The sequence below is a fragment of the Amblyomma maculatum genome, chromosome 1 (genome assembly GCF_055883805.1).
Source record: "Amblyomma maculatum isolate TAMU_Amacu chromosome 1, ASM5588380v1, whole genome shotgun sequence".
Taxonomy (NCBI): Eukaryota; Metazoa; Arthropoda; class Arachnida; order Ixodida; family Ixodidae; genus Amblyomma; species Amblyomma maculatum.
In genome coordinates this window covers 218,851,142-218,923,230 of record NC_139344.1, presented here as the reverse complement: position 1 = coordinate 218,923,230, position 72,089 = coordinate 218,851,142, and the positions used below count along the sequence as shown (strand labels likewise).

The 72,089-nt window shown below is 46.4% G+C and overlaps 1 protein-coding gene across 1 annotated transcript; it reads left to right on the top strand.

Moving 5' to 3' along the window:
* The first annotated feature begins 23,071 nt into the window (after positions 1-23,071).
* On the top strand, positions 23,072-68,018 carry LOC146205633 (uncharacterized). The gene is made up of 6 exons (XM_084607558.1): positions 23,072-23,145; positions 57,619-57,651; positions 65,573-65,650; positions 66,676-66,720; positions 67,274-67,479; positions 67,885-68,018. Exons 1-6 carry the CDS (start codon positions 23,072-23,074, stop codon positions 67,917-67,919), a joined length of 471 nt encoding a protein of 156 aa, XP_084463684.1. The 3' UTR covers positions 67,920-68,018.
* The last annotated feature ends 4,071 nt before the right edge of the window (positions 68,019-72,089 follow it).

Genomic DNA, 72,089 nt, shown 5'->3' with positions numbered 1-72,089 from the left:
ATTCACAGCTTGCTTAGAGGAAGTATTCAGAGACTTGGAATGGGAGCAGTTAGGGATAAGGGTAGATGGAGAATACCTCAGTAATCTGCGATTTGCTGATGACATTGCCTTGCTAAGCAACTCAGGAGATGAACGGCAAAGAATGATTGGTGACCTAGATGGGAAAGGTAGAAAGGTGGGCTTGAAAATCAATATGCAGAAGACTAAAGTAATGTTAACAGCCTCGGAAAGGAACAGCAGTTTACATTAGGCAGCGAAGTACTGTAAGTAGTAGGCGAATATGTCTACTTAAGACAGGTAGTAACCGCAGATCCGGACCATGAAAAGGAAATAACAAGAAGAATAAGATTGGGATGGAGCGCATTTCGCAAGCACTCACAGATTATGACTAGCAGCTTACCGGTATCGCTGAAGAGGAAAATATATAAAAGTTACATCTTACCTGTACTCACCTATGGGGCTGAAACGTGGAAGCTAACCAAGAGAGTTCTACTTAAGTTGAGGACAACCTAGAGGGCTATGGAACGAAAAATGGTAGAGGTAACATTAAGAGATAGGAAGCGTGCAGAGTGGGCCAGAGAAATAACTCAAGTTACCGACATTCAGTGGAAATGAAGAAGAAGAAATGGGCATGGACAGGACATGTAATGCGAAGAGAGGATAACCAATGGTCGCTTAGGGTAACAAACTGGATTCCAAGGGAAGGAAAGCGTAGCAGGGGGCGGCAGAAAGTTAGGTGGGCGGATGAGGTTAAGAAGTTCGCAGGGGTCAAGTGGATGCAGCTAGCACAGAACCGGGTTAAGTGGAGAAATATGGGAGAGACCTTCGCCCTGCAGTGGGTATAGTCAATCTGATGATGATGATGATGATGATGATGATGATGACAGCAGCAGACACTTCAAAAGGCGCGTTTATTTATGTTCTATTGCTGTCATTTTTAAACAGAGAGGACGAGGAAGCTTCCTCGTAATGTCACTTGTGAACCTCAAGGGAGGCAACGCGGTGAATATTGCCGCGAAGAACGAAGGACGCAAAAACGAATATTACGGTGACAGTGTTCGGGAAGACGAAGATGGCACTGCCTAAGCACTATATGAGAATCACTTGAATGGGCTGCTTTCTCTCAGTCCAGATATCTTTAGCCTTTCGCACGACACCGTGGCAGCAGTGCAACTACAGCAAGTGTGCGCAAAAGCGAACTTCATGATAATCTTGAACGCAGCTAACTTTATGTGCGTTTTTCTTAATTCTCAAACGGAGAGAATAGCGTCTTTACACGCATCTCTTTCATGAACTTATTAACTTATAATGTTTTGTTCAATTTTTATAGTCAATAAGAACTTATAGGTGTGTAAATATATATTCTTTATAGATTTCTTATAGCCGTAGGAGGCTATAAGAAATTTAGAATGTATATGACGTTATTGGTCACTGGAATTCATTTCGCGCGCGATACCTACCGAGCGTCCGTCCCCCAAGGCCTCTCCCCTCAACAAAGACAGAGAGTTGCTACAGCATGAAAACCTCACCTTCCAAGTACATTTTAATTTCTAATTCTGCTCTGTCATTTATCGGCTTTAATTACAAGCTCAAAACGGTGCGCGCCTACTGTGTTCCTCCCCGCGAATGTTTCAACCCTATAGCTTCCGCGCGTCTCGAAATAGCTCGCCCCGTTGTCGCTTCCCTCTCTGGGTTCCTTTCTCCTGTTGCTAAGCTCCCCCTGCGCTCCTCCTCGCGGCAGAGTTGTCATGTGAGTGCAGATGATCGCCGTCTAATTTCTCTGCCCTCTCAACAAAGAACCCTCTTTCTGCCGGCTGAACTTGCGCGCTTCAGACGTGGCATATAGGAAACAAGAAGTCTGGCGGCAGCATACCGTTGTTCTGCCTTGTGGTTGTCTAGTGCCGCGGAAAATCTCGCAGTACTGACAATAGTGGAGAGTCTAGATGCTTCTGATGAGCGCCGACGCCAAAATTAATCTTCTTTTATTCATCCCCACTATGCTTGCTCTAAACCCGGGCTACTCCGTCATCTTCACCTTCCGGATTCCTTCATGGTTGCTGCAGGCAGTTTTTGCAGGAGACAATTTCCTGTTCGGCTGGTCAATGCACCTCTTCCTTGAGTTACGTGCTCCGCTCGTTCCCGCGGTGCATGCCGACAGGGTCAAAAATAACCTTTGTATAGTGCATTCTCCAGCGATTTGAAATGGCGAGGACAAAGTTTTCGACAGCGATTTTCTGACTTTAGGCAAGCACCGACACTATACGACAACGTCTTGAAGCAGATTTTGGTTTCCTCCTTATCAAATTTGCTTAGAAATCTTTGACGATGTTCCCTTAGGGTACAAAATGCGGTGCGCCCTATAGCCCCGTGAAACCTACTGAGAACTGCTGAGAGTCGGCTATGCTAGTTTGCAGTTCTTTTTTTTTTTCGTTCGCTTTAGGTAATTCACGTCAAAGGAAAATTTCTAACTTTTCATGTATTGGATTGAGGAAGAAAGTGTCAATACAAAAGTAGTATATCGGCTCGAAAAACGACTAGTTACGTTGTCTCCGACAAGCTATGATCTGTGTGGATTCTTTTATTGCTCTTCGAAAAAAAGCCCGCGAAATACGAAAAAAAGAAAAAGTGACAGGACAGCAATTTGAGCGCCCCAAGACGACCTATCAAGTAACGAAATACTCTTATCTCTGCAACGCTGTGCCGAAAAGGGTTGAACGTTTTTCGATGGTTTACTTTCGAGAAGTGTTTATGCGCCATAGAAAAGGAGCGGGCGCTGCTAATCACGGCAGACAGCTCTGGTAGAGCGTCACTATCGACGCGACTATCGACGCGCTGTGCTAGTGGCGGAGATGACGACTCGTTGAGTTTTGATGTGACGTGGCGTGATCATTGCATTCCTATTAGATATGTACTCTAATCATCAAATGAAGCTCGAGTGCTCAAGGCTGCCAAAACAAAATACACTCAGCCTTGAGTAAATTTACTGGCAGAACACTTCCATCGCGAAGAAAAAATGGTCGTGGCTGAGGTCAGGATACACGTATACCGAAAGCATGTGTGCCTGGCGTTGGACTGTCTAATTGTCTCCAAACCACTCTAATCCCATCTATTCCACTGTAATCCAATCAAATCCAGTCTAATCTAATTCAATCCAAACTAAACCAATCCAGTCTAATCAAATCCAGTCCAATCAAGTACTGTTGATTCCATCGAAATACAATCCAACCAGTCCTGTCCAATTCAATCCAAACCAGTCAAATCCAAACCCGTCCAATCTAGTCTAATCCAATCCAGTCCAATTTAATCTAGTCCAATCCACTCTTGCCTGGGTACACGCTCGGCCGAAATGCGCCGCTGACTATAGCCTATCATCATCATACTATCATCCTCACGCTAGAGAAGGAGAATTAAGATTCGCTACTCACTCTGTAGCTACCTTGTTGTTGCGTTAAAGACGAGACATCTTCTTCTTCTGGTTGCTTCTTGATTGCCAGATGGGGAGGCAAGCGCGCGGCGTCCGCCAGCTGCGGCGGTTGCTGGGCAACGGCTCTGTGCCTCCCGCCACGCGAAACTCCTTGTTCGTGGCTAATGTAGCTTTCGCTACAAAATTCCATCGTAATGTGCTGCTAGCTCGCTTTTACAACTTGCTTGATGCGACAGATGCTAGCGGATCCCTCTTCACCACCGCAAAACGCAGCATTACAGAGAAAAGATGTCTTTTTTTTTTATCAGTCGTCTGGGAGCTCTGAAATCGCTGCCATCACGTGGTTGTTTTTGTATTTAAAGCCTATAATTAAAGCTACGAACTTCTTAGCTTGGTGGAAAAAACGTCGCTAGCCGTTTTTTCGAGCCGATCTACAACTTTTGTGTTCGATAATTTGTTCTTCAAACCAATAGATAAAACTTAGGAAATTTTTCTTTAATATTAATCAACGTAAGCAAACAAAAAAAAAAGTACTGCAGTCTAGCATAGTCGACACTAAACAGCTCTCAGTAGATTTCACGGCGCTATGGCGCACCGTATTAAGGCGAAAGCCTTCAATGGTTTATATTCGCTGCCATGGCCCTGTCCGTCCGGCCGCGAGAAGTGTCACACTTCGCGAGATTCCGCGGGATACCGCGAGATAGTGCCTTTAATGGCGCATACTCGCGGCCACGACCATGTCACACCTCAAATATAACTAGTAATAGTTATGGCTAATGACTAACTAGTACTTATTAGTCACTAGTCATAACTAGTCATGGGTAATAAGAGGTGACTGCGATTATGACGTTATCACATGGTGACGGCATCGGCCGTGACATCATGGCCGGATGTGACATATAATCATGACGTCACATCCGGCCATGACGTCACGACTGGCCATCACTTATATACGAAGCTGATCACGCCGGGCTTCCCATCCACGCTTCCGTGCGGCGCCTTTCATATGTAACGTGTAACGCCGCACCACACATAATATACCAGGTGTCGAAGCTCACTTTAGCCAAGAGTTAAAAAATACAACATTTGAGATAGGCTAGAGAACCACGTGTATACAGCTGTCAGCCACCTGGCGCACCATGGGCAATTTTTATTTGTAGTTAACTAATTAGCAGTTAAGATAATTTTTCTAATTTAATAAGTGTTGCCTTTAGACAATAAAGGTGATTTGCAAAGTTGGAGACCACCTTCTGAAACTCCCATTCCATTTACTTCCTATAAAGACAGCCTCGCGTGTATCGTTTTTTTTCAAGCCCTAAAGGAAGCCCTCGAAATAAAAAAAAAAATATATATATATATATATATATATATATATATATATATATATATATATATATATATATATATATATATATATATATATATATATATATATATATATATATATATATATATATATATCACGTGACTAACGCATTCGTGTGCCTCGATTGTGGTGATCTCAAACGTGGTTTGAGCGAACGAAATTAGTTGCGTCCGCGACTCGACAGCACAGTCCCAGCACTAGGCTGATATGTTGGCGATGGTTGCAGCCAGCGCGGTGAGCTCGCTGCGACTTGCACCACCGACTGACTGAAGCGGACGAAGAAACCACCGCAGACATATCGGCCTGCCGCTGCAACGGGGTAGTGGAAACAAGGCTGCAACTGATTTCTTTCGCTGAAACCTAAGTTGCGATTCATAAAACCTGTTTTTTCTTTCTGGAGATACTTTCGCCAGCCGTGTGAGAAGACGCAACTGAAACGGTCGCACCGTTAGCTGACGAACTTCGCAAAGCCTTTTTTTTTTTTTTTTTTTTTTGTGTGTGCACCGGCGATAGAGCAGGGTGGTTTGATTATATTTAAATTGCATATCTTTATACGCAGGAAGAATGCGCTGAAAATGTTCCGTCATGCCTTTAAATAAATTTATGCAATAGCAGATGTGTTTTTATTTCATTAATTTCGATTCTTTTTGAAGCCTCAATAAGAGTGATGGCGTTAATTCCTATACTTTCACTTATGCTTGAAAACCTCTAGCATACTTGGGAAAAGTAACTGAGCCAAGCAGGATCCGGCTCAGTTGCGCTTGCAAGTACCCGCGTAACGACCTCCTGATCTGCACTGAGTTCAATGAACATTGGCCCAATAAAGCGTCGTGTGATGCGGGTACAACTCACTTTTTGCATACAGTAAACTTACACACTTAGGGACACATGACTCAGTTTTTAAAACATATGTTATTTCGCGCACATAATTACCGAAATATTGTTGAAACCGCAGACTGGCGCGTTCGGCGTGGCGAACAGCCATTTTGTGTTTCCACATTCTATATAAGCTTTTCATATGGAACCACATCAGCATTCTAAACTGCCAAACCCAAAATATTGTGAGCATCTAAAGGGAAATGCTAACTTCGCGATGTAGAGCGTCCCAATGAAAACGCCATACTCAAAAATCCCTACATACATGTTCAACAGTCTCCTCTTTTCTTCCTATAAGACGATTCTTACCGCATATCTTTTTGCCATCCTATAGGGCACGGTTACAACCGATTAAGTTGTCTAATACGTGATTTTAAGGGTGTATTCTTTTTTTTTCCTTTTTTTTTTTACGGAGTCGCTTTAAAAATAACAATGAGGGATACGCCGATTGAGTCTGTGTATACTGCAGATGTGCTATACAACAAGGTGGACATCGTGCGTGATATAACGTGCCGATTTGGCGGTTGATTAACAAATAATGTCTTAATTTGCTAGTTTTTATTTCAAAAGAAAATTATATATGGCGAAATTGAAGGCCATCTGTGTCACAGGTGAGTTCCTTTTATTAAATTTTTTCGATCGACAGCATGGTTAAACATATCGGACGTCAAAAATACGCATTTGAAAGCTCATTGAGTTGGCAACCTTAATAAAATGACGTCGCTCGCATTTCTCACGCTTCAAATGCAGGTGCCATTTGTTTCAGAATATAACATGGCTCTGCTTAGAATCATGTGCAGCGGCTCCACTTTAGAAGTATGCAATGCGGGAAAGCCCACTAACCGAGCGTTCAAATGTACAATTCGATATCCGGAACTATACATTGCCGATTCAGACAATTTAAAAACTGGGCTCGCCTTATTTTGATTGACTGCCTTCAATTTGGTAATACAATAATGTCTAAGAAAATGAGAGAACTTTAGTAAATTTCAGTTCATTAAACATCGCATCATTATCCTCTGTGACCCATGGCTGTGTCAAAAACACACACACCAAGGGGTTTGCTTCTAAGCACTCTAACGGTGTTTTTTCGAATCTGCAGCGTTCGCAATCTCCTCTTCCCTCTTTATGAGCTTAGGTATTTCAGCAGTGTTTCCAGGGGCGCCGTTACAGGGCTTAGAAGCAAATCCCTTGGGCTTTTTATTTTTGACAAAGCCTGTACATCATGTCCGGCTTGGTGGGCTATCAACCTGCATAATCTGCGCGCACGTACCACCACATAATTAATAAAATGTCCCTATCTTTCCAGTGTCTCTCCCTCTCTCTTTCTACTCCCTTACTCTCGTAGTGTAGAAATACCGACCTGTAAACAATAAAAAAAAAAAAAAAAACATCGCCTGCTATGTGAAGCATTAGAAGGCCGCTCGCTATTTTTCGAAGATTCTCAGCTATTCGTATAATCATCGACTCCTTTACTGTCATACGCCTCCGCAGCAGTTTCATAGCGCTTAAAAGGCAAACGACGCAATCAGCACAACGAAGTTCTTCACGCGAAAAATGCCATTGACTTGTATTTGGTTTGGCTTGGTTGATAGGTTTTACCGTCCCAAAGACGCACCGTGTATGAGGCATGTCGTACTGGAGGGTTGCAGAAATTTCGACCTCCTGGGGTTCTTTCATATACACCGACATCGCACAGTATACAAGAGCGTTGCTTTTCACCTTCATTGAAAAGCGGCCGCCGTAGTCGCGATCGAACCCGCATCTTCCCGGCGTCGCGGGGCGATCGAGCTATGCGCACTGATGGTGATAAAAAATTCCGAGCGCAGTGCAGAATGTGCAGTGGAGAAATTCCTGAGCGTTACTGCTTCACACGGTACATCACGTGCCCCTTGTCGAACACAACCAGCGTTCCGTTGAACGCATGAAAGTTCACTCGCGTTCTATAATTGATTTACAGGAAAGGATAGGCGCTGTATCTGTCACTCGCCGAATCTCGCGATCCTCATGGTAGACAAGGAGAATTATGACTTACGTGTCACGATCCCAGCCAGCGGAAACCAATCAGGTTGAAAGTCATTTTCATCATAAATGTCCTTCAGTTGCAGCATGATTCTGCTAAAATGGAGTCTAGGTGGAACAACAGGTTCAGTGTTGCGATCCAACATGCGTGTCTTCCACAAGCTATGAAGTCCAATAAGGAAAAACATGTCATATGGTTCGTTATCCGATTGTGTAGCAGCAAGATACCGCACACTTTACGAATTTAAAAGAAAGTCTTTCTTTAGAGTTCCTTGCAGCACATCCCAAAAAAAGAATTGCGTCTTTGCAATTAATGAAACAGTGCTCAATTGTTTCAGGCACATCACCCAGACGGCAGTTTACAGAAGATACGAAATATTTTTTCTATGGAGCCTTGTGTTAACAGGTAGAACTTCGGTGTGTAATTTAAAGAAAAATGTTTCCGTGCAAGGAGAAATCTGCATTTTGCGCACCCTCATTAACACATCATGACCATTAAGACCAAAGTATAAATGACGATACAGTGGTGGCGTTTTTCCGCCACCGCTGTTATCCGCCACCATTGCTATCAATTCCTTGTATAGTATCTTGCGCGAAACAGAATATAAGTACTCATTCGAGAATCGTGCTGTCAAGAACCTCACCGAAGCATAAACATCCTGCATAAATCCTAGTAACTGCGGGCGGTCAGTTGCGCCCTGAAGAAACCACTAAGTCGGGAAGCAGATTCATGAAATTAACTTGTAAGAATGCTCTAATAATCGGATGTGAACAATCACGAAAAAAGAAGAAACGGGCAACTAATTGCCTTACAAGCAGATGCACTAAGCCAAGCGCCCCTGCACAAACAGGTCTGAATAGGTTACCACGTCGAATCGGTTCAAAATTGGATGACCAAATAAACGACGCAAATATTCGGTGAAAACGCATCTTTGCCTGCCTTTTAGTTGTGTTTTCTGTTGTGCATCTCAGCAACGGCTGAGTGCATTGTAAATAGTCTTGTACATAACCCTTTCTGTACAAAACCACGTGTAATAAATACCATGTAAACAGACAAACAAAAAAAAAAAACCAGGCGTGGCGCAGTTGGTTAAAGCGCTCGGCTGGGGATCCGAGGGATGGAGATTCGATTCCCGGTGGCGACAAGGTTTTTATTTTTCTGGTGACGTCATCAGAACAATTGACAAGTGGAATCCCGCGGCCTCCCGCGGAATCTCGCGAAGAAGTGGGACATTTCTCGCGGACGCACGGACGGACACGCTGAGAGTGCTTTGTGGCCTGCGGCGAGCGTGATCTAATGTTTGACGGGGAGAGGCTGAAGTGTACGTTCGTGCTAGGATAGTCGACGCTTTCATGACAATACCAAATGCGAGGAAGACTACTGAACTGTAAACTAGGCACGAATCACTAAACAAAAAGGACATATTAAAACATATATATGAACCCAACTAGAAATGAGTAATATGTAAGCTAGCCAGCTAATTGTGTGGCTAGGAGCGGCACTTTAAGGGCGCGTATACGATAGCAAGTCCAGCTTTCTTGAACTTCCCGTTTAATTTTGGGGCAACTGCCGGATACTGATACTGCTGCGTGCATGTTGAAGGGAATTATCTTCCGATGTGTAGCCAAACCTCGCTTTTGACGTTGGCCCTGCGCTCATACCGAATAGAATGGAGTGCGCCTTTGATAATAAATGGAAAAACAATTATACGCCTCCCGAGCTATCACTGCTGGTGTGTGTCATTGTGCAAAATTAGGCTATGCAAAAAAATGGCGTTCTCAAACAACTTCCCGTTGAAAAGATGCGTTTGTCCGAAATTGCAGGGCATGGCCTCACAGTAAACCATGCTGTGTTATATAAGACTTCTTATACGCCTTCAGCACGAAATCCCTGATTAATTTCGCAAAACTCGTTTTTCACGGTTGTAACGCGAGCCAGATGGGAATGGGACGTAAATATGGCTGGACTTCCTGCCATTGATATTTCACGCACTGCGAGTCTACAGCTCGCACCAAGGCGCGAGCCTCTGCATGGAACCAAAAAGTGAGCGAACACGACCGAAGAGGGGCGGCGAGGCTCGCTCAATGCTGCTCGAACGAGCATCTGCGAGATCGACGCGTGCGCAGCGCGCCTCCCAGCGCATTAAAGGGAAAAGGGAGCGCGCCAAACCTCTCGGGTAAGAAACAAAGGACGCCGCCGGGGTGCGCGCGCGAAAGGAGCGCCCGACCACTCTCTGTCGTCATCGCGCCTCCCCTTTTTCGAGAGCGCCCGACGAGCGCGCTCCGTCGGCAGCGCTGCGAGAACGAGACAGGCATCCCAAACATGCTTCCTTTCCCGAGCCGGCCATACATCACGCGGCAAGTTCAACTGCCACCAGACAACCAGCCGCGCAGTCCCCGCCGTTGCTCGCGAGCGCCCGAGAAGAAGAGAGAAAGCCAACTGTAACGAGAGAATTACAAACAGTAGCAGCAAGCGCATGCTCGGCCGCTAGTGCATACAACGGCGCGGTGGAGGGAAAATAAAACACCAAGCTGCCGGCGACCAGATTGTTCTTTCTAAACTGCTCCGACAACCAACTTTGTTTCGAAAATACCTCAGCTCGTTTCACGCGTGAACTCCGGGAGCGAGCGGCGGGCTGCGAAGAGGCGCGCGCAGCAAGCCGCGGCTAAAACAAACAAGGCGGCCGAGGGGCCGTTCAATTATGTAGCGCGCCGCTAAGCGCTGGGTGCAGCAGCGACCGCGGTGACGCCGTTAGGACCCTCATTGCCGACGCGCGCCGGAACCCTCCGGGCCTAATGCGGCGAGCAGCAAGCTAGCGAGTAGCCACCAAGAAAATGGCGCGCGTGTGTCTGCTGCCTCGAGTCTGCTGGGGCGGAAGGACAGCAGGGCCCGCTTAATTGAATATATCACGACCCGCGACGAGTCTCATTTGCTTCTTTAATTACTTCGTTGCTAATTGCGCTTGCGCGGACGAGCGTTCGCAGCCGGCCCGCTCGACCCCCTCGTTTTCTGTTGTCGCCCGCTGCTTGCATGGCCGACTCTGAGCTCGAGCGGCCTCAAATTGCCGCTGTCGCCTATCGGGCCTATTCGCGACATTGCGGAGAAGCTGCTATGTCGATGAATGGGCGAGACACGAACACAGTGTACCCAAATGAATTAACCGGGGTAAAGGATGTCAAGAGACACAAAGCGAATTCGCTGCTCGACTTCACCTATCCTCAGAGGCAGGCCTAAATATATGCCAGCAAAAGCAGCAGTCCATACCGCACCATACATTCACTTGCTGACGCGCCTCTCGCCCAGGGATGGGTGCTACCCTGAAGAATAGACACGCGTGCACGTATTGGAGACCTTAATTGAAAAGCGGACAACAAAGCGAATATCAGAAAAAAAAAAAACTAGAAACAAGAGTATAGACAGCTGTGATAGCTGGTGTGGGGCCATGTTAACAAACAGCGCAAAGGACGGGGCAAGAAAGACAACAGGATGAACGCTGACTATCAGCCAAGGATTAAACAAGAATTATTGATAGTTGATAGTCAGTGCTCGTCATATTGTCTTTCCTGTCCTGTCATTTGAGCTGTTTGCTATGCCGTGGTGGTGCAGGGCTTAGGGCGCTCGACTTCTGTGCCCGAGGATGTGGGATCGAATCTCGTCCATGGCGGCCGCTTTTCTATGCAGGCGAAAGGTAAGGCGCCCGTCTGCTGTGCGATGTCAATGCACGTTGAAATACTCTGCTAATTTGCGTCACACCCAGGTGGTTGAAATATTCGGGGCCTTCCACTGCGGCGTCTCTCATAGCCTGAGTGGATTTTGGACGGTAAACCCCATAAACCAAACCAAACTAACATTTGCGCTATTAAGAAGACGGAAAATGCTGGCAGCAGCTTTCAGTAAAGGACACAAAACCGCATTCAGTCGACAACCGACCAAGAGTCTTGCGCTATACTTTTGAAAACAAGCTCCATACTATGCATTTGGCAGCCTGCGCATATCTGTTATTTGCAAAGCTGATCTTATAACACGTATCAGAAAGGCAAAATAAATAAAAAAAGTCAATAGCAGTTGATGCATCTTGAATGCAGTCGCTTTGCGGGCGTTTTATCTTTTCTGTCGCTCTGCAACCATGGAGTCGTGCAATATGCTGCATGATTTGCATTTCAATGAATCGCAATGACGTGAGGCACCGTTCGCACAATGAAACGTTCGCCCTTTACTCAAATTGAATCCGCGCAGTGACGCGCGCGCGGGACGCACTGTGGCATACAGCATATATGCGACCGCGCCGAGAGCCCCCTCGTGGAGTAGAGTATATATGGCTCGTTGCCGCAAGGACGTGAAGCCATCGCACCACCCGTGCTGGTGCCGGCCGGTGTTACACGATTCGCCGCAGTGGCAAGCAGCGTTCCGCCGCAGGGAGCTGGCCGCCGCCGCATTCCTAAGAGGGCTACCAGGCGCGCGCGCGCCCGGCTGCGCCTTGGTCCGCAATTCATCTTCATTGCTTACGGACAGACAAACCTCACGCGCACGGTAGCTGGCTAGAGGCGGCCCCCGCCCAGAAAGGAGAGAGCGGCATCAGTTCAGGGCCGCGATGATACAGTTGAATGTTCACAGCTCCTTGCGCGGCTGCGGCGATTTTCTGTCCGATTACCCCGGCGGGGCGCGGGCCACCCCGCAGCCAGCGCCGAGTAGTGAGCACCCCAGTTTATACGTACGGGTACGGGCGACGCTGTGATGTCACCGACCTGGATCGTAGCTCCGTTCCTTTTTATCCTTCCCCCGCTACCGAGAGCCGCATTGTTGCTACAGCTGAGCGATGTCTGCACGCCACTGTGGTCACCCAGATCACACTTGACGGGCTACCGACACGCCCGGCCTCAGGAAGCCTGACGTGTTTCGGCCGCGCAGTTAGACACGCTGGGGAATTAAGTGCCTTCATTTTATTCGCGACGCTTCCCGCATGGAGCTGCGCGCGTCGAGGGAGGCGAAAGAGCAAACAAATGGGGAACCCCTCACTGTGGCAAATTCTAAACGGGTTCACTGTTGCAGCCATGATTTGCTCGCGGTGAGGTCGAGAATGTTGTTGATGTCGGATAAGCGGAGAGCTGTACTCGAAGCCCTCGCTGCGTTTTCAAGTGAATGTAAATCTTGTTTCAATTTTGTTAGGTGACTCGATAGCTGCAGCTGTCCCGAATTACCACAAGATCGATGTGGGTGCTATCTTGCTTGTCTTGTGTGGGAAGCCTGTCTGAACAATAACTCCCAACGGGTGAATTCTTTGTGAACAAGACTTTATGCGTGTTAATCTCGAAGAAGCTGCCGACAGCCATGATGACTCAAGTTTCCAGTTTCAACTTCAAACCTACACAAAGGAGTACAAGGTGGCCGTTCGTGGGTTCCTCTATTTCTTGTCTTTTAGTTGCATGCGTAATATGCACCGTTTGGTCGTACGCTGCTTGCACGATTCTCATTCTTGACCATGCCCACCAAATGTATTTTTGTTCCCAAGCTGTATAGCTGGAGGCTAGTGCCACTGCTGTGCTTCTGAAGCCGTGAGACCTTTATGCCAAACGGTAAATTGATGATTTCTCTAAGCTGTCATCGACTCAACGACACACGGAGCTGAAATGTCTCGTTCTTTTTTTTTTTTTTTTTTTTTTTCGGGGGAAAACGGAGGAAAGAAAGATGCCCCATCTCTACCTGCGCGGTTCCTGGCGAAAGAAAATCGTGGTGTCTCCTGCGTCGGGTTGGTCAAACGCCGGAAGCTTCCTCGCAGCCGGCGTGGCTCAGGTGGTCTGGGTGGCGGCGGGAGCGCTTCTTCCCTGCACGGAGATGAGTCTCCTCGGCCGCAGCTCCTTAGAAGGATCGCGAACGAGGCGGGCGCCCCTCGTCGTGAGACGGGGGAAGCAGACGAAAGCGCGGGGTAACTTTGCGGATCTCATTTCTTCCCGGCAGACGCGTCTCCTCTCGCCGCCGGCTGCAGGTTTACATAGATGCGTCCCGTAATGCGCTCGCTAATGCGTCACCGGGAAATCTCAGACGTCAGTTGGCGAGCTTCGTGCTCATTCTGCCTCCCGGGACACAAATTAGGCCTCAATTTGCGTCGCTACAAGAAAGGCGCCTCTTGTGCTCCTCGGCACAAAGCTCGCCCTTGCCGGCCTTTCTTCTTCTTTCCCGGGAAACGGACCTCGGGCTAATGAGCCTTGGGGCGCCGGGCACAGCAGGACCGCCTCGTCGCCTGTGCAGACGACGGCGCGCGCGCCCTCGCGACGCCTAATGACAGACGTCAGATGATCGTGCGCGATAATCTGGCCCCGAGGAGTCGCGCGGCCCCGGCCCGGGCCCCGGGATCCCACAAATCATTAAGAGGGCCCCGCACAGATGCTGCACCGGGGCGTAGCAGTATTTGGAGCGCGGCCCCTCTCCTGCATGGGAGCCGCCTTCCCTCCGGTGGCTCCCGGGAATTCTTATCGCGACTTGCGCGGACACGGGGTGCGATGGCGACGTGAAGAATAGTCGTTGGCTACGCGACGTCCGGATGAGGACGCCGATAGGACGGCTGCTGCTCCAGAAACATTTGGTTTGCATTTGCACCGGATAGCCTATCGCGACGACGAGGTCTCGTAACCGCAGCCTCCGAAACGTGTGTTTCTATGTTCCTTTTTGCGGCGGCCTGCTCCGCCACTGCCTTCTTTTCCACTTGTTTTTTTTTTTTTTTCTTCCTTCCCGCGGCGGTCGGCGGGGTTTTTCTTGCATCAGTTTCGGGTTCCCAGCGGTGACTGAAAGGCGCCCTAAGAAGAAACGTCAGCCTCCGGATGCCGGTTGGTGCTTCACGTCGGCCCTTTGACAAATGAGCGTAGCTATACTGCCGTGCCGTCTGCACTCGGCCCAGCGCGTTACGAAATTGAGCTTCTTCGTTCCGACGCAGGTGTGCTGCGCGGAGGTAGAGAGCTTCCATCGCGAGATACGGTCTTGGCGGTGCCCAAAGGCACGCGATATATATACACGAAGCATCACCGGCGTCTCGGGAACTCCGAGCCTTAACTTCAGCGCGCGGTGTATCCTCGTTGCCCAATCTGCGGGCTAGATCGCCGGCGGCCCGCAAAAGTCATTAATTAATTAAGAGAACTGAAACTGCCGCTCGAGACTCGCCTCTTGGTTCACTCACTCCGTGCCCTTATTCCAGGGCCGAAAATAAGCGTCTCATCTGCCGGTGCTCAAAGGCTGCGGAAAGTAGCCTGGTTGCAATACCAGATGGGCAATAATGCAAACAGGAAATGGTTTAGTCACGAGACACCCCCGCTATTCCCGCGCATTTTCTGAAGCGCCCTCTAAAGTGCCCAAGGTTTCTGTCAGTGCCCTTCACAAAATAACTTTCAGGATTTCTTTCAGGCAGCATTCTGGTGCCAAGACTTGTGCCTTGATTTCCGGTATACGCGCTTCTTCGGACAGAACTTGCATGTTAGGCAGTACAGTTTCTGAACCACACACCTGGCGCGATAGTGCACATAGGCCTAATTAGCTCTAAACATGCTAGCTTGCTATAAAAATAATGCCTCCTCGCTTGAGAACTTAACAATATTGGTGTCGATGGGTGATGTTTGACTTCATAACGATGCCCGTTGCTTCCAGTTCTCGAACCATATTGATTCTGCTTTAACACCGACGAATGCAGCACACCAAGTAGCCGTCAAATTTCGAAGCAATGAAACGATAGCAGCGCCTATGTTGCAGCCTGTAAAGTACTTCAAATTTCAAATTTTCCCTGAAGTAAAAGTTTTGTCTGCCACATAACTTTTCTCGTGTTGTCGCGGAACTTCATAGACAGGATAACAAGTTATTTCGGGTTCACACCTCGCGTGTTTTGTTTTAGATTATTCTGGTGGGTCAAAAAATGACTATGGCAGTGTTGAGTACCGCAGTGCTTGCCCAGTTCTGTCTTTGTCACTGACCAAGGCGTGATGCTCGTAATATGTATTCTGCGATAGCGCGTTAATGGCGAGAAAAATAGGGACAGACCATGAACACACCATTATCCACGGGGTTATAGAGTTAATTTATTTTCTAAAGAAATACCTCGAAGTCTGCCTTGTAGTTTAAACGGCGCTACATAATCGACTGCACCACGCATGTCTGCTCTATCGTTCCTCCGTCGCGGGGGGCCATGTATGAATATGCCGGGCATTAAAAGCCCCGGACGGTTTACCGCTGCGCTATGTTGTGACGTACAGTGAACACTGGTGACAAATACCTTATGTTGAGGGACACGGCCACGTTTGTTTCGAAAGCAAGAGCCCGAGATTCTCTTTGGTCGCTTGGACTCACCCGCAGGATTACGAAAGTCGTTGAAGGCAATGCTTGACGCTGATACAAAAGCCCGCATAGCATATGGTGCCGCCGACAACAGGGGAACTCAGGTGGCAGAAAGTTGGTGCAGACCTGACCCATTATCGAGGGCCAAGACCTTTGTCTCGTACACTACTCTCGCTTCTCCGAAGTGCTGACGCTGCTAGGGGCCAATGCAATTCTCGTTGCTTTGAAAAGGATTTTCACTGGCTCTGAGATTAAGGAGATTCTGGAGTGATGAGGCACAAATGGAAGCATGTGAAGCAGGCACGGCCATCTTGACAGGGGCATAAGCTTGCGGCTGTGCTCAGCGCATGACTCAACACGCTGCATGGTTTCAATTGCGCTTGCACGCGTCTACTTTTGAAAATACCACAATTAAATAATTTCGTTGTCATAAAACATTGGTGGGTGCCCGTATTTTATTCCTCATGCAGTGCATATTAATGATCTAATTGGGTGCAATTGGGTGGTACGTTCTATTAATTTACTAAATGCTTCTTCGGGCAGAAAACGGTTTTCTGCGGCGTGAAAGGGAGCTTTCGTAGCACACATATATAATACAGTTGTAAACCGGCTTTGAAATTACTGAACACAACGATCGATGTGCGCTATTTTGCGGTGCATAATAGGAGCACAATGCGCTCAAAGATTCGCTGACAGCATGGTTTAGCTAGAAACGAGCGATGTTTGTTGTCTGTGTACCCGTGGTATAAGCATATTGTTGCTATTTATTTAAAATTTGCACAGCAGTGGCGTATAGTGAATTCAGTTGATAAAACTTTAGCTTCCGACATTTTTAACACGCTATACTGCCCCTATATTGCTGGTATTCATCAGGTCCACCTCAGAGCGTTACTGAAATCGAAGTGTCGATATCATTACATTGCATAACCTAATAAATTTTCTATACAACTGTCTAGTTATGCTTAACTGATTGCATGATTGGTTCAATTATCTGTTGGCTCCATGGACGGCACATGCTTGAATCGAATGGTTCTGGCGACATTTGGGACTAATTTCTTAGTGGTTCTGTCCGGTTGATTGTCTTTGGATTGCGTTATTTCTTTTTGCTGGTAAATAATCGGGTGACCTTCTTTCGGCAAACTAAATCACCAACTAAGTTAATTTGCTAACTATAAAAAAAAAATACAAGAAACGTCGTTGCATCCTACTGATAACCGATTTCCCCTCTATAAATTCTGAACTCAATTTGAGGCGATGATATTAAGAGTTTCAGGCTTTCTTGCCTTACCACAGGATTTAAATTTGAAATATTAGTTTGTCCATCCGTGCATTTACGATAACATTTGGCCAAAATAATGCGGAAATATTGATGAATGAAGCATGAAACATCCAAATTTTAATAAATAATATAAAAAATAGGGTGATACTTAAGCTCCGCTGTTAAGGGTATTTCGGGATAGCGTTTCAAGCACACGCACAGTGTTTTTTCATCTTTATATTTATTTATTTATTTTTATACGCCTATGCTTAGTATCAGCAAACACTGACTTCCCATTCTAAGCAGTTTGACAGCTTTAAACACATTTTCGTGTTTTCAATTATTTCCATTAATTAATTGATCAATTACACACTCCAAGGTTTCTTAATTAGCATCGTAAATCATTGGATTTCATTACGAGCTTTATGACTCTTTTGAACCCGCCTTTCTCCAATTGTTTCATTTTTCATTTGTTTAATTCTTCAATTACTCTGATTTAATTATTTCCTCATCGCCTATCGCGCTCCAATGAATCATCAATTACTAGACTCACAAACTACCATGACGCGATTTTTTTTTTTACGGCACCCCGATTATATGCGATACGCGTTGCCGACTGCTCCGCCGACGGTTTTCGACCGAACGAGCTGTATAAGCTATCGCTTAATTTATGTGTTTTAGTTTATTCGCCTAAGGAGCTAGAAGGTAATCTTTCGATTTGTCACAGTATCATCAGAAGTTGGGAAAATGTTGTCGTTTCAAAAACTCTGAAAAAACAAGATTTTGATGATTTTGTAACGAATTTTATATAGTGATAGAGAAAAAGGAATTTAACTTTGTAGTTTATTACACCTTGTCTCTTGTTTGCATGCGCAGAACAACCAGGAAAATTGATTTGCGAAACATCTGATTTTTGATCATTTCGTTTCCTAAGGCTTTATTTGACAGCAGCAAAGTTTAAATACGGCTCAATTAAATGACCAAAACGTTACCTTGAAGAAAATTTTGCAGTAAAACTTTTTTTTATGAGTCCAAGAGCGTAAAAATTTTCAGACATCAGCAAAACAGCTTAGCACCACATATTCGACATATGTGAAGTGTCCGACACAAGGATTATAACACGGAGAAAATCGAGCATGCTTTAACAACCGTAGCCTTAAAGCGATGAAGAGGAAATTAGGCATAGGCAAAAATTAGATGTGCGCTAAGGGACAAGGCGGGCAATGCCATCACTATTATGGACATGATAGTCAAAGGTGCCGAGGAGTTCTATAATACTGACCTCTACAGTAGCCGAAGTAGTCAGGACAGTAATGAGACTGGTAGTGAAGAGCGATCAGACGTTCTGCCAGTAATTAAGGATGAGATTAAGAAAGCTTTAGAAGCTATGAAAAACGGGAAAGCAGCTGGGGAGGATCAGGTAACTACAGATTTGTTGAAGGTCGTGGGGAGGGATATCGCGCTAGAAAAACTGTCCATCCTGCATCGCAATGCCTGGTGACATCGACGGTACCGGAATCATGGAAGAGTGCTAACATAACCTTAATTCATAAGAAACGGGATGCTAAGGACTTGAAAAATTACAGTCCAATCTATGTACTATACGTTACGTACAAGGCATTTAATCAGGTAATCGGTAATAGAATCAGGACAACCTTGGCCTTCAGTCAACCAAATGATCAAGCAGGCTTTCGGAAAGGGTACACTATCAAGCATACTATCAACCAGGTGATCGAAAAATGTTTGGAATATAACCAGTCCGTATACATAGCATTCGTTGATTACGAAAAATCATTTGACTCCGTCGAAATCTCGGTAGTCATGCAGGCATTGCGAAATAAGGGTAGATGAGCCGTATGTGAAAGTATACTGAAAAATGTCTATATATAGCTGCACAGAAACCATAGTTTTACATTAAGAAAGTAATAAAATTCCCATAAGCAAAAGTTTTAGGCAAGGAGACACGATCTCCCTAGTACTATTCACAACTTGCTTAGAGGAAGTATTCAGAGACTTGGAATGGGAGTAATAAGGGATACATGTTGAGGGAGAATATACCTCAGCAATCTGCGATTCGCTGACGACATTGCTTTGCTAGTTAACTCAGGGGATGAGCTGCAAAGAATGATTGATGACGTAGACAGGGAAAACATAAGGCAGGCTTGAAAATCAATATGCAGAAGACTGAGGTAATGTTCAACAGCCTCGGGAAGGAACATCAGTTCACAATAGGAAGCGAAGCACTGGAAGGGGTAGGCGAGTATACCTAGGACAGGTACGTAGTAACCAGGTCCGGAGCCTCGAAAGGGAAATAACTAGGAGAATAAGATAGGAATGGAGCTCATTTGGCCAGTACTCGCAGATTATGAGATTTATGACTAGCAGTTTACCGTTATCGCTCAAGAAGAAATACTATATAACGGTCCCATCTTACCTGCACTCACCTGTGGGGGTGAAACGTGAAGGCTAACGAAAAGGGTTGCAGTGAAGTTGAGGACAACGCAGAGAGCTTTGGAAGTAGGTGTAACGCGTTAAGAGATAGGAAGGAGTGGGTCAGAGAAATAACTCGAGTTAATCCCATTCCAGCAGAAATCAAGAAGAAATGGGCATGGTCAGGGCATGTAGTGGAAAGAATAAATAACTGATGGTGACTAAGGGTAAGAAATTGGATTCCAAGGGAAGGAAAGCGTAGCAGGGGGCGGCAGAAAGTCAGGTGGGCGGATGAGGTCGACAAGTTCGCAGGGGTCGAGTAGATGCAGCTAGCACTGCTAGGACCGGGTTATTCGAAGGAATATGGGAGAGGCCTTCGCCCTGCAGTGGGTATACTCCGGTTTATGATGATGATCATATGACGATGACGATGATGATGATGCGACGATTGATATGGAGCAAACATTCGGCACTACGTCGTTTCTGCCCCTCTCAAAATGGCAGACGCTGGTTCACGTTTTGGCGTCACTTCCACTCCAGAAGGTCTATATATAACCGACTCCTTGTTTGGAATTTCGGAAGTGTGCATTGATAATATATCGCAATTTTGATGTTTTCCGTCATATCAGAATATGCGTTTACTCATTGTGCCAGCAGCCCGGCACTTTCTCAGTCAAGTGGAGAAGTGGAACGCATTGCTCGCGTGTATAAAAGAGCTGCGATGTAAGAACTATGACCGGTACATGGCCTTACTGGTTTACTGCGACTCTACGTAAACCAGTAGGTGATGTACCATCCACACCAGGAAGCTGGCATTAGCTCTACTCAACTAATGATGGTGAGGTACCTGCTGATGACGTTGCCAGGAACAGTTGGAACCGCATGGACTGACAAAGCTGTTGCCCTGGAACAAAATACATCGTACGACAGTATACAGACAGCCGACTAAAATCGCAACCGTGGAGCTTCTTGACCTGTGATTGAGTCAGGACGTATGGATGACAGATGTACAACGTGCTGCAAATGTGCTGAGCAGTGGCCTATACGGCATCGCATCTATGTTGTGGAGATGACTGGCGGCGTATTGGTCCGAAACAGGCGTCATCTGGTGCCCTACCGATCGCCTACGCCGTTGTCTCAAGGTGCGGAGGAGACGGCCTTCTATACTCCTAAACAAGAAACGCCTCGTCAACCGGAACCGGCATCGCCCTGCACGAATGTTAAGACTCCGTGCTGTTCTGGTCCTACACGCACGCGCTACATGCACGCCTATATAGAACAGCCCTTTTTCTATTACGCTATGTTATGACAAGTGGTAACAAATACTATATATGCCTAAATTTTGATCCTCTGGCCTGCTACTCTGCACTATGAAGAAAATAAGGTGTCGATGTGGACGAAGAAGATCTCTGAAATAGGTGAAAAACAATGATGACCTGTTGGCCTAATCGCAACCGCGCGGCTGTACATCCACGCTGAGAATACCAGCAAATCCGTCCCGAGTGATAACCCGTTCCTTTATCTGGCGAAAGGCACAACATAAGATCTCCCGTCAATTAGAAGCTCTCATGTTACGCAAGGAAGCATTCAATGACCCTCGTTCGCAGGCATACGAAGAAACCTGTAATTATGCTCCCCACTGCGTCAATCATGACAGAAAAGGCACAGGCTGCCCACGTGTTCAAATACACGAGAGGTAACGCGCTTGAAGTCCGCGCCCAATACTTTAGGTAGAAGGCTCGCATGGTTAAGCTGGAAGCTGTTCTTAATGTTATGCTATAGGATTTCTTCTTCGAAGGAGCTTGTGCAAGATATATATCCTCTTGAGCTAACTGTCTTGCTGCCGTGCTGTACGTGACAGTGGAAAGCAGGCAGTTGACGTCCAGCCTTTCAAAAGGACGGATTATTTATACAAGTTAATTGAGAGCTTCCGTAACAGTCCAATTCTCCTAATAAGCGTGATGACTGCTAAATGGCTTTGATGCTCGGCTGTTGAGAAGGTCGCTGAAGGGAATCGCTGCCGCAGCGGCCGTATTTTTATGTATGGTATAGATGCAAAGATGCCCGTGTAACGCGTGATGTCAACGGCCGTTAAAGAACTGAATGTGGTAAGAATTATTGCGGAACCCTCGATCCACTACGGCATCCATCGTAGTCGCGCTCCACTTCCAGCTCGTCAAACCCAGCATTGTCAGTAGAGGATGTCAACTTGTTATTTTTGCCCGTCTCTGCAAGTACAGAAGGTGCTTCCCTATGAAAGTAAGACATCTAAAAAAAAAGTGAAATTTTTTTATTGTTTGTTTTGGGACTTTTCACCTCCAAATGCGACTCTGGACACTGTATACAAGAAGGCTCCGGCAAATTTCGACCACCCGGAGTTCCTTGACGTGCACCGACATCGCACAGTACACGGATGCCTTGCTCGAACACGGCCGCTTCGCCCTGAATCGAACCATGGGCCGTCGGGTTGAGCAGCCCAGCGCCCTATCCACTGAGCCACCGCGTCTAGAAGAATTTTTGAAGTCGAAGAGCGCGTTCTTTGGCTTAGCATTGTCGAAGGTGGTTCGCACCAGATTACACCTAAGATGTGTTACATAGCAAGCTTGCTAATGAACTTGTTTGGGGTTAATGGAATTTAATGCCCCAAAGTGACTCGTGCTACGAGGGACGGCGTAGTGTAGTTCTCCGGAAATTTCGAGAACAGCACATGGGCGCCTTGCTTTTCGCTTGCATAGAAAGGCGGCCGCCGTGACCGGGATTCGATGCTGTGTCCTTGGGTTCAGCAGCCCAGGGCCCTAACTACTGAGCTACCGCGGCTTAATGCTTATATTAGTTAATTATTAAATGGGCAACTTGTATACTGTTGTACACTAGTCACACTTGCCACGGCACTCGGAGGAGCCACCTGTAACGGTAGGCATGTGGGAAAGTGAGGAGCGAGGAACTCTCTCTGCACGTACAGGGAAGAGGAGAGAAAGGACAGATAATGGCTACCACGAACCCCCCCCCCCCCCTCCCCCCCAAAAAAAGTGACTTTGCACAATTGATAATGCCTAATAATGACTAAATATAAATCATCGAACAGCAGTGTGAAGCTTCTCAGTAGTTTTCTCAAATAAATGGAGCAGAGAATCTTCAATGAGCGAAGAAATGCATTGCAAACCAGTAAGCCAATATAAAGACAAACAATTCAAAGCAAGGACAAAAGACCCACTGTTAACACATCTTCATCGTATAATGATAATTAACCGCCCTGTATTTCTTTTTAACATTCCTGTGCCTGACCATCACCCGAAGAAGTGTTTAGCTATTTATGCCTCATAGCGAAATTATGTATGGATAACGCGATCATTGCAAACTTCAATATGCGTTCACACAGGCATGTCAGGAAAGTCGCCGGGACTGGAACTGCTCGTCCCACTGCTGAAGCCGGGCGGCATGAAGTGTTTACGTAGGTGAGTACAATTCACCACTCGATTATGGAAACCCTTATCTCTCCGAGGGAGATTTAGTTGATTATGTGTTACTGTCGCCCTCGCCCCTTAAAGTCTGCTGTCACGCGCTGTGAGTACAGTCCGTCGTTCACCCTTCGGCCATGGACACACACAACGTCAGGGAGGCAGAAGTCTTGTCTGTTCGTACGAGTATCTTGGCTTAGGAAGTCCCAAAATCTGCAGCGCATGCAGCCATGACATTATCCGCGGGGGCGTGTGCGCGCGTCCGTCTTTGCGGCCACGCGAAGTCGCCAGCCACGCAAGCACATTTTTTCACCGATGCACATGTTGAATAATCGGGCTACCGAAAGTAAGCTTGCTTTATACGTGAAAATGTTTTATTTTTGAGCGTAATTAGATTACGTCAGTAATTACTTTTATAAATTGCAAAAAATGTAATTAAATTACATCACCTATTACGGCACGTAAACAGTAACGACAATACTTTACAGTCACTTTCCGAAAAGCATCGCAAATTTGCTTCAATTACCTTTTTTTATATTTTCACGCGTACGAAATACACACGGACACAGCTCCGTAATGAATTCAGGTGTCTCAATTTACAGCATCACATGAGCAGCTGAGCTTGTATTCAAGAGTAAGCAGCACTATTTAAAATAGTGACCTAGATAGAACGTTTGATATTTTCCGAATAATTAGTGAGACGTACACGTATGCCTTTTAAACATTAACGCTTGCACGGAGCAACTAATGGTTTGGTTTAGTTCATTGGCTTTAACGTCCCAAAGCAGCTAGCACAGGCTATGAGAGACTCTGTAGTGGAGGGCTCCAGAAATTTCGACCACCTGGGGTTCTTTAACGTGCACTGGCATTGCACAGAACATGGGGAGGGACAAATCGGTGCATGGGTGCCTCGCTTTTCGCCTCCATCGAAAAGCGGCCGCCACGACCGGGATTCGATCCCGCATCCTTGGGCGCGTAAGTCGCGCGCCCCAACATAATACACCACCGCGGCAGGGCCAGAGCATCTAATGAAGGAATGAAATATGGCATTGAAGCAAGTCGTGCTATGTGTTATTCAGAGGCCGAGGGGAAAAAAAGAGAGCGAGGATAATGATAGGCCAGTGGTATAAAAACATTCGAAGTGGTGGTCGACTGAGCTATCACCGACTGAGCCATGGTGGTGGACTAAAACGGGCTTCACAGCCGAACATTTGAGCGAGACTTCTTAAAGGAGTATACACACCAAAATTTGTGCCATTTTCCTTCTTGTTAATTGTGTGCATGAATTCCTGTATATGGATCACCACGTTGCCCACGACCGCTGAATAGATTAGATTAGAATTTTCTTTCCTCTATAGTTTCGGTTTCGGTTTCAGCAGCCGAGAGATGTCCGTGAAGTCACCATCAAGTCTATGTCGCGCGCGTCATGAAAGAACAGAGCTATCATCATTGGCATTTCGCTTTTTTTTAATTCTTGTTCTTGAGGCAGTCTGGCTTTAGCATTGTATATTGTGAATTCAAACGACAGAGAAATGATTATGTTGCTGTTTGTTTCAGCCCTCACGGGATCTAGACTTGAATTTGACGTCGCAATCATCGCTCGGCTGTTGAAACCGAAACTGAAAATGGAGAGAAAAGAAACGCGATTATAAACTATTCTGCAGTCGTAGGCGGATGTCACGTGGTGACCCATGTACAGTAATGTTGTACGCACCATTACAAAGGAGAAAACATGAATTAGGTGTATATACCCCTTTAAAGTCTCGAATGTTTTGAAATAACTGTGAGAAGACATTTGGTGTGTTGCTGATGATGATCGCATTACGAAAGCGATTCTTTTTTTTTTTATATATATACGATGAGTGACACCATAGGGCATAAAGTGGAGTAACTATCTGTATGGAGACAGGCTCGCAGTAGAATTGAAATCGAATCAGTAACTATGATATAATTATTAACGTCATTGCAGCACAAGACGAGGTGCAGCTCAAGTAGATTGCACGTATTCATGAATGAAATTTCTTTTTCTGTGGTGTTATCTAAAGGACGGAAAGTTGGACAAGTTTGTTCTAATTAATCATGGTTATAACAACGCAGGAGGCGATAAATTAGAGAAAAACACCGAAGAGGCAGGGCACCATAGAGCCATCGCCTACAGGTGCAAAAGTAGTCTCAAATGTGAACACGCTGCCGCACTTTTCTAACAGTGCGCAATTTGACTAAATTTTTCTCTCGAGCTTTCAAGAGACCACTTAGTATACCCAGCTATCAAACATATGCCAAGTATTTTTATTGAGTGACTTGCTTACGAGCATACTGTACCTCGGTTGGTCAAGTCAATGCTGGGCTATGATTCAAGACTTTCCAGGGTAATCTCGCACGATATCCCACAGCTTCGTTTTCGAAATCTTCCAGTCAGATAATCGAGGCCAGCTTCAGTAAGCATGGTATAGTCGGTCAACGGAGGCAGGCTTCTCGACGAGGCTTTTGCGCAAATATGCAGCAGAACTGTCAAGAGAATAAATAATCCAGCACAATATCGAATTAGGTATCGAAAATGACGTATCGCGCCCAAGGACGACGGCCATTCCTTATGTTCATCGTGTAACGAACCGGTCTAAAGTACCCGCATGATACGACGCGAAAGTCGTATTTAAAGTTGACAATACGTTGGTGAGTATTTTATCTGCAGCAAACAGGCTTATTTGCGACGGATAACAGGTAACCGATTATAGGCTGAAGTCCAGGACGAGATGTAAAACAGAGCCCTTTGAAGCTTATAGCTAGCGTTGGGGTCCAGAATCCCAGCGCGAGCGTACGCAGCCACTCTCCAGCAATGCGGTCTTCTTTGGTGTGGCAGAAAAGAGATGACGTTGTGAATTGAGAGCACTCTCTGCCACACACAATTGCGAAAAGATGTTGGCCGCTTAGCTCACGGGGAACACTTTTTTTTTTTTTTTTCATTGCTCTGGTAGTAACGAATTCATATTAGAATTTTATGTTAGAAGAGCGGATGTGTTTGTCGGAACTCTTGTCTTTAGTACTGTTGTAAGTTTTCACAGTTCCGCGGCAAATTTTCACCACCACTATCGTGTGCACACCCTTTCGGAAGAGCCAATAAACGAACAAAGCAGAAGCAAATCACACGACGCAAAGACCGGACGTCTTGTTTCTAATGAATAAGATTTGGAGGAGTGCAGAACGTGGGGGCATTACAAAGTCTTCTTTTTCTACAGAAACATCTCCCATAGCCGACGTCATGTGCCCCGTACAAAGCTCCTTTATTTTTTTTTTCTTTTCAAAGAAGCACCGAGTTTGGATCAACCTTCCTCAGCTTATGGCTGCTCTTCAGAATAGGAATGCATTCAATATATTTGCAAACAAGTGTCCCGCAGAGCCTCCGACGCACTTTCCTATAAGAAGAATTAAGGCAGCACGTGGTGCTGAACAACCGTGATTTAACCAGCAATAAATTAAGGTTGTGTTTTTACGGACAATACAGCACATCTGTACTGGCTCATTAAAAATTGATGTGAAGCATCAGATCGACGTAATTGCTGTAGATTTTGCCAAAGCTTTTGATAAAGTGTCGCACAATAAATTAGTTTTTAAACCGGAAAGAGCTGGACTTGATACGAATATAGTAAATGGAATAATGTATACTTAACGAACTGTAACCAGGTAGTCAAAATGAATGGTCATGTTTCCGGTTCAGCAGCAGTGCTTTCAAGAGTTCCGCAGAGTTTTGTTCTGGCACCGTTGTTATCTTTGGTGCATATTAATGATACATTAGCTGTCATGGAACTAAATCTATAACTAAAGCTATTCGCAGATGACTGCTTAATTTATTCTACAGTTAGATACACGGACGACCAGCTTAGAATTAACAACTGTTTACAGGTATTAAGCGAATAGTGCAAAAAAACGTGGAACATGGAAATAAATTGTTCGAAATTAACATACATGCACATTACAACAAAGAAGTACGTTCTTTCCTTCCAATGTTTCATTGGTGACAAGTGTTTGGTAAACGTAACTCAGTTTAAGTTTCTAGCAATGAAAATAACATTAAATTTAAATTAGGGCACACATACTAGGAGATGTATATTCCAAAGCTTACCAGAGATTATGTTTCTTGAGAAAAAAATTGGAGCATGCTACTCAGGATGTAAGAATCATTGCATATAAAGGTTTTGTGAGACCAGTCTTTGAGTACGCATCAATAGTATGGAGTCCTGATCAGAATTGTTAAAAGAAACAATTAGAAATGGTTCAGGGGTACGCAGTCCGCTTTATTGCTGCTGATATCGAAGAACAGACTCAGTTGCATATACTCTCTTCCGGTAATCTCGATGTATTAGAAACACGTAGACAAAAAATGGGCTGAAGCTATTATTCCAGATGCTCTAAGGAGGGATAAATATTCAGAAAGAAACATCAAGCCGTACTACGGCCGTAGTGAAACTTTCAGATATTCCTCCATCACCCATATTACTAAAATGTGGAATGACTTGCCAATGTGTGTTGTGGAACAGAGTGACCGGCATGAATTCGAACAATCTCTGGATAACCCCCTGCTTGAAAGGGCCATTTGATGGTTGACTGAAATGTACCGTTTGATGCTGATGTACTCAGTGCTTGTGAATAATGCTGTTTTTCTATGAAGTTTTTATACCCTCTCTCTAAGGCCCCTCGCACGAAGGTACAGTATTGTTAACTAACTAATAACTAACTAACTAACTAACTAACTAACTAACTAACTAACTAACTAACTAACTAACTAACTAACTAACTAACTAACTAACTAACTAACTAACTAACTAACTAACTAACTAACTAACTAACTAACTAACTAACTAACTAACTAACTAACTAACTAACTAACTAACTAACTAACTAACTAACTAACCTAACTAACTAACTAACTAACTAACTAACTAAGCGAATAAATAAATAAATCTCCTCAAGGGAAAAACTTATATTGGTGCCAATGTGTAAGCTGAGTACCAATACCTGAGCCCTTGTACAGGGGCTCAAGTGCGCAGTCAAGCTATAATGTGAGCTTTTTTGTCTGCGTCCATAACATCTGGATGATGCAAATGAAGATTTGAATTTGACTTATGGGTGCGACTGTGTATAGCGAGTGTTTCAGCGGAAGCTTTCAAAAATTCATAAAATTGAGGAATCCAAGATAGAAAGAAATATTTGCGGGAACTAATTCTCAGCCCGGCGGGCACAATCAGGTGCGAAGACCTCCTGATGATCCAGCCAATGAACTAAATATCACTTAGTAACATTTTAATCAAATCAGGTAGGTTTATTGTTAGTGCCAATTAGGGCTTGAAGCCATGGACAGCACTATATACCATATCAGAGTTTGCAAGGACAGAAAACAAATTTCCTATAACACTGCTGCAAGCGCTTTTTCCACACTAAACCGAAACTGAGCGAATTAGGCTCTCTGGAAGCGTGGTGTAGACGCGACGTCCGCAAATGACGCGCCACAATGAATGAGGCGCCCAATTCGAACTCCACGCATTATTGCGTCCCGACATGTACAGTATTTCGTTTCGCCGCTGACTGGAAGGAAAAGCCAAGGCATTTCCTGCTGCGAAGTTACTATTATTTAGAGGAACAGTACAGAATAACTTGCATGACACGGCACAGGAAGTTCGACTTTGGCGCCTAACTCTGCAACAAGTCAGCAGCGGAAATCCCGACTCCACCGAGCTTCTTCCTGCGCGTCCAGCGTTCCGGTTTCGTGCGGAAAAAGCGGCCGATTTCCTCGCGCTGCGGGGCTATAGAAAATTCGAATTCCCCATTGGCGCTAACTATCGAAATGCATTAATTAATTATTTTATTTATTTTTGTTATTCTGCTTGCTCCACTTTAGGTCAGATGAAAGAGCGACACCAAGGTATTTGAAATCATTCACTGATTTTAGCTCTGTGTCATTAATTGTATAAGTGAAATTAGTCGGATTTCTAATTAAGATTCGAGAGCTTTACTTAATTAGTTTTATATTTGAAAGCGCTTCGCAGGGAATTGTGTTTACCGAGGCTAAAATTTTGTTAGTGCAATTTTTTTTAATTTCAATTATGAACTCTGTCGTGACGCTGGGGCTACGTCGACCCGGCCTTCACTTGGTAGCGTGCAGAGACTCGGGGTTGAAGTAGGATTGAATCTTCGAAGTTGGTGAAATATGTACAAGCAGGTTTTATGGCACTTTGAGAAAACTTATTTACAATATTTACACGAAAAAGAAGGGTACATCAGCAAAATGGCAAGCGTTAAGAGTTCATAGCGAGAAGCGACTGGATGAGCCGTTTACCCAGGGCCCAGAGCGACATTTCGTGCTCTGCAGCGTCCTTAAAACCCCCTATGTCCAGCCCCTCTCTGAAGATGCTGACCAACCAAATCCAGGGCACGCCCCTCAGGTATCGGCATCCAATCGAACACATCACTGCACTGATGGTCTGAAGCACTGACTGGTCCGGCATTCATTCGTTGGGCGTGATCACTTGTTGGCGGGAAAAGCTTGGGAACGGCGAGGAGAGGAGGTACATTTCTATTCTTCAGCAAAGAAACCACAGGCTGGTTCTGACAAGTGGTTTTACTTCTCAGAAACCCGAGTGCACGTGGCGCCGCATCCGCTCCCAGCATTGTCCGTTTTCGACAATTGCAAATCTTTCCTGCATTCCTGGGAAATCACTTAATGGCTGTATGCGTCATGCTCCTTTCTTGTCCTGCACGTCAGCGGACATGTCACTCTGTCGTCTCCTTTGGAAAGTAGGCATTCCTCACTGGACGATAGGGCTTATCGACTGGAAGGGTGAACAAAAGAAAGAAAGCACTTCCTGCATTTCCCGCAGGGGGACGTTTCTTTGTGTTTTTCCAGACGTTCTCTTGGCAGGGTCAATTTGGCATTTGCAGAGTGTCCACAAAGCAAAACAGGCTTACAAAACAGGATTCCTGGAAACAGGCTCACTTAGAGCCATTGGACCATCACCACATATTCACAGCACTTATCCATGCCCACAGGCGAACAATAGAGCGCGCAAATGCGGATGCTTGGTCGTAACAGCCTCCTCCCCCGCCAGAAGAGTCTCGGAGGGCAGCAGTCCCAGCTGCTGCATGAAGAGACGACTTAATGGCCTGCACGTGAACGCTTGAAGCTCGCTGTTGCTTGTCGCGTTGTCTTGATTGTTGTAGGCCAAATTGCTCGAGCTGTCTGAAACTCAACCACATGTCGAAGCAAGCACTCGGCTCCCGTCTGAAGAGACCAGGTTAAAAGAAAACTGCCATTGTTGTTCGAGAAAAGCCCACTCTCAAGACGTTCAGGACCCACGTATTCCTAGAAAACCAAACGTGCTGCTTTACATAGCCACACATATACAAGCGCACGAAAAAAAAAAAAAAAAACCTGATTATCAATTTGGATACATGGTGAGGAACATCTCGGACCGCTTAGAAAGAGCGGCTAAGCGCGTCCGCATTCCCATTTAACTTCCCCTTTTTGTATCTTATTTCAAAATTGTACTGCTGTAAAATCAAGCTCCACCTAAGAAGGCGACTGTTCTTTGATGTCGCAGTTTGCAGCCAAGCCAGGGGACAATGGTCCGTCTCTACGGTGAATTTGGCCCCTCCAAGATAGCACTGCAATTTTTGAATGGCCCATACAATGCAAGCGCATTCTTTCTCTGACGCGCAATAAGCCCTCTCTCTAGTACTCAGTTTTCTGCTCAAGTAGAGCACGGGGTGCTCATTACCGTCGTCATCTCTCTGGCAGAGAACAGCACCTAACCCTCGATCACTGGCATCACACTGGACCGTGAATTCTCGGCCATAGTCTGGAGCTCGCAATACCGGACGGCTAATCAGCACAGCCTTCAGGTTTACGAAGGAGGCTTCCTTTTGTTCGTCCCAGACTACATTTGTCGGTTCTGTCTTGCGGAGAGCGTCGGTCAGAGGGCTAGCCAAAGATGAATAGTGAGGGATGTAGTGGTTGTAGTATCCCGTCAGCCCTAAGAATGCCCGAATTTCCGTCTTCGTGCTCGGCCGCGGGTAGTCTGCCACCGCAGAAATCTTAATCTCGCTGGGTTTCCTGAAACCTTGACCTACATTGTGACCCAAGTAGTCCACGGTCGCCCTTGCCAGGCAACATTTCTCGGCCTTTACGGTTAGTCCAGCTTGACGCAAAAGGCTCAGTACAGCTCTTAGATGTACCATATGGTCCGCCCATGAGTCGGAAAAAACCGCAATGTCATCTAAATAAGGCACCGCGAATGTTTCACACCCATTTAAAACCCTATCCATGAGTCGGGAAAAACAAAATGGAGCATTTTTGAGCCCCAAACTCATCATTGTTGGCTGGTAGCTGCCCGTCGGAGTGACGAAAGCCGCGTATCTGCTGGCGCGTTCAGTGAGCGGTACTTGCCAGTATCCTCGAGTAAGGTCCAGCGTAGTCACATATGCCGCTCTACTGACCTGTTCTACTCTCTCCTCAATATTCGGAATAGGATACACTTGATCCCTGGTGAGAGAATTTAGCTTTCGGTAGTCTACCACAGGCCTAGGGTCTTTACCTGGAGCTTCTACTAAGATCATAGGCGAAGCATAATCGCTTTCCGAGGGTTTTATTACTCCCAATTCCAGCATGCGAGTTACTTCCCTATCCAGAATTTCTCTTTGCCTTGGAGAAAATCGGTAGCACCTTGATCGCACTGGCACGTCTGAAGTCAGCTCAATATCGTGCTCAGTCAAATCAGTCCTGCCTGGCCTGTCCACGAAGCAGGCCTCAAACTCTGTTATTATCTCGCCCAGATCGGACAGCTGGGATTTCTTTAGTTCTCCTCTCTGCTCCGTCTTTTTGAGAAGCTCCTGAGCGTTGCTTCCTTTTCCGCTGAGGCAAATCAAGTTGTCCCCCATCTCCTCGGGAAGGTTTAACGTTAGATTTACCACGGCTTCCCTCTGCACATAAGGCTTCATAAGATTGCAATGATAAATGCGCACTGCTTTACGCCTATCGGGGATTTTCACTGCGTAGTTAGTGTCAGAAAGCTCTGCAACGACTTTAGCAGGTCCTTCCCACTGTACTTCGAGCTTATTCTTGGGATCATTGGCTTGCTCCATAGCTAAGTCCTCTCGGGTTCCACTAAAAAGTCTCGTGAGATTACTAGACACTGGCGGCAAGAGGTTACTCTCAAGAACGTCCTCATTCCGCGTCTCATCAAGCTCCCTTTCAAGTTGACATATCTGAGATGCCTCGCTCTCAAAGTTTTCTGACCTGCTATCTTCCGCATTTACCACTGTTTTAACTGCCGTTTCCTCCGCTGTGGATTTTTCTGGAATGAGCAGTGTAGCTAGTTCTCGCGCCTTTGAACGTGTTAAGGCTTGCACAACTCTGTCTCCGAAAAGGATGCCCCTCTTTCGCAGCAGCATGTCCGATTTGTTGGAGAACAAATACGGATAGCACTTAGGAAGCTTTCCTGAAACGGCAGCCTCGGTTGTTAATTCGCCGAAAGGGCCCTCGATGACCACGTTCGCGATCGGCAAGCACACACTCTGTTCCTCAACTACCTGTCGGATCCATGCACACTGTCCTGTATAGTCGGAAGGCGATACATACGCCGGATGGACAACATCCATCGTTGCGGCCGAATCGCGCAGTACCTTGCAAGGCTTCCCGTTGACTACTAGGTCATGCAGGTAGGGTTCTAAAAGCTGCATATTTTCATCGCAGTCCCTGACATACGAGAAAGCAATCTTTTCTTTCCGGCAGTTGACGGCAATGTGACCCTGCTCATTACACCTAAAGCATGTGAGCGGCTTCCTAGCCTCAAGCTTGTTCTTTGTGTTCTGCGCGTTGGTCACTTCCCCACTTTTCTCACTGCCGTCCTTTCTAGGGACTCTGCCTGAAGAAACCTTCATTTCTTCGTTTCCAACTCTAGCAAAGTGCCTTTCCTGACGGTTTTTCATACTGAACTTGGGATTGCGGGGCCTATCCACTGCTGGGTTGCTGAATTGTCGGCGTGAAGCATACTCCTCAATAAGTTCGGCAGCTTCAGTTGCCGACTTAATTTCGCCTCGGTCCTGTAACCAATTTCTTTCTTTTTCTGGGAGGCACTTATAAAACTGCTCCAAAAGAATTCGCTCGACTACAGCGTCCCTATCACTGTAGGAATCAGTGCTCTTTAGCCACTCGCCCAAATTAACTCTTAAATTGTACAGGAATTCAGGGTAACTCTCGTCCCTGGACTTAGTAGCGTTCCGAAAACGTTGTCTGAACGCCTCGGCGCTAAGCCTATACTTTCTCAGAAGGCAAGTTTTGACCTTCTCGTAGTTGTCCGCGTCCTCCTTGCTCAGCCGCGCGACAACCTCCGCTGCCTCGCAGGGCAGAACCGTCAATAATCTCTGAGACCAAGTGTCTCGCTGGAAGGACAGTTTTTCGCAGGTTCGCTCAAAGTTAGCCAGATACAGACCGATATCCCCTGATATCACATATGGCTGCATGTACTTTGACATCTTGAAATCTGCCTCCTTGTTGAGAAGAGGTACCGCTAGCTGGGGACAATTGCCCGACCTCTTGCTCAACTCTAGTTCTAATTTCCGGAGCTCAATTTCTTGGTCCAGCTTTTTTGCTTCTCTTTCACGCTTCTTTTCCTCTTTTTCCCACTCACGTTCGCGCTCCCTTTCCTCTTTTTCCCTCTCAAGTTCACGCTCACGCCTCTTTTCCTCTTTTTCCCGCTCTTTCTGCTGTCTGAGCTGCTCCTTTTTTTGACCGATGAGGTTCCATGCTTCACTGAGCTCCTCATCATCGGTTCCCAGATCAGTGATTGCCTTTATAATCAAGGGTTTTCGTGCCAAACCACTTGTATCAATTCCCAATTCCTCACACAATAGCAACAGGTCCGGTTTCTGCAGCTTTTGTAGGTCCATGATCGCTCCGAGTGTCGGCTACTTCCAAAACAACTGTGCAAACTACCAAACCTAAAGGCGTTTCAACACTTTTTACCAGTTCTAAAATCTAACCCTGTTCTAGAACCTGGTCCACATCAGAAGAAAAGCCAAGCACTCACCCACACATGCGATCGATGTTCCGAGCTGCTCTCTTGTTGGCCGATTGTTGCGCCTGCTTGTTGCTTGAGATGCCACCTCCGATCACCAGATGTTGTGGCTTGTAGCTTCAGATCCACCTCCAATCACCAGATGTTGTGGCTTGTAGATTCAGATCCCAACGCTGGTCACCAGTTGTCGTGACGCTGGGGCTGCGTCGACCCGGCCTTCACTTGGTAGCGTGGAGAGACTCGGGGTTGAAGTAGGATTGAATCTTCGAAGTTGGTGAAATATGTACAAGCAGGTTTAATGGCACTTTGAGAAACTTATTTACAAGATTATTTACACGAAAAAGAAGGGTACATCAGCAAAATGGCAAGCGTTAAGAGTTCATAGCGAGAAGCGACTGGATGAGCCGTTTACCCAGGGCCCAGAGCGACATTTCGTGCTCTGCAGCGTCCTTAAAACCCCCTATGTCCAGCCCCTCTCTGAAGATGCTGACCAACCAAATCCAGGGCACGCCCCTCAGGTATCGGCATCCAATCGAACACATCACTGCACTGATGGTCTGAAGCACTGACTGGTCCGGCATTCATTCGTTGGGCGTGATCACTTGTTGGCGGGAAAAGCTTGGGAACGGCGAGGAGAGGAGGTACATTTCTATTCTTCAGCAAAGAAACCACAGGCTGGTTCTGACAAGTGGTTTTACTTCTCAGAAACCCGAGTGCACGTGGCGCCGCATCCGCTCCCAGCATTGTCCGTTTTCGACAATTGCAAATCTTTCCTGCATTCCTGGGAAATCACTTAATGGCTGTATGCGTCATGCTCCTTTCTTGTCCTGCACGTCAGCGGACATGTCACTCTGTCGTCTCCTTTGGAAAGTAGGCATTCCTCACTGGACGATAGGGCTTATCGACTGGAAGGGTGAACAAAAGAAAGAAAGCACTTCCTGCATTTCCCGCAGGGGGACGTTTCTTTGTGTTTTTCCAGACGTTCTCTTGGCAGGGTCAATTTGGCATTTGCAGAGTGTCCACAAAGCAAAACAGGCTTACAAAACAGGATTCCTGGAAACAGGCTCACTTAGAGCCATTGGACCATCACCACATATTCACAGCACTTATCCATGCCCACAGGCGAACAATAGAGCGCGCAAATGCGGATGCTTGGTCGTAACAACTCCTTATTCTTAGGAAGTTTTCAGAGTTCGCTGAAATGCTACACAATTATACAGCCTACATGTTGTACCGCGTAAACCGAGCCTCAGTTTTAAAAATGAGAGGCGCTTCGCACGAGGTTGGAACCGAATGGATAATGCTGGCACTATAGTCTATGATTACTAGAATACTTTTTTCCCTAACTATCTGATTAGTTAAGTTTAATTACATGAATTTTTAAATATTGGTTAGAGACCTCATGTGTGATTCTTGGAGCTGTAGACTACCTTCACAAACCTCTCAATAATTTTTTTCGACGCAATACATCCCACGTTGGGTTTCATTTCCGCGTTCCAAAGAAAGGCCGCAGAACATGAAAAAAAAAAAAAAAAAAAAGCAGCCACAAAACGGAGCACCGTGCGTACCGCCATTCTGCTGCGTCTAAAGATATGTGAATCAGATTTCCACCGCTCCCTGTCAGATTTTTGTTGCTAGCTAGCCGACCTCATTCTTTGGAGTCGACTAGCCTAGGCTTCACTAGGGAAAGCACTCGCAGATTATAACTAGCAACTTACCGGTATCGCTCAAGAGGAAAGTATACAACAGTTGCATCTTACCTGTACTCACATATGGGGCTGAAGCGTGGAGGCTAACCAAGAGAGTTCTACTTAAGTTGAGGACAACCCAGAGGGCTATGGAACGAAAAATGGTGGGGGTTACATTAAGAGATAGAAAGCGTGCAGAGTGGGTCAGAGAAATAACTCAAGTTACCGACATTCTAGTAGAAATTAAGTAGAAGAAATGGACATGGGCAGGACATGTAGTGCGAAGAGAGGATAACCGATGGTCGCATAGGGTAACAAACTGGATTCCAAGGGAAGGAAAGCGTAGCAGGGGGCGGCAGAAAGTTAGGTGGGCGGATGAGATTAAGAAGTTCGCAGGGGTCAAGTGGATGCAGCTAGCACAGAACCGGGTTAAGTGGATAAATATGGGAGAGGCCTTCGCCCTGCAGTGGGTATAATCAGGCTGCTGCTGCTGATGATAATGATCCTAGGCTTTATACCCCGCAGGTAATACCGGTGTAAAATGTTCTAGAACCTTTAAATGTACTCCTTTCTAACACCATCCACATAAAAATCAGCGGGTCTCCGGATGAAATTGTCTGCGATGATATTTTCCCCAATAACAAAAACATTTATCCCCTCCCATTTTAAATGGATTATTACAAGGTCATTTACAAAGCTTTCTAATTAGCATAATGATGGCATCTGATGCCTCTTAATCTCATGGAAAGGCAGGTCTGGGAATATAATGTCTGTTTCTAGACTGGGCCTTTTCTGTTCAACTTCCGGCTTTCACCGCAATTTTCCAGGTGGAGCTTTTGCCGGTGGTGCTTGCTCTGCGCAAATTAGACCCATCTTACTCAGCAGTGGCTGTCGTTACAGACTCCTATTCGTTGTGTTCGTCGCTTGATTCGAATATGGGTTCTCCCATTCTAAACACCTTTGTATCATTGCTCCCTTCACATTTGAGCCTCGTATACATATGGTGTGGGTACCAGGTTATAGCAATGTGACAGTCGAGTTGCTGATAGCATGGCTAAGGAGCCTCTCAATGGCCCCCGTGTTATACCTACCCTCCCGACTACAGCGTACATAACAGCAGCGCGGTTTCGTAGACGCGCTTTAAATGCAAACTGGATCCCTTTTAACATCTGGTCACTACCTGGATCACGGAGGATTGAGGTTTCTCTAACAAGGCTGCGCTGCCGCATCCCGCGCCTTAATTTCTATATCCACAAGTCTGGTTTGGCACTTACTCCCGTCTGCGCGTTCTGCGTGAACCGGAATCAATAGACCATTTCTTGCTGTTTTGCTGCCGTTTCACCATGATGAGAAGACAGTATTTGGAGAAGGCGGTTGCAACAGCTGGGACTTGATTTGAACCGCCAGATCTTATTGTCGTCTGGAGCCACGATGCTTTGGCACAGCCACAGGTCTGTTTTTACCGCCATTGAAAACTTCTTAACGGAATCTAAACGTGTACCTTGTTGATATATTTTTCTTCTTTTTTTTTTTTATCACTGGTATACAAATCTCACAGTGTTCACCTCCTTCGTGGGTTATGATTTCTCCTTTTTATTTCGGTGTTTCATCTCTTCGTTTCCTTCTCTCTTCCCTAGCAATTATTTTATTTTTGGCGATGCAGTTATACACCTTGAAAAGTCTCTCTGCACCACAATTCTTGACCGATCCCCCTGTGCGGGTAGGTGCTATCAGTTTAGAGGACGACAACAACAACAACAACAACAACAACAACAACAACAACAACAACAACAACAACAACAACAACAACAACAACAACAACAACAACAACAAGCGTGCAATGGATGAACAAGGTCTGCTGCCGTGGTACTGTGGCCAACGGAAAGCGGCTGGGCTTTGCTCCAGTATTAGGTGTCTGGGCCTCCGGCTTTCGCCGCATGAACATGCAAATGAATTCTGCTAGTCGGGCGTTCTTTCTTTGAAGCAGAACCAAGAAGCTGTTTTCTTCGTTTTTTTTTTTTTTTTTTTTTTTTTTTTTTTTTTTTTTTTTTGCTTCCGCGACGCTCGACCAGCAGTATCAGCATTGGCGACGTAAATAAGAGAAAGTTCGATTGTTAGGGCGCCGCAATTTGAGCTACTATGCACTGCTGGTGGTATATACGCAATCGTTCTGTATGCTTGTCCGGTATAGTGTCAGTGAAGCCCGGAAAGCTCTGAATCTCATCGGGCGGCGGAAATGGAAGATACAGACCGACACCTGTCGAAGTCAAGTATGAGCGGAGCAATCATCTTTGTCTGAACTCAAATAAGAGGAAAAGAAGTCATCTTTTCGTACAACGCTGTAACTTGAACCGACAAAGTGATGCGGTGTCTCGGTGCTGAGAAATCGTGATATCAGTGCGAGACGAGGGCACCACATTAAGCGCCGCGCTTGCCACGATTCCTTCGTATTGACAGGCTTCGTGCGAATTAAAAAAAAAATAATAAATAAAAATCACCCAACCCGGCTGGCAAGAAAATAGCTACACCAGAACTGAAGCACAGTCGTTTTGCAACGCACTACCAGGCGTTACTTGTCCAGAAGCGTCCAAAATTGCTACCAAATGGGGATTTCTCGCCATATTTCAAATTGAACTATGAGAATAGGCGCGTTAAAAAAAGAGTTAAAGAAATCGTCATGGACAATGCCGAGGCGAATGTGCGATAGAGGAGACATATGGGGAATTTCATTACTGACGTCGGTCACTTGCCGCATCGCGCACTACCCCGCCGGGGTGGCGCAGTGGTTACGGCGCTCGACTACTGTTCCCAAGGACGCGGGATCGAATCCCGGCCTCGGCGGCAGCTTTTCGATGGAGGCGAAAAGCAAGGCGCCCGTGTGCTGTGCGATGTCAGTGCACGTTAAAGAACCCCAGGTGGTCGAAATTTCCGGAGTCCTCCACTACGGCGTCTCTCATAGCCTGAGTTGCTTTGGGACGTTAAACCCCTCCAACCAACCAACCAACCAGCATCGCGCACTATAAAGGCCTGCAGGGAAAGACGCTTCTTGGACAGACCGACGCGGCGAGGTGGGGACGCAGGGAGAACGAGTAAGTTTGGTCCATACCAGACCTGGCGGTCTCGAGAGTCGCGGGTGGACTAAATTCTGAAGTCTGGAGAGCGTTGAGTAGACTGTGCACCTGAGTGGCTTCGGTGATGGCGTCACGGGTGTAAGCAGCCGGCTGTACACTGCAGAGAGAGGGTTCAAGGGCAAGGTAGCGTGCCTACCAAATGAAATGTGGAAAAGGCAGACTGTGTCACTTTGTAAAAGTGATTTGGTTTGGTTTAAGGGGTTTAATATCCGAAAGCGACGCTGCCTATATGAGGCACACCATAGAGGAGGGCTCCAGAAGTTTCGACCACCCAGCGGTCGTTCACGGTGCACTGACGTCGCAGCACACGGGCGTTTTGCTTTTCGCCTCCATCAAAAAGTGGCCGCCGCGGCCGAGATTGAATTCCGCGTTCTTGGGTTCAACTGACCGGTGCCTCAGCTACTGAGCCACTGTGGCGGGGTAATTGGTGAAGAGTTATACGCCGGGGTGACTTATGAAAATGAGATGATACGTATATGACCCGTTTGTCGAAGTTCGGTCCAGCAGCTCGCTAATCACGTTGGTTAGTGGAAGATACTCTTTATTGAGCTAGTGCTACATGGAAGATGAACAAAAGACGTCGTCAACACTGCTCTACTGAAAACAGCGACGTGCAGTCAGAGAGCAGTTAGGCAAAGCAATCTGGATTTTCGTTCGAAATACTTCAGCTTATAGCAGCACCAGTGAAGCTGTTCGCGCGACTGAAAGGGTGGACAACAAATATAATGGTATGCGGAGAGTTAGCATATTCAATATACATATAATGATTCTACGAGCGATCATTTTACGTAAACGGCTTTTCGTCTCACGACTGAAAAAATAGTTTTTCTTTGCTCCTGTTCGAATGCGTCTTTGTTTGTCCTGAGAGCGCACAACATATTTCCGTCTTGAATAAATATGCGAAAGCAATCGTGGACGTATGTGCTATTGCATTTATGACTTTTGTGCCTTGCGTGACGGGAAGGGAGCTATCAGTTGAACCAAAGAAATTTTACATTTCTCTTTTCACTATCTGTCTTTTCCATGCTTCTACAGCTCCTTGCCAGGTCCTCGAAGCCGGAAATATTTTTGTGCAAATTGTTTGCATTACATCATCAAAAAAATAAAACTAGCGGGAATAAGAAAAGATAATGCCTTCCAATTATACGTAACAGGGATTAAAACCAGCTGAAACAGATGAAAGGGATATGGACCGGACCATGGCGTATAGATGCTACTCCGTCTCACAGAGTGCAGGTTGATTTGTAAAAGCTATATACATGTACACTGCAGCGTCAGTTTGAGGGGCGAAGTATTGTATATCTGTATATACGATACTTGGCAGCACTCGTTGCCAATAAACTCGCTACTATACATAGTTTCAAGCCAGCATCACCGTCACTCCTTCATGTGGCCTGCCATGCTGCTGGCCTGGTGCCACCCAATAAAAATTATTCGGGACAATATACCAGACGTGCACGAACGACATAGTAAAGAGCAGTCATTTGAGTTGTATAGTTGATACGCACGAGGCTCCTGATAAAAAGCATCATTAGAGGAGAAGACTGCCGTCACATGCACCACACTTCAAGGGAGAGATCGAGCTCAGTTATATAAACACTTGCTGCGGCAGTGCGTTGAATGCAAAAGCTTCGCACTGACGAATGTTTGATTTAGACTTGGGGTTGCAGTCCAGAAGTATTTTCGCGAACGCGTGCTTTTAGTTACATCCTGCGAATTTACAGGCAATGCTAGTGGCTTGCGCCTGAATCGACAATTAAGTAAGGCAAAATCCCAACAGATGTTTTCTCTGTTCTTGTTAGTTTTATCTCTTAGTGCTTGAAATTACATTGTTGCGTTTCAAAAAAAAAAAAAAAAAAAAAGATTGTACGCTCTTCCGCGTAACTGCGTGGAAGGCAGACAGTCGTTCTCGTTCCTCTGAGCCGCACATCGCTTCGGTTACGTCGTTCAGACTATGCCGCGCGGTGTGCACACTGTCTGCGTGGTGCCTACAAGTTCAGCTGACGTGCCACTTTCTTTTGCATCCCTGAATTCTGCGCTCCTCTCTTGTTCATTAAGCGCTGCCGACGATCATCACCACGCCGTGTCCTTCCTGCGGCGATCGCGTATGCTCGCTATGGGCCTCGCCGAGCCCCTGGCGCCGGCCAGACACGTCTGACGAGCTCACCCCTCGTGGGGTCGTTTACGCCCCCGCTGCGTGACGCGAGTCGACGAGCCAAAACTAGAACAAGTGACAGCATCAAATCAAAACGACTAAACACGAAGAGGAAGGAGGGGGGGCCACTGCTATGGAAGCTACGACGGCGGCGTCCCGGAGGTGCGTAGTGCAGAGCTCGGGGCGGCAGTAGAGGAGGATTGTTCCAAGAAACTAGGAGAGGAGAGGATGTGAAACCGAAACACAATTTATCAATGAGAGGCGCTCACAGAGACCGCATTGTGGAGCCGAGCTCGTTGTCGCGGAGCCCTGCTGGAGCCAGCCGTCGTCATTAGGCCTCTGGCGACGAAGGACACGGTTCGAGCATCAAAAGGGCGCCGCCCGGCCGCCGCCGCCACCGACCCGGAACAGGCGACGGCGGCCGCCGCCGTTATCTGCTCGGCGGGCGCCGGCCCGATGGCCGAGGCCCCGGACTCGGAGCGCGCACCGTTCCCCGCAGGCGCGCCTTTCCCTCGGTTGAGGTAACGGGTTCGATTCCAGGTCACCATAGCCACTGTTTCCTTCAGCCGTATTGCACGGAGACGTCACGAATGCTGCGTACGAATGCGCTCTATACCTTCCATGTATATGAAGTGCGTGTTAAGCAACGGTCATTTGTGACAGCTATGGGAGTTCGTGTCATGAACTCTATTGATTTGCAATATGGGACACATAGGCTGCTGCTCTTAGCGCCTGTAATGACCACTTGCAGCGTTCTGTGGCATCTGTAGAGCATCACGCACACGCACACGGCCACGCACACACACACACACACACACACACACACACACACACACACACACACACACACACACACACACACACACACACACACACACACACACACACACACACACACACACACACACACACACACACACACACACACACACACACACACACACACACACACACACACACACACACACACACACACACACACACACACACACACACACACACACACACACACACACACACACACACACACACACACACACACACACACACACACACACACACCTCTGCACAATTGTGGATCGCGCGCATCACAGTGTGCCAGCATGATCGGCTTTGTACATAGGTGGCAGTTTCTTGTGTACATTGTGGTGTGCATGAGCTAAAAATAATCTTCGCACACGTCTTGTTGTGAATTTGTACATCATCAGAAAACTTGCTGATTAGAGAAGGATATGCGGTTGATAAAGTGGTTCTGTCAAATGAAGAAACTACTCGCCTATTGTACTCACGTCATCATCGTCATAATCATAATGAACATTATCATCATCATCATGCGGATTATACCTACTGCAGGGTGAAGGCATCTTCCATATTCCTCTAATAATCCGGTCCTGTGCTAACTGCATACACATGACCCCCGTGAACGTCTTAACCTCATCCGCCCGCCTTTCTGCCTCCCCTTGCATACTCGCGCTACCTTGTTTCTTTCACCCTGTACTCGTGGCGACAAACACCAACGAATGATATTGATGCGAATAATTCGGTTCTTTCTAAAATGTGTGAAAGCAGATGGGCCTTTTCGGGTGTAGCTGAGGAGCGGCTGTGCGGCGACACACATGTCAGCACGCTGTATTATAGCGATTTGGCTAAAGTTCATCCTATCACCGCTAAACAGTCCGCACAGATGAAAGCTAGGGAAGGCGACCCGAGCGCTTGCGAACAATTGAAGATTTACTAGAAAATAAAAAAAGAAAACACGTTAATATATATGGTAAAAACGTGCGAAACTGTTTAGAAACGTCAAGTATTGCAGTGAATGTAGTGAAATGTATACTTATGGAGCGCTATCTCTCTTTTCTCCAAAGCAGGAGACATTCAGAGGCAAACTTCCCGTTGTTTGTCGACGCTGGTCTCGTCTTCTCTTTCCTCTGTCTACTTTGATCTGCTCCTCAATATGAACTCTAATCAGCACAATGGTTGCACTGTCGGTACTGTTAGCTAGAAACCGAGTGGAGGACATTCACAGTGTTCTTTGAGAAATGAGAAATTCTGAAAAGAAAAAAAAGACGTCGCACAATTTTATGGCTGGCTATTAAACTTGGAGCTTTTCCTAAAATCTGTGAATGCCAAACATGGTGTGTGCAACGAGTTCGTTTACAACCTCCTTGCTCCGCGTAGTAGCTTCTGGCGACGCAACAATGGATGCACGAAAGCGCGCATGCAGCGACAACGACTGCTTTTTCAGTATATACTGCTCTGTGGCGAATGCATCCATGGGGAATGATGATCCTGCTCATTGAGACTATGGCTCGGACCTTCAAGTGGCTATACTGTTGCTCTTCTATCGGTGCCATCTCAATGCGAGAAATTGCGTTACACGACAGGATGGCGCAGAGCTGAATGCAGGAAGCGCAGTCGATCCTGTCTTCAACTCATGTTCGCCCCGTCTTGTGGCACAGTTTCCCGTCTTGAGATGCTTCTCCAACTGAAAAGGAACTCGCAAGAAGCTCAGTGCTAATCATATAAAATTACAGGTCATTCAGAAATGTACGGAGTGAAATAATTGACGATGGAATTTTTTTTTTCCTGTGGAAAGCATAACGTGCTTAACGAAAACTAATTTGACTTTACAAAAGGTCGTTTAACGAAAATGTCAAATTCAACCTAATGGAATTAATTCCTAAAGCACATGAATCGAACTGATTAAAATTAGACGTTTGCATAAAGCCACTCGGTCGCATTAATCATGAAACACTAGTAAGAAAACACGAAATCCGAGGCGTTATAGAAGTCTGTAAGTCTGGTAAAAAGCTCTTTTGAGGGCCGGTGCTGAATGGTTGTAAGCGAAAATAAGACATTGCGGATGAACCTCATGCAGGGGGGCATTCTTAGGATGCTATTATTCTAAATTTACGTCGACATTGCAAACATTACTCCGATAGGCTACTTGTATTACCTATGACTACGACACCACTTGTTGCTTATACGTCTGCTAGCTGTGGTGAACTTGTGGCTGCGCGTTCATTTAGCACTAAACACACTTAATAAGCAGTGCCAAGTAAATTATAAACCAATGACACGAACTAAATTAAAGTGTTCTCTTCAAACCTAACACTTCTAAACTATTATGTTGACCACACTGTTATTGGGACTCCCCTATGATTGTCACCTTCTGAGTTGAGTTCCTTGGCATCACTTTCGAAGAATATTTAGCTCGTAACAAACACTGCGATGCTTAGAGATAAAATCGCAGGCGTCTGGGTCCGGGGCTGCCCTTCCAAAGGTATATGCCCTTTTCTTTCGTCCCTGTCTGTCTATATACTCATCTTTTTTCGCAGCTAAATTACTGTCATTTATTTTTGGGAAACATTATATAGGTTCTCTCATTACAAAACTTTCTTTAAATCACAAAAAGAAAAAAGAAAAAAAAAAGGGGGAAGGGAAGGCTCTATAGGCAGTTACCGATGCAGCCCATGACGCACACACTGAACCCATGTTTAAGAGACTTCAACATCTCCTTTAAATTATCGTTCAATAAATTATTCTTGCAAAGGTTCGCAGCAAAAAAACTGAGGAAGTTGCTTTTCCAAGCCCCTATCTACTTTACACAAAATCTTAAAAAAAAAAAAAAAACTTACTCATTCCTCATTCAAGAAGAAATTACGGAACACTTATCTTTCCTCTTCATTCCCTGCTAAATTCGCTTAGGTCTAATTGCTTACTTCGCCGCTTTGCTTTTGTAATTATGACAATTGTCTTTGTTGCATTAAAATTGCTTGCGTTGCAGTTGTTCATTAAGTTTTCCTCGATTACACTCTTGCTATTTTATGATGCTACAAATACATTTCGTTGTTGTTGCCAATTCTTTTCATAGTACACAAATTCCGAAGAGGGCACTCGTCAGAGTGAATTGTTTTCGGCTTTTCCTCTGAGCGACTTGCACCATGTATGGATGTGACATACAATTTTGATTTGACTTTATTTAGAGGTCAGCAAAAATGTGAAATTGGTTCGTGCGTTTGAGGTGCTTGGACGCATCCGACTTTTTTTTTTTGTACTTCAGCGTCACGAACAGTCAGTAAACGGTAAGCTCACTGCATGTCATAGAGACCTTTAGGATTGCATGTACCGCTGCCTCCACCGCTTACCGCGCACCCTATATTGCGCATTCTCAAATACTCTCATCGTGACAGGTGTGCCCGCAGCAAGCCGGTAGCTGGCGTTACCTGACACCTTCAGGGTGCTCTGCGCATGCGTTTTGCCGGTGCGTCGTACGCGGTGAGCTTCAGCAGTGGCGATGTACGCTGCTTGCTACAAGTCTCTTATAGACTCTCAAATAAACTCTCTTGTCTCCGCTGTTGCGCTGTTTTTTGCTTAAACTCTCAAATCACATAATCTACAACTGAACGTTTACGAGTATATCATGGCTCTATTGCATTCGGAGAGTCTTTTTGTCCGCCGTAATTTATCATGGTCTATTGTAGTAAATGTCGTAAAGACGGCGGTGATACGCACATGCATGCAGCAGCTGTGTGAGCGCGTCATGGCAGTGGCGGGGTCGCTGGACAGATTTCTTAGGGTTAGCGCACAAAGCTGGCGAGCTTGGTAGCACTGTCTAAAAAGGAAGCTGGTTCGTGTGAGACACGTTGGCGCAACGCACGAGCGCCTGTTAGTTTTGGCTCCGGTTCAGACTCCAAAACTCCCGACCCGTGTTGAAAAGAGAATGCACTTGTCTGGAAACATGCCACTCACCAGCCATTATCACTTCCAAGGGTTGCCCAAAATGCAAGCTGTGCATGCTTTGGGTATAAAGTACCACCTGAGAAATGTTACGCTCATAAAGCATAACAGTGACCGATGCCACTTCGTTAAAACGAAGACGTAACAAGAAACCGTAATGTGCTAGCAGTTACACCATGGCGTTGGGGGAGTTTATTCTAACACCATGGGACATAGTGTATATACACTAACTATACTTGCAGGGCAACTGCCCGAACACCGATACAGTGGCGCGTGTTAAAGAACGTTATGGTGGACCATATCGTCAGCGAGAGTTGAAACAAGAGTCAGTGATTTCATTGGCTAACCAGTGCACTTGCAGTTGCCTCAGAGTGACATTATATTTAGTGAGAACTCGAGGAGAGACGAAAACTACCGGGCATAGCGGTTATTCAATGTACATCACACGAATCATATGAGCCTCAGAACTTTGTTATGAGATTGTATTTATGCAAAGCAGTTTATTTCTAGATTATGATTTAGCCACTACATATCTCTAGGATCATATCGCTGCTTATTATTGAGCACGGCTGTAATTTTTCGGACACTTGTACCTTCAAAAACACAGGTGGGCGTATTTTTCTTGTTCATATTTAAAATTATTAGTCTCAGTGTCAGCGTAAATGCAGCGGTAATGGTACGTACGTGCTCATGTTCGTCCGCAATGTGCATTAAAAAATAGTTGTCTGACGTGTTTTATTTGATAATTAATTTGACAGGATTAATTAAATCTCACTCTCAAAAAACTTTATAAAACTTCAATCATCTGTCATAGGCCCGCCACGGTATGTAGATGCCTGAAATTTACTTTGCGCGCTAAACAAAGAGGAAACCAAAAATCGTCTTTGCAAACATACTTGTAGTCGATATCTCCGTCGAGAATGGGTGCATCAGATGGTTGATAAGAAAGGCGTATTCAATATTCTATTGAGCGACACATAGATGGCGGTATAGTCACACTCCAGCCGACCGCAACGTCTAGGTGGCTGCTTTCGCGGCTTTTGGAGCTGTAGCCATCACCTGCTGTTATTCCAGTGTTAACTCGGCCTTTTCTCGAAGCTCACAACTAGCGTTTCAAACGTGGTAAGGACGGCGATAGGCTAACACTTAGAACCCGTAGGGTGATTGTCTGGGGCAATGAACGTGTGGTCTAAGGTATCGGAGTTTCTGTGCAGGGGTTCGTTCGAATATATGAATTTTTTTTTCTTCTTTATAATTTTTTTTTTTTTTTGCTAGCAAAATTTTGGAATGTTTTCGAAATGTTCGGCCCCAGTTTCGGCGTCATGTCTGGCTTCAGGTTTGCCGTCATCACCTGCCTTAGGTTGGGCTTCATGTTCGGTCGGAGGTTCACGGCTGCTCCTAAAAGTTAATCGCGTGGGTCCACCCATATTGTAGGAGCAAAAAGAATTTCGTGTTTAAAACGTTCACAGAAACTACTCTAGAAAGGGCTTATTCGCTGCCTTTATATTTATGGGTTTGTTACTAACCTTACCATTATTTCAAGTATGTTTAGCGTCATTTTTAATATCAATGCGGGAGTTAACGAATCAATAGGTAAGCAGTGAATTAGCAATATGTGACGGGAGTTTTGTCTGTGCATTTTCCCTGCTGTTCGGTTAGTTGGTATGCCCTTTCTTTAACGCTCATGTATATATAGAAGAACTAAGCAGTTAGGGATGTTTTCGTTAGCTTAACTGGTACGCTGCTGTTTACGCAGGTTTCAGCTTAACTTTATTTGCATTGATGTTTGCCGGTCACGAACATGGTATTAAACGTAAACTTCGAAAACACACCTGCTCCTCTGCATCCTAATATAATCTAAATGACAACGGGACGAACAGATCTTTCAAATTTGTGTGCAGCTTTGTTTGACACATGCTGACTTTAGCTTCCGCAGCTAACTTCACGTTTCTTGCGGTCCTACAGGATTAGCTGTCCGGTATTTATGTCGCCATGAGAGCTCTCATGGCAGTGATGGCTGGTGTAGCTCTGAAGGATATATAGAGGCAAAACAGCAATGAACAACTGAAAAATGACGGTACTATCAATGGTGATAATGCATTCCCCTTTCACATCGAGCAACGCAGGCTGAGGAAGCATAATGGTGCCTGCGACTGAGTGCGAATGGGCGAAGCTAGAAACAGGTACTGAATGCGCTCGTTTAAGCACTGCTCTTTCCACTCAAGGTAAGTCACGGTTTTGACCGGAAGAAGGTAAAACGGAGAGACACATGCCGCAGTGAAGCGGTGTTAGGTTAGCATTCAGTTGAATTCCTGCTACACCCCTCACATTTATCGACCTCAATTAAACATCCAGAGCAGCAGGTCGGCGACAGGAAATCTCGCGGCTTCTGCGGTGCGTAGTGGTCGAGCGCAACTCGCACGAAGCGGCGCAGCGCTTTCCTTTTTTGGACAGGGCTGCATCTTTCCGTTCCTGCTCAGTGTTTGGCCGTCTGGCGGCTGAGCGGGGCAAGGGTTGCGCCGTCAGCTGGCGGCGGGAGGAATTCGCCGGCGCACCGTCCTTGCGCCGCCGATGCGCGCGCGCGCGCGCACGCGGTGGTTCTCCTTCGAGGTGGCTTCTTTACGAGCAACTCGGCCGCTTTCGGAGTCACGCATTCCAGCAACGGGTGGAGGCGCCAAGGGGCGCAATTGGCACCCCCGGCCGGCATTCAGGGATGACAAGCAGTCGTCGTAAATTCTGTCATAAGGAGCCTGGAGATTATAGAACGAGCCGCGCACTCGGATTGCCCGTTGTATAACGCGGCCGTCGGCAACTTCAAAGCCGCCGCGCCTGAGAGCCGGGCGGCGAGGGGAGTGAGAGAAAGGGCGGCTCGAGGCACCGCTTTCGCTTTTGCTGGCGGCCCCCTTTCTGTCGTCCCCCGCTTGCGTGCTCTCTCTTCAGCCGCTTCCACGTTCCGGCCGTCGCTAGCGCCGAGTTCAAGAACAATGCTGACTTTTTGAGGAGCTTTGCGCGCCGGCACACACACCAATGTGGACAGACATGCGCGAATGTTCGCCGCTGTTACGAGTGGCTCTCAAGTGCCCGTGGCGGCACACTGCTCGACAGGTGGCTCGGGAGGGTGCGTCGGCTAACTGCCTTCAAGGAGGACTACCCACGCTCGGCTCCTCTTTTGGCTCGTTTCCTTCGCCTGCTTCCTCTACGTCATTTCCCATGTCGCTTTGCGCGCAAGGGTTCGGCCGCGCAGGGATAATCTCGAGCTGTTTCGCCACATCTGTATGCCGAGACATTTCCTGCCACGGCTTTCTTTTCTCTCACGTGAGCGGTTAGTAAGGGAGTACAGTGATGTGGAAGCTTATAGAACTGGCGCAGGCTAATGAGAGGGGCCCCATTGAGGCTTCAGGCGGCACGTGCGTATGACCGCAATCGCCAAGGCGCCGGACCATAACCTGCCGGTTCGGTTTCTGATTGACTGTCCTGAGCTTTATACCAGCCTGTTGGGGTTTGTAGCGAGAAAGATTAATGGGATAACTTTGAACATAGTAGAAGATAATATATATAGCTTCATGCTGCATCCGACTTCTGGGCAGCGGGGATAAGACGCCTGGAAAGAAGACTGCTTCGAAGAGACATATGGCGCATTACATGCTGTTTCCCCCGAGTTAAAGCTTAAACAATACATGAAAAGCTTTAACCCCCAGGCGGAGACAAAAATAAACAAAACAAAACACATTTCTCGAGTTTTGTGCCTTTATTTTATCATCAATTTTATAATAATCTATAGAATGCCGGTGCCCCGCTGCACCATTGCAGATTGCCTGGGACGCTTCCTTCCGAGACAGCTGACGGCATGCCAGCTGCTATGACGAGCGAAACACTCTCGCGAATGATTACGGCGTGATCGTCGTCCAAACTGCCCAGCACACAGCCTAGGAGGGTAGCGAGTGAGCTGCGAAACAAGTAAGGCTGGCCACGGCGCCCCTAAGTGGGCCTCTTCCTGACAAGGAAGCCTTCCCGCCGGAGGGATCGTGCGGCTGCTGCGGCGTCGTCCCCGCGAGCAAGCATAACCGTGAAAAGCCGAAAGAGATTTGGCGAACACGGCCAGAGATGTCGCGCGCCCATGCTACTGCTGCAGTAGAGAACGGCAGCGCCCGTCGAGGCGGCGAAGACGCGGCGCGCGCACGCCACCGCATACTGATGTGGGGGAGGAGGGCGCCCTTTATGGATGGCCCCGGCGGCAGAGAAGCGACGTGCAGCACGCCCGAGCACTTCCGTTCCTGTCGCGGACAATCTTGACGACATTCGGAAGCCACCCTCTGTTTGCGGCTCTTGTACACGAGTGACATTTTCGGTGCCGCGCCGTTGAGTCGGCGCACAGGGCGGCGTTGTTCCCGGAGCGGCGCGGAATCCGGCGTCGCCGCTATTTAGAGAAGTCGCGCGTTAGAAAAACGGCCAAGAGAAAAGAACTGGCGGGAAGCGATGGGAGGCGCATGTGAGCCAGGCGGGTCATGGAAATGATACGGCAGCGCGACCGCCGCCGTTATACGTGCCCGGACTGCTGTCGGTGGCTACACGCGCCCGATGACACGATAAGTCTTGCATGCCTTGTTCAGCGCCACAAACTAGGCGTAATTCAAGGAGAATCCCCAGCCGCCGACGTGCCTCTCATTCCTGGCGTCTGAATGCGCCGACGCTTCTGCTTGGATGGCGATGGAAATGCTTTCTCAAGTTTTCTCGCTCTCTTTATTATTTCCTCTTTTTGTCAGCATGGCGTCAGTGCGTTTGCTCGACGGATTCCGAAGCAGCATTCTTACGACTGCCGAGCTTTTTAACTCTGAGAGCAGAAGAGGTCTCAGAAGGCTAGTTGGTGACAGAGGAAACCTCGAGAAAATGAACACCTGGTCTCATCCGACAGCGAGCTGCAGCTTATGTTACGCCTTGAGTTGATACAACTGTTCTGACTGCCATGGAGGACGGAAAAAGGGAACCTCCTTGAATCTAATTCCCTGGAATGTATGCACCCAGTGAGTGATTTATCTGTCTTTTCAGCCGCGGAAATACTTTCTTACCTCGGTCGCTCGCTACATCTCTGGGCCCAGAAAAGGAGAGTTTTAACACATAAAAAAGTGGACGTTACAAGCGCGACTGTACCCGATCACCAAGGTTAAACTTCAACAGCCACGCAACCATGGCTGTGGTAAACTAACGTCGCTCAACTTGACCGTTTCGAAGTGCGAGACCTTCGATTTTACATGTATGATCATGAATGTACATATGGTGACAGCGAAGCGAAGCAGGCCAAAGAAGAAGAGGAAATGAAAGACGTTCCTTGTGGTTAACAGTATTTTGTATATTGAATCGAGGATTGCGTCTTCTGACGTCTCTCATGTTTTAAAAGTTATGCAATTCGGAGAAGCACGTGTCCCGGCTGATTTATCTTTGCCAGCCATGCAGAGGAATTTTTTTCGGATCAGTTGGTCTGATTTTAGCATTCCCGAGACTTATTTTGCTCGATCTTGGATGGAGCCGTTAAATGTCCCATTGCATAACATCGTCCCAGTGCATGGCCGTTAATAGAAATATACTGGCATGTCCTTTCCTTATATCTTTCCACAATATGCCATGCTAATTCCGTTCCCTTTGTTAAACTTGATCACGATTAGCTCCCATGTTGCAATAGTGAACGCCTGACACCTCGTTCTGTCTAGAAAACGGTGGGATTTTTTCTCGGTGACTTGATTGGTCTTATTCCCACTGTCTTCCAGATTTCACATCTGCTAATTTCGCGGAGTTTTAAGCGGTAGTTTATTCCCTGCGTAAGGTAGATGTCTCCTTTTCAGAAGTAATAATAATTACGCACTAACTGTTCTTCCTCGTCTCGTTTTCGTAGGTTTAAGGCGGGAATTCGTCCCCTCTGCTCTTATACCTCTTCAGAAAAGTTTCAGCGTCGTTCATTACGAGACGTATACCTCATCCCATGACGCAGTTAAATGTTTACAGTTATAGGGCTGGTCTGACGATCTCCCCTTCGTGCCCATAATGTGCTGAGCCTGAAACAATACATCGTTTTCTTCTCTTCTGTTGCCGCTTCCCTTCGCAAAGATAGCATCTGCTGGAAATTCCAGTTCAACCACTTAGTTTGTGCTTGTCTTCCGCGGTTGTTATATCACTAGGTGGATCTATGCTCGGATACATTAACGAAATTTGTACTCTGCCATTCAATTTATTTTTTCCTGAAACAAAACTACTATACGCATAATCTTTTAACTTCTTTCTTTCTTTACATGCCTCATGAGCACATTTTTCAGTTTTCAACCATCTCTACTCCTGATTCGTAGTAGTTGTTTTTTCATTCTGTTTTCCTCTTAGTGTCCATTCTAAATACCTCTGCTTTTATTTCTTCAAAAGGAATCGGTAGTCGGTGCATACAGCCATGGCCTATCCCCCTTGTGAACACGTGTCGTGAGGGAAACGACAACACCAGGAAACAGTTCGAAGGAGATCACTGTTGAAGGTTGGTTGGTTTGTGGGGTTTAACATCCCGAAGCGACTTAGGCTATGAGAGACGCCATAACGGAGGACTCCGGAAATTTCGACCACCTGGGGTTCTTTAACGTGCACTGATAACGTACAGGCACGGGCGCCTTGCTTTTCGCCTCCACCGAAAAGCGGCCGCCTGTTGATCTTAAGTGAACTGTGTTTCACAAGAGCGGGGCCTGATTTGGAACCACATGTATGGTTTAATATTTCCAATTGATAAGGTAGAACAGACGTCATCATGAGTGTTGTTGGCAGCCCTCGAAATTTAGTTATTTCAGTAAGAAATCGTTTGTAACCACTCCGACCGGTGTATCTCCTTTTTTGGAACAGACTTGAGTAGAGTAATTTTTTTCTTCCAAGATATGCCTAATACACGAATATGCAGTGTCCATAGTACACCTGGTCGAGGTGTAAGGTGAAGGAATAGGAAGACCTTAATTAAGCAGTATAATGAGTTGCTTGAGCTTATCAGTGGGGACCTTATTCCACTGTTCCACTGCAAGCTTGAGCTACTGTGTGCACTTGTGGCATGAGTGCCCTTTATTCCTCTAGGTTATCGCCAGTCAGCAGCGCCTCTCACGGTCGCGTGCTTGGGGCACACGGTTAAGAGCGAAATTAAATGGCAACAATTAAGCTCTCGACAGTGTACATATGCCCGGCTGCTGATGCTGGAAAAAATGTTTTTTTTTTTTTTTTTTTTTTTTTTTTTTTTTTTTTCTTTAAGGTTTGCGCCTGGATAGAACTGCGCTACGGACTGCGCTAGATCGCATCAGGGGCCCATTTAAGCCAGGACAGCGCCAGCGGCCGAGTCATTCGCGGTGGGAAGAGGAAGAAGCCCGGCAAGGCAGGTGCCAAGTCGACGCTCGTTGCAAGCTGTCGGCGGTGAAATCGCCATGGGCGTCTTCACCCGGTTGTCTGCCTGAGGGACACGCTGGGAATGAACGCCAAAGGAGTCGCCTCAGACAGCGCGTCCGGTACAGGTAAGGGCCCAAGCTGAAGGTCTCTGCTTGTCCAGTGTTCCTCAGGCGCAAAGCCCGATGCTTAGCGACCTGGTGCCCGTACGCAAGGATACACAAGTGGCATTCGAGGGGTATTTAATGGCACGGTATCAGAGGAGGGCAAACTTGGCGCGTGTTTTTTTTTTTTTTGCTCAATTAAGGTGGTTTGACTACCAAATACTTGTACTGTGCATAACTTTCCCAGCCCAGGGTACGCCCCAATAATGAGGTCTTTCCTAAACCGAGGCGCTTCGCAGCATAAATTACTGGCCTGCTACATGTTCAATAAAAAGAAAAAAAGAAATAGCTGCCCACGAAGGCTCCAGAGGTGAGGCCTTCATTGAATCTGGCGTATATATTCTTTTCCATCGAGCAGACATTTTCGACATGCTGTTAACAGTGACAGCTACACCTGCACAGTTTACCTCTTACGTGTGTCGTATAGTACTCTCGCCATTGTTGGTTGCGTGACGAAATTTTAGAAGCGCAAGTGATTACAAGGTGCCATTGATAGTCTGAAACTTCCCAAAACGTATACACTCAGCGAAGGGGAAGCGCGCGATTGACTGGTAACAATATGCAGCCTTGTTTCAAGTCGTAGGAAAAAAAGAGGAAAATACTGCGCGCTCTCCCGCAATTTTTAAAAATAGTAAACAATGGCGTTAAAAAATGGCATGGTTGAAATCAGATTTTATAAATGATTATTTTGCTGCCGCCCCCAAGTTAGAGCACTAAGACAGCGGGCACTAGACTTGTGAGCAAAGTGCATGAATCACTGCCTTGAACAAATCGCCAGTGTAAAAACTAAAATGGGGACTTGAACTTTTGCGCTGTGCCTAAAATATTTTTGCTGGTTACGTATGTTTCATATTCTGGCACCGGCTTGTTACACCATGCGAAATTAAATTAAAAGACAGTTGTGTGATCCTGTTCGGCACTCATCTGTGTTTTACGCGTGCTGCGCCTTAATCTTTGATGCTGGCCAAAGCATTTCCCTAAAGAAGATACATATAAGATTTAGGCTAACTTTGAATAAGGCTTAACTCATTCTATACAGACGTTCTGCCATTGTCTGCTGAGGTCGGTGTGTTTAGTGGTTAGGTTAACGAGTTAACGCGTTTTTCGTTGCCAAGAAAACAGTTCCCGTTTTTAGGACATGCCTGTTCAGGCCTTAGGAATAATTTCGCGTGTCAACAGGGTCACAGTAAATGGGTGGATTCCGCCACAATAAAAATAAAGTGTTCTCAGCAATCGCCAGCTGTTCAGTTCGCTACAAGGTTCACTTCAAATGCGTAGTTCCGTACTTGAACGCTGGTAACTGCATTCAGCCTTTTTCGTCACTTAACATGTCGAGTCATTTCGCGCACATGTGCGTAACAAATCTGGATGCCTGCCAACTTCGTCCAATCAATGATATATCAGTAAAATTGGTTCTCTGACTATTCCTGGTTATGCTGACGTCCGGTAGAAAAAGGCGCAGTCATCAGTGAGAAAAAAAAATGGGTTTAAAAACATTTCTTCCGGTCGATTCAAACCCATTTCATGTTCTAATCGAAAAGAACGAGTTCCCACCACTTAGGTGCGAATGCCGGTGTAGCGAATCTTGTTGGATCAGTGCACAAATATTGTGGCCAACGTACAAGTTTTAGGCCTTCGTAAAATCGAGTGATGATGATGGTTTGGTTTGGTTTGGTTTTGTGGGGTTTAACGTCCCAAAGCGACTCAGGCTATGAGAGACGCCGTAGTGGAAGACTCCGGAAATTTCGACCACCTGGGGTTTTTTTACGTGCACTGACATCGTACAGGACACGAGCGCCTTGCGTTTCGCCTCCATCGAAAAGCGGTCGCCGAGGCCGGATTCGATCCCGCATCCTTGGGAACAGTAGCGGAGCGCCGTAACCACTGCGCCACCCCGGCGGGATGAGGGATGGTGATGATGCATGGTGATGATGCATGCATTTCGTTACCTGGCCTCATAAAAGGTTACAACTTATAAAAGCTTTGCTTTATTTGAAAGTGGTCTGTGTTTCGCTATAGACTGCCGTGGCCTGCCAATACTATAGCCAACTTGTATTGCTCCTCAGTGTGCCTTTAAAAGGCGACTCTCGCAGTTTTCGATATTAACAGACTTCAATGAAATTTTTGTCGTAAATTCTTCTTGCAATCAAAATTTAGTGTGCCGCGGCACTGCTAAGGAGAGTTTAGATTTCTTGAAAAACGATTTTAAAAGAAGCGTCACAGCCTCCCTATCTGGGCGGTCAAACAGGCGATTGTTGCGCCCACGCCTCTGCATGACGACGTAGCACCTGGCACAGCCTGGCACGGAGCTGAGAAGATGGACGGTCAGACTGGCACCGTTCAGGTTCCTTATGGGTTCGGCAGTATAGTTTTTGGCTCGCAGTTTTCCGTTGAGGTTCCTGAAAGAATTGTGATTGCTGAATGGTTGCAGGACGCACATGAATCATTCAAAATAGACGACAGGAAGGCATTTGCGAACCGACGAGGCACTTCGGGGAAAGTGGATTCATGGTGCCCTGCACCTCCAATGACCTCGGAACATTTCACAAGGGAGTTCAGTGCTGTTCTGTGAGATGTGTCCAGCTTTGCGACTAGCATTGCAGAAGGTAGTTGTTAACGGAAGGTGTGCCGAGGTTGATGTAACACATAGTGCCTGCTAAGATAAATTCGTGAAAAAAAAAGGAAGGGGGAGGGGGGGGGGGGGGAGGGGAGGCTATAGCGAGGATAGAGGTGTACCATGCTTTACAGATAATTTTAAGCTACCAGGTTGTAGTTATTTTCCACTGACTGACTAAATTCATCTATTTATTTATTTCATTTTAAAACACAGCCATTCGCCTTTTATCGTCAGATACAGGAATGAGCAGAGTACAAAGGCCAAGTAGCGCACAGTAACAGCTACATTTATAAATAAACTAGTATATAAATTCACATGTGCACAGGGGTATATATCGGCGGATACGCATGCCAGGCAAACCTGACTCAATGCACATAGAATATTATGGTTGCAATAATGATTATTAAACCTAGCGTGGATTTTCGATAAAGTGAAGTTAGTACCATTATGTAACCACATATGCCTCTTGAGTCAAACGATCGAAGCGTGTGTAAACAAAGAATATTCAAGCGAAGGCTCTCAAGGGCTTGTGCCCATGATGTTTCAGATGAACTTCAAATTGCACATTTCTTATCACCTTACGAAATGAGCCAATAAATAGCCACTGATACTAAAAAAAAACATAGGTGATTTTTTTTCTTTTTTGAAGTCGATTGATGCGAGACAATGATATATTCGTGGAGTGAATTGATTAGAGAGCTCAAGAAAAAATAATGAACCACATGCCGCCGGTGGGATCGGACCCCGCGACCTCCGAATTACTTTCCCTTCGGATCAAATCCGTGACATGTCGTGTTTTCTTTTGCTTTTTAATCAGTCATATCCATGAATACATGATTTCACTTTGATCAGCGTAAAATAATTTACCTATGCCTTTCTTGCTGTCAGACGCTGTTGGCTTCCTTCCTATGTATCTCATAATGAGCCGCCTAATTTCCCTAGATTCGTTTGCTTCTTATCACCGAGTCAGAAATGCATGAAAGATTACCGTTATATATTTCTGAAACAGCAACACCGGGTCATTAATTTTCTCATGCCTTAAAGTTTGCTCATGCAGCAATGGCATTTCTATATAATCATTTCTTTCTGTCTGCGCTTTGGATGCGCTATAGTGCTGTTCCTCTTCCCGCACACCTCTTTCTCACGACACTCGCTTTATCTTTCCTTTCTAAACCACGAATGCCTAGTCATCATGGTTTAAATAGAAAAAAGTGCAAGGTGAAGTGCTTGCTAGCATCACCTTGATCAGGCCTTTTTCGAGTCAGTAGGTCGTTCGTCAACGGCAAGTCATTGCTTCAATTCACAGCGGGGGCGTACTGGTGTAGACGTGGTTTACCGAACGTTGGTTGTGCATGCACGGTGACGACGCCCTGCCCGTTCCACTTCGCGCCCACAGGAGGCCCCCGTTAAGCCGGTGTACGCCTCTCAAAAGCCTCTATTTATGCTGAAGTCATCTACAGAACCGTCACTTGCAATGCCAAAGTCCATTGACCTTGCCGCGGTGCGGTTCGCTTGACGAGAGGGGCGTCATCACCGACTTCATGTGGAGCAGTCCTGTCTCTGATGGCGAATCATACACCAAGTCATTTAATTTTATTTGTCTCGAATTGATGGTGCGTCATCGTGGTTCCAGCTTTCTTTGTGCAAATATGGAACGGAGTCATCGTCTCATATTTCTTCGAGGAGCTTTCTCGCAGGTGCGTTGTGGCGAAGCGCACTGCGTCGTCATTTTATTTTTAGCTCGTGCCTCGGCCGCTTCAGTAACATCGTTTAAAGGAAATAGTTAATGCGTAGATTAATACCGATCTCTGACGTATGGAAGTGTCTGTGGCGTTATTTACTCCAGGTGGGGGATAACACCTGGGGGGTATGGCTCGTAGGATCGATGCAAGCAAACAAAGATGTTATCGATGTGGTTTTCTGCTTTTGCATTCTACCTGTGAGACCATTCCTTCGTTGCACAGAGATGATAACTCTACCTTCAGAGTGCCAGTTTATAGAAAAAGATATGGAAAGAAAGATTTTTTCTTTAAGTTTGCAGTGTACGCATAGAGGCAATCGTTCGTCAGTGGTTGGCTAGTGCTTTTAAAGAAAAGATTACAAAGTATGTACAGTCTTCCAATTTTTTAACGGTATCACACGAGCGTCGACCGTTCGTTTGATCAGAGCCCTATGACGGAACGAACCGGCAAACTCGCCGAAAGTGGCCGTCGTCTGTAAGCTGTTCCTGGAGCTGCGCGCAGCCCCCGACACTTTTCTTCGTTATCCGCACTACCTGGTATTCCAGCCGCAAACACAGCGGAGAGGGCAATAGAGATTGCTGATAGTAGCAGTGTAAAACCATTCCTCGAACAAACCTCACTATCTGCGTTTAGTGCTCATCAAACTCGTGGGCCACTGCCTTATGCGCGAACTTCAAATAAAACAAGAGCAAACGAAGGATTGAGGGGGTTCATTTGACTATAAACTGTTGATTAATGTTTGCACCTGCATTCAAGCTCATTGGGCTACATATTTTAGCACAGATATTGGCTTTTGTGTATTATTCGTATATTGTATGAGTCCTAATATCTAATACAAATCAGATTTAATGCTTTGGGTTTGGTTTTTCAAAAGCACACTCCTTTTTTCTGTTTACGAAAGTACCGAAAACTGCGAAAGCAGGTGAACCAGCTTACCAAGTTAAAGGTCCCCAGAAATGGTCACCAAGAAGCCACTGATAAACGTGTTCAGTGTGTAGAACGAATCCTTTTGAGCATTAACCCAAAGTATAACTCCTTAGAACAAAGCCAGCGATTTATTATTAATTTTTAAAAACAGCGGTTTTTGAAATTCGCGGACAGAGAGGTCGTCACTTGGCGGTGTCGCATGGAACTATTTCCTTAAACCGTGACGTCACGGGTGAGTTGACTGGCAGGGCTTGCTAGAAGCTGCCATTCGCTGCGGCCACTGCAGCCATGACGTCACAGACACACTTCCGGTAGCTGCGAAAGTCGCCTGCTCGTGAGATGTGTGCGGGGTTGTTACACAGCTCGCCGCCCTTCTCGGTTAGGCGGCCATTGCCCATCAAGTACAACAACCAAAGCGACGCAGGGATCGGCGGCACGAAGCTGCATTTACAAATATCTTATTTATATAACGTGGTTTCAGGAGTACCGGAGTGTTGTCCGACGAGGCGTCAACAGCACGGTCAAGCACCGCACGATGGCAGCACCTCCTCGACCACCGTAAACACCGCCGCGCCGATGTCCGAAATAAAGCGTGCTAAAATTTGTTGGCGTCTGGTATACTGAGCCGAATATCAAGTATGAAGCCCTCGTGAGGATCGCTGACCAGCAGCAAATTGCTGGTAAGAGCGATAGCCGTTATACAAGCAAGTTTCTGCTCAAGCCAGCTGCCGCTGGTGCATTTCGGCTGATCCGATCTGCTCGTATTAGCTCTGCGATTAATGCGTCGCCAGAGTTAATCCTGTATTTTACTGTGGCAGGATAGGATTCACAATAATGCAGTTTCATAAGTAGAATATTTACGACAGCGTTGATCAGTTCCAAAGCGCTGACCGCTGCGGCTTCGAAGCGAAACAATTTAGGCCTAGCGACGACTAGGGACGGTCACTCACGGCGCCGTCGTTCGCCGCGCTCGCGCGCCCCACCCTCGCGGTAATTGTGTAACGTACTTCAGCCTGCTCGCCGCATCCCGTGCTGCAAGCGTTGCAAACTCGTGTACATTCATGGCTAAGGCCGCGCATTTTTTGATGTTCTGCTCAGCAACAAGCCGTTCAAGCGATACTGCAGGCAAGACAAGGATTCAGTACGCAGTCGCTGCGCTGTCGGCCGTAATCGAAGACGTCGGGCGGCACCATATTCTATACATCGATCTTTAAGCGTGATACAGTGGGCAAATGAATAACTTTGTGAAGCAGACCCGCTTGTACGTTTTGCGCACTCGGGCGCCGACGAGTAGCCTCCGTCAACAGACGCCGCCATAACCTCGGTTAACGACGCAAACCGAGGTCGCCAAGCTCGGTTTGCGATAACCGCGGTTAGTGGTGTAACCATGGTTTGGTCCGCCGTGCAACATGGGCTAACTACGGTTTCGCGTACCCGCGGTTACGATAACGTGGTTAACCCTGCCCGTTGCGAACTGGCGAGCGAGGGCAGGTTGACGCGAGTACGCCTTGGTACGCCAGCGAGCGAGCGAGCGTGCGCGCGGCAACCGGAAGTTCGTCGAAGTGACGTATTTCTGGGCGGAGCTTTGAACTTGCTTGTTTTCTTTATTTTTTTATGACTACTTTCGGCGTACGAGTTGAGAGGGAAAATTGGAAGGGTCTTTTTTAATCGCCGATATCTCTGGTGTTGCAGAAGCTAGATGGAAAATTTTTGTGGGAGAATGATGGGTGGTTCAATATCTATCAGTGTTATGGCGTTTTTTACCCTTCTTGGTGACCATTTCTGTGGACCTTTAAGTTTAACATAATGTTAGAAATTACATGACCCAACAAAACAGAATTACTGGCACATGGTAAAGCTGGAATTGCCTATAGCGTGAGGAGCACGTCCTGATCGAATTTGGTTTGGTTTGGTATCATCATCATCATCAGCCTGATTATACCCACTGCAGGGCGAAGGCCTCTCCCATGTTTCTCCACTTAACCCGGTTCTGTGCTAGCTGCATCCACTTGATCCCTGCGAACTTCTAAATCTCATCCGCCCACCTAACTTTCTGCTGCTGGTTTGGTTTATATAGGCTTTAACGTCCCAAAGCAACCAAGGCTACGGCGGTCGCCGTAGTGGAGGGCTTCGGAAATTTCGACCACCCGGGGTTCTTTAGCGTGCACTGTCATCGCACAGCACACGGGCGCCTAGCTTTTCGCCTCCATCGAAAAGCGGCCGCCACGGCCAGGATTTTATCCCGCATCCTTAGGCACAGTAGTCGAGTGCCCTAACCACTGCACCACCGCGGCGGGTCAAATTAAATTTAATCGGAGACATACTGAATTGCACAACTAGGCTCAGGGGAGCCGCATTTTGATGGCAGCGAAAAGCAGGGCGCCCGTAGTCTGTGCGATGTCAGTGAACTTTAAAGAACCCAAAGTGGTCGAAATTTCCGGGGCCCTCCACTATGGCTTGTCTCATTGCCCTGAGTCGCTCTGGGGCGTTATAGTCTATTGTACCCACCATATTTTCTTCTTTATTTTTACATAGATCAATTCGCCATGCAAGTTTTCGATTGTCTTGCATATACTACTCGGTGGTGTGACAAGTGGTGTGATTAAGCCCTGCAAAATAATTAATTATACAGTCAGCTTGTGCATGGGCTGTACTCTCTGCATGGGTTGTCGTCCCTTTTTTCACACCTTCGAAGTACAGCGCTCTAAGAAAGTCAGGTTGCTGCAATATTTGCTTTTAGAACTATATAGCTTCTCGTCCAAATGCGTCATTTTTGCATGACGCGCTCTTGCAAGATGTGCTTTTGCAAAGAGCTCTGCATGTGAACGCAAACCGTTTTTCATTATCCACTAGGGTCTTTAAAAAATTATAATAGAACGCCGTATTTATGTTTTTGTTATCTTGTGTGCAGCGAGTGCTCCCTTTAACATTCTACAGCTATATGTCACTCAGTCTAATATGGATATTGCGCTTAAGTGACTAATTAAATCTATTTAATGCGGCAGGATGTGCAAGGTCTCAATATACGATAAGCAGAGTCCACGGCATCATGTATCTCCAATGTTGTACATCGGCTACCTTGTTGCTGGCAGTGGCGGGCGCTGGTACAAAATCGTGTCAATGCCCGCGTCATTGTAAGGGCGCTGTTACTTTTTCTATAGTCAAGTACAACTTAAGAGAAAAAAAAAAAAAACTGATTTTTTCCTTCAGGGTACCTCCTCGCAGCCACTGGCATCGACTGATTCTCATGAGGTCGTGGCTAATCTCCTTAGACCTGCTTGATTCCATGGCAACGCTGGCTGTGGCAGAGGAAAGGGTGTTCACCACACCTTAATCAGATTACCCGCGGTATCATGAAGGTAGTCCGACGCCATTGGCTTAAGGACTTCCTTAGAGGAGGATTTGCCGTTTATTTCTTCAGTATTTCTTCAGCTCAGCTAGGTGTGTTCTCCCCAACACACCAATATCGCCTAAATTTTGAAAACAGCAAAAAAGGGCAAATTTAATTCCAGTTCATCATCATCATCAACAACAACATCATCATCATCATCATCATCAGCCTGATTATACCCACTGCAGAGCGAAGGCCTCTCTCATATTTATCCACTTAACCCGGTTCTGTGCTAGCTGCATCCACTTGACCCCTGCGAACTTCTTAATCTCATCCGCCCACCTAACTTCCTGCCGCCCCCTGCTACGCTTTCCTTCCTTTGGAATCCAGTTTGTTACCCTCAGCGACCATCGGTTATCCTCTCTTCGCACTACATGTCCTGCCCATGTCCATTTCTTCTTCTTAATTTCCACTAGAATGTCGGTAACTTGAGTTATTTCTCTGACCCACTCTGCACGCTTTTTATCTTTTAATGTTACCCCTACCATTTTTCGTTCCATAGCCCTCTGGGTTGTCCTCAACTTAAGTAGAACTCTCTTGGTTAGCCTCCACGTTTCAGCCCCATAGGTGAGTACAGGCAAGATGCAACTGTTGTATACTTTCTTCTTGAGCGATACCGGTAAGCTGCTAGTCATAATCTGCGAGTGCTTGCCAAATGCGCTCCATCCCAATCTTATTCTTCTTGTTATTTCCTTTTCATGGTCCGGATCTGCGGTTACTACCTGTCCTAAGTAGACATATTCGCCTAATACTTCCAGTCTTTCGCTACCTAATGTAAACTGCTGTTCCTTCCCGAGGCTGTTGAACATTACCTTAGTCTTCTGCATATTGAATTTCAAGCCTACCTTTCTACTTTTTCTGTCTAGGTCATCAATCATTTTTTGCAGTTCATCCCCCGAGTTGCTTAGCAAGGCAATGCCATCAGCAAATCGCAGATTACTGAGGTATTCTCCATCTACCCTTATCCCTAACTGCTCCCATTCCAAGTCTCTGAATACTTCCTCTAAACAAGCTGTGAATAGTACTGGGGAGATTGTGTCTCCACCTTTCTTTATGGGAATTTTGTTACTTTCTTTATGCAGAACTATGGTTGCTGTGCAGCCACTATATATATCTTCCAGCACTTTCTCGTACGGCTCGTCTACCCCCTGATTTCGCAATGCCTGCATCACCGCCGAGGTTTCAACTGAGTCAAATGCTTTTTCGTAATCAATGAATGCTATGTGTAAGGGCTGGTGATATTCCGAGCATTTTTCTATCACCTGATTGATGGTATGGATATGATCGATAGTAGAGTACCGTTTCCGAAACCCTGCTTGATCCTTTGCTTGATTGCAGTCTAAGGTTGTCCTGATTCTATTAGCGATTACCTTAGTAAATACCTTGTACGTAACAGACAGTAAGCTGATTGGTCTGTAATTTTTAAGGTCCTTAGAGTCCCCTTTCTTGTGAATGAGGATAATGTTTGCATTCTTCCATGGTTCCGGTATCGTCGATGACACCAGGCACTGCGTATACAGGGTGGCCAGTTTTTCTAGCACGATATCCCCCCCCCCCGTCCTTCAGCAAATCTGTAGTTATCTGATCCTCTCCAGCTGATTTCCCCCTTTTCATAGTTTCTATATAGTGCTTTCTTGACCTCGTTCTTCGTCACTGGTGGAACGTCTGACTGTTTTTCCTTACCGCCAATCTCATTACGGTCCTGACTACTTTGGCTACTGTAGAGATCTGTGTAGAACTCCTCGGCTACTTTGACTATCTTGTCCATATTAGTGATGACGTTGCCCGCCTTGTCCCTTATCGCATACATCTGGTTTTTGCCTATGCCCAATTTCTTCTTTACCGCTTTTTCCAGTTAAAACAAAACAAAACATAATCTTCAATTTTTATTAAAATCCCTCTCAAGAATCTTCATTACCTCAGAAATATTACGGACTAAAAATGTGTTGCATATATTATTTGAAATTATAAAAATAAATATAAAACCTAGCGCTTATCCTGAAAGTTGCCAATATTCCGCCTTACATTCAGGCACGACTTAATAAAGTGTTGCCACTGAAACTTTTTGTCTGTATTATGCAGGCATCGGTGTTTTATTATGGAAAAATTTGATGCTCTAGATTTGTCCGTTCTTTCTCCATATTATATTGATTTCGGCCAAAATTCAAGAATACCAAAAATGGACCACTTTATTTCGAATTAAAAAAAAAATGACCCCGACTTCAATTCTTATCGAAATCAACTAAAACCAATCCTAAGTACTTTATAAATATCAGACACTAAAAAGTATTGCATTATGCAAATTAATTTAAAAATAAATATAAAACTGAACGCATTTTGTTTTATTCTATATAAACGCTTAGGGCTTGCCCTTAAGGAGTAGGCGCTAAACTTTCAACTTCATAATTGCTGAATTTAGATATATTTTATCTTATGCAATATCCAAAGCAATGTCAATACTTATAAAGTCGTTTTGTGCTTGTTGGCAGGGTTCACGATAGCTTAAATGGAATAAATTCGTTTTTTCTTGCAATTTCACAGAAGAACGGAAGTGACGTTTAAACTTTTTCTATATCCTGTAATCTCTTTCACTGCAGGGTGCAGTGCTATTCAATCTAGTGCTTAGTTATCGTCGGAAGAAGGCCGGTCCCGTAACAGCAACATTCAAATACAGTTGTTTTCCTTCACCCTGTTTGACTTTTTGTGATCGACATTTCGGGAGCCCCCCACTACAGCGTCTCTCAAGCCCGAGTCACTTTGAGACGTTAAACTCTATAAACCATAAACCATTTTCTTGACCCTGAAAAAAAAGAAAAGAAAGAATCCATTGTAATAGACCAAGTAAAAAAAAATAAAAAAAACAAACTTCATCAAGCTTTCTGGGTCTCTCTGTGACTATATTTAATCGAACGTTTGGCTCTAAGATCGAAACTTGTAAAGTTAATTTGTTTTACCTGACCACCTAATTAGACAAGATGTAAGAGTGGTACAGGGTTGCTCTATAGGGGGGGGGGGGGGAGGGGGCAATATCTACGCTCTTTTATAGCATACCGGGATACTTCTTGTACCTTGGCTCAATTTGGGCAACACCCTGTGCACATTCGCTGACATATGAGCGCTATCGAGAAAAAAAAGCGGCTGCAAAACGCGCCTGGCTATTTTTTTGGACTCTAGTAGTTGCCTTATTTTTCTGTCGCGGCTGGCAGAACTCAAGTCCAACCTTACAATCCACAAACATGGTCTCAATCTACTAGCCGATAAGAAACCTATGTGCTTTGGCTGCCGTTCGTGTGCTCCAAGGACTTTTGTCCCCGATAGGACACCTTGTCTCATGGTGGGCGTATATGAGTGAAAGGCGAAGGCACATAATTTATTGAGGGCGCTTCATTGGTGCATATTTTCTTCCTTCCACCACACAGGGCCATGCAACATGAGTGATTACCAAACGGAAGAGCGCAACGAGGAACAACAATCCTACAGAGTCACGAGAAAGTAAGCGCCGTCTTTCAATCACGTCTTATATAGACAAAGAGTGCTCGCCCAGAGGTTTGTATGGATTCTCTGCGTGTTCTCAGCCTCACAAAGGCACAAAATCAAGATACGAGCCGATGGGAATGCGTGCAGCGTCTCTTTAATAGCACAGTAGTACAGCGTGTCAGAGAATTCAAATGTCGTGATTTCTCACGGATGAGAGACACAGGGTTGCAGTGATTTTAAGTCGCTTATTGTATACGTGCATGTACATACGTTCTAACGTAACCGCGTCAAACATTGGACGTCCAGAAGCCGATGTCGCGCTCTGTCAGCAATGGCGACGCCAACTCAGTGGGCGTAACATTAAGCAGCCAGTATGGGAAGTAAACTTATCAGGCATGAAATATTCGAGACAAGAGCTTTCAGGTAGTGTGAAGGGAAGAAAATGCTATTACTTTAACCCTGTCGTTACGAAAGCCACCCTAATAATATATAACTATATCTTCGCTGTCCTATATGCGTTAAAGGAATATATATGGCACAGGTGGCCGAGTTAAGTGACGTGCTACTTAGTGGCATGCAGTTGCATGCAGCAACCAGCGATAATCAAACCTCAAGCAAAAAAAAAAAAAAAAAAGCGTGGGACATAGATACGAAAGCTATCATGCTTTCGGGAGGAAAGGTGAAATTGTTAAAGCCAATGTGCCCCATGGCAATGCCCCAAGGACTGCGTGTTTGAGACTTTTTCCGGTTGGGAATGAATTTTGTTTCTTCAGCACTTTGAAGTAGCGTGTACAGATAAAGCACATCTTTTATCGAATGCAGCGTTAGGGCTTTCTACCGCAAGCCGCCGAGAATATTGGCAGGACAAAGCGTTGTCTACCGTTGTACATGGTATACCTCAGCGGTGAGGCTGGATTGGAGCTCGAAACTGCATGTGATCCGTGTGTAGCTTTTTACGAGGCCGTTTAATACACCAGGTTCGAGCATGGGCGAATTACACATGCAAGGACAAATTATTTGGTGCCATTCTTGTTTTCCAGGGCGGACATTCGCTTTAACATGGTGACTTTCAGGTATAAAAAAAGGTAAGTCCTGGCGCGATGAACTTCGCGCCAGTTATTCTCCATTAATAGGTTATCAACGCGACAAGTTGGCGATATCCATATAGCGTGATGCAGCTTGAATTCCAGCTCTCCTGACCATCTGAATCTCACAAGGAAGTCTCAGGGGATGGACAATCATAATCTCCTCTGCCAAATTTGAAGGCTGATGGTCCAGTCCATTCAATCATCTCGATATGCTACGTATACGGCATATTACCACCACTGTTGCCAAAAAGATGTTTGTCACAGCCGTACAGGCAGTAAACAGAGAGCCAGCGAACTCCCCTTGAATGGTTTACTTCTGTCTGCTGGACTTTTCCATGTTGGCACTTCGCTAGTGTAGAGGATGGCAACAAAATATAGCATTGAATTCAGCTTGTTACCGTCGATCTTACGTCAAGAGAATAGTCAACGGCAATTAAACAGAGCAGTTAAACAAAAGAAGTTTCGGCCATTTATTTCTTCGTCGCAAACGACTCGTTGGCGATTCGTGCACGTGCAGGCTGCGATTGCGCTGCCGTGGCCGATGTTGCAGGAACGAAGTGGAAGGCCCACCCGGCCAATCGATGCCCCCGGCCAGCCAGATTCAAGCCCACCTCGAGGACGGCACCGCCGAATCGTGGTGGTTTCTCGGGCTGCGCTCCCCCACGCAGCTGGCGCTATTCCTCCTCTCCGGCTTGCTCCATTTCGCCATGGGGCTCATCGTGGCACGCTCGTTCTTGAAGGCCCACTTGGAGGAGGGTATGCGGCTCGACGTGAGCAGTCCTCATTAGAGCTTTGAGGGCAGCAAGCAGCTTCGTTCCGGGTATTGCAGACGCACGCTGTCGGATTCCCCTGAGTGCAAGAAAGTAGCGCTTCACAGTTTCCTCCCATGCTTTCGATTAGCTTCCAGTGATTGCTTTCTCAAATTTGGAGGTTTTACTCAACAGTTCCCACGTACAAAAACCTAAAATCAGTCACAACCACCTAAAATTATTGGATACAATTAGCGCGCAGTTACGTTCTGTTAAAGAAGCGAAAAAAAAAAAAGGGGGGGGGGGTGAAGAGATTGTCTTAAACTTTCTCCACTCATGAAACGATTTCTTGTGAATTTTAACATTTTTCCTGTTTTTGCTTTCTCCACCTTTTTTTTTCTTTTGGTTCCAGCCTCCCCGCCAGACAACCCGCCTCCGAATGGATGAGAGCCCATGCGCTCCAGTGGGCTGCATGGGGAAGCACGGCAGGGCGCCTGAAAGGGTGTTAGTTCGCTTGTAAAACAGAGAGAGAGAGAAAAAAAAAAAAAAAAGCAGCAAAGGTTCATTTGCATGTGCGTCATTTTTTCTTCGCATCAAGTTTGCAACACTTCACAGCTACACAAAAACCGCTGCAGAATGCATAAAAAAAAAAAAAAAAACACCAGCAGGAAATCTATGCTTTGCAAGCTACAATGCCAATTACAATGAACGTGAGGCACGTATACAAAGTAACCCCTACAGAAGTCACTTTCCACGAAATACACTGTGCCCCTCTGCGGCGGTTAGCGCGCTCGACTGATGTGCCCAAGGATGCGAGAAAGATTTACGGCCGCGGCGGCCACTTTTCGATGGATGCGAAAAGATAGGCGCCCGTGTGCTGTGCGATGTCAGAGCACGTTGAGGTAACCCAGGTGGTCGAAATTTCTGGAGCCCTCTGCTACGGCGTGTCTAATTACCCTGAGTTGCTTTGGGACGTTAAACAACTAAACTAAAGGAAATACACTGCGTCACGCGTCACATCCGTTATGAACGCCGCAGACGTCAATGAGGAGGGATGCGGGCCTAAATCTGCAAGAAATAAAAAGGTTTAGACCAACTTGAAAATTTCACCTTTCATTTTTAGTTCACCTGATCGTAATGATACATTGAAAGAAATATTTTGGAACAAACTGGATATACAACATTCCATAGCAAGCGAGCAATCCCTTCATATGCGGAGTAGAGAGCTTTGTGTCATCGGCAACGCCGTCGTAATCTCCAATAGAAGAGCTGTAACGCCAACTAGCTATACTGAACTTTTCTTAGAGAAAGCGCAAATAGCGTAACCTGAACGTTCACTGTATAAATTATCTTTAATTCGGTAAAAAAGGAGTGCCTCGTTTTTTATTGCCGGATAATTGTGGAACAGTAGGCCCTTCGTATCCCCATATATCCTCATTGATATAAGTAACCAGGAAGCATGGCTTGCTGCTTACGTGAACCTTTTTTGGGCTTTCCCCAACGAGGTCTTGCAAACAGGAGAAGGCCACTCCTTACCTTGCAGAAATTTAGACCTACAGGGGACGGGGTGCACGCCTGAAAGACAAACCATGCTATACAAGGTTGTTTGGCACAGATGATACATTTAACCCTTGAGCAGGCGTTCCTTCTCGTGGGTTGTTTACAAGACTATTTTTCTGATTTGTAAGCTGATTTCTTTTTAATTCGCTGTGCCAAACTAACGGCGGAACAGAGTGTTCGAAGCACGAAATATCAGTGCAGTTCGTGCTTTTTTTTTTTTTTTTCAGCAGGGCAGGTGTCGATGGGGCCTCACCATGGGCACTTTTCAGTGGTACGCACAATTAGCATTTCATTCTTCTCTGACTTCTAGCCAATGGCGCCATTAGTTGGGTCAAGTATGGTGCCGTGAAACCAAATTAACAATTAGGCAATCTTATATGTTCCGACTGCCTGGTATCTTCCTCAAGTGTGCAAGCTGGCGTATAGGCTGCAATCAAGCGGCGGTTTGCGTCCGTCGTCCAAAGCCAGTTAGCGCGGCCGAAAGTGTCGCGGGCGCCATTCACGCAAAGGTGATGGCAGCTGCTCAAACGGAGGCCGCTGAGGCGACGTCGTTGTAGTGCCCACGGCGTAGACACACCTGAGCGCCGTGCGCAGCCGGTTCGTGCATCTCGCCCACCGAGACAATTCCCGGGGCGTCTCGGGGGCGAGCGGGCTCACGCTTTTCTGCTTCCAAGCACGCGGGCCGGCGACTTGGGCCTCGTCTATTAATGCCCGTTTGCGGCTCCATTTAGGCTCACGGCGGCGGCTTTTCAAAGAGGCGCGCAGATAGAGAGAGGAGAGGGGGCGCCTCGGACCATCTAATTACTGACACGTGGTAAATATACCACGGGGGACACGTCGGTGCCATTTGGAGAGCGCCATTCGCCTCCTCTTTTCAACACTCCGGGCGGAGCCTCGAATGGCACAAGTGGCCATTCAGGGAAATAGGCAATTCCGCCACGATGCGCGACTCTGGCCTTGCAGTGTGTCGCGGCGCGGGCAATGGCTGTTGAAGCCGCCGCCTCGCACGCTTGCTCACGGCCCGACGCTGCTGCTGTTTGCCGGGCCACCAACTCCGCTACTCGTTTATGCCGCTTCCAACACCTCACCATTTCTATAGTGCACTTTAATATTTTCTTTTTAATTCTCTCCGGGCGTCTCAAGTATCAACTTGCTTTCGCCTGACAGAGCTGCCAGCCTAAAGCAGCACTGCAGGAGTGTCCTTCACGGGCTACCACGGAGCAAACACACACAGCGCCTTGCCCAGGCGCACATCCATAAATTCACGGCTCTTCTCTTGAGCTTCTGCCACGGCGCAATGACTCGGGGGGGAAAGCTAAGAAAAATGTGTTCTCCGCTACGACTGGTTTCCACGAAAACTGGCTGCTTTAATTGCGCCGAAGCTCTCGCTTTCAGTCCGAGGCGAGAGAAGCTAGTAATGGGCCAAAGTGTCTTGCCTGCAGATGGAACGTGTGACGCCGAAGCACCGAAACCACCTTAAATTTCCACAACGATACAGTTTTATTTGTGTGCACTGCATAAATTTCAAAGCAGCAACTTATTTCCCTCTTGTTTCGCCGCTAACATATTGACAACTCGACTTAGCTCAGTGAGAGCATCAGAAAGAGAAAAATGATGTGGCCACATATTCGTTGATTCGTTGGGCATGTAACAAGTAGCGAATCTTTTTTGATACTATAACATCGGAATGAGTCGCAGCTCATCGACGAAGGGCCAAGAGCTGAATAGGGTTCTTTTTATAGCAGCGAAACGTTTGCATAGTTCGACCTACTTGGAATGCAGCTATCACAGGACCGGGTTAATTGGAGTACTATGGGAGAGGCCTTCGCCCTGCAGTGGGTATAGTCAGGCTGATGATGATGATGAGGGGCCTAACGCCTATGGTCCGTGTAAATATTGGCTGATACGTGGTCTAGGTATCTCATATCCTCTCGGATGTCCATCGAAGAGTCGAAATGTAATAAAAAAACGAAAATTGATAATGATTTGCACAAATCATGGCCCATTTCAGCAAAGATAGACGTGCAGCATCAAGACAAGACCGTTAGACACGATTCACACCGACAATGCTCTCTAAAGGAAGGTATCCTGACACTCTCGCGGGACAATTTTTTTATTCGAATTAGCTCACCTCAAATCCTGAGGCGATATTAACTCGGAAGCAGGCAGAAGTTTTCATACCGCCCTGCCGCGATGGTGCAGTGGTTATAGGACCCTCGACTGCTGAACCCAAGGAGGCAAGATCGAATCCCGGCCGCGTCGGCCGCTTTTCGATTGAGACGAAGAGCAAAGCTCCAGTGTTCTGTGCGTTGTCAATGCACGTTACAAACTCCAGGTTGCCGGAATTTCCGGAGCTCTCCACTATGGCGTTTATCATAGCCTGAGTCGCTTTGGGACGTGAAGCAACCAAAACCAGTTGTGATACCCCGCTTCAACTCTAAAAGGTTGTTCGTTGTTGTCTGTCTCCTTTTGTATGTGAAGGCTGCTGACTCTTCTACGGATTACGGGAAGACATTCAAAAGCGGACTGCTTTCAACCACGCACAATGTATACGCTCGGCGGCGCATGCGTCACCACGCTGCGTCTCCATAACTGTCTCTTTCCAGAATGCCTTGGTGAAGACACTGCCCTCTGCTCCCACATATACAAAGAGGCCAGATGACTTTGGCGACATTATTTTTTTTTTCCTCGAAAGGACAGCAGGAGTCACAAAGCATGGAAATGGGCTGAAATGCACACCTGGAAAGGCTGACGAGGAGGGACACACAAAATCTAGTGATGGCAACGTCTGAAGGGTCCCGTAAGGCAGCGGCTGAGTGCGGCCGCAGAGTTGCAGAGGGGCAAGTTAAGCGCTTCCTGAAGCTTTATACAGTCGAGAAACGTGTGTCGCACATTTCGCAGTTTCTCATCTCGATGGAAGCCGTGATGGCTTGCCGCTCCCCTCCGAGCGTGCGAGCGCCCTCTTGGGAGTCAGAATCATGCGCGCTCGCGCACGGCGACGCGCATGTGCATGCCTCGCGCTGGGCGTGTGCGCCTCCTTGCTTATTCGAGCACGTT

What these genes read in the sequence shown, in the direction of transcription:
- LOC146205633 (XM_084607558.1), top strand. Translation starts at nt 23,072, where the DNA reads ATGTCAGGAAAGTCGCCGGGACTGGAACTGCTCGTCCCACTGCTGAAG. An exon ending in CCGACTTCATGTGGAGCAGT is followed by an intron (nt 57,652 to 65,572) that starts CCTGTCTCTGAT and finishes TTCCTTCCACCA; the next exon opens with CACAGGGCCATGCAACATGA. An exon ending in ACTTTCAGGTATAAAAAAAG is followed by an intron (nt 66,721 to 67,273) that starts GTAAGTCCTGGC and finishes CCGATGTTGCAG; the next exon opens with GAACGAAGTGGAAGGCCCAC.